Below are 72,089 nucleotides of genomic sequence, written 5' to 3'. Positions count from 1 at the left end.
TTATTGGTGTTAGTGTACTTTGTAACACTTTAGTTATGAGTTTTATGGTACAGCTTTGTAACGTAAAACTCATAACTACTGACTTTCAGGTGGCGGTACAGATCTTGTAGTTATTGGCTGTACCAATCACTTTTTGGCCTGCCAGGCAAACTCGTAATACCGCTGTGGAAGTCCCATTGAAAAATGACTTTTTTTAAAGTGCGGTACTTACGTTGCATGACGGCCAAAAGGTGTGAGGTACAGCTATACCTACAACACCTGTAATACCAGCGGTAGCGAAAAAGAGCCATAACGGTGCTTTTTAAGTTATAACGCACAACTCGTAATCTAGCTGGAAATTATCCAAAATTATAAAAAATATTAATTTTCTAATATTTCTATTCTAATACAGGTATACCTCACTTTACAGCGCTTCACTTTACAGCGACTCGCTAATACAGCGCTTTGTGGAGCTGAAGTTCAACCTCCAAGGATTTTGAAACAGTGCTGTAAACATCGCGAGATTGCGAGAAAAGTGAATGGCACCATTTTGTTATGCTTAGTTCACTCTGTTAACTGCATTGCAGTGCAATCTGTGTCTCAGTGCTATAGTCTGGCAAATTTTACTACAGTAATTGTCACTATTTTACAGGTACAGTATTTATTGAATATTAATTGAATACTTGCTGTGCTAGTGTTAAACTAAACATAGCACTATTGCTCCCCTACTATATGTTAGTTCAAACATGTTTTCAAGATTTGAAACACTGAAAAGAAAGCTAAAGCTGCCTTGTTTCACTTTAAGGCGGTTTTCACTTTAAAGCGGGGTTCTGGTCCCTGTATGAGCGGGGTCTACCTGTACCCCTAATAAAAAAAACACCCCAAAATAAAAAAATATCCTAATCTAGAAATAAACTACCAATAGCCCTTAAAAGGGTCTTTTGTAGGGCATTGCCCTAAAGTTAACAGCTCTTTTGCAAATAAAATAAACAAATTACGGGGGGGCAGAGCCGACTCCTAAAGCGGCAGGACACATCTCAATGAAGCTCCCGATTATAGCTTAGTTTTGCAAGATATTTATTATAAAATATTGACTCTATTCCAGTGTAATCTACACATCCGGAAGCTGGAAACTTCTTTCTACTTTTGTCAGGCTGTGAGAGCGGATATCTCCACTGCGACCCTGGCCTATGCTCTTTAGGAACACCACACGAAGCCGCCATTGCTCAGGTTTCCGAACTAAACACCTTACCTCTAGTGAAGCTCCGCATGGCTAAGGCTGCCCCACTGAATCCCTCCCAGAGCTCTGGGTTATGAAGTACCGTGATACTTCCGAGTTCAATATTTATTTACAGTATTTCAGCAACAACAGATATGCCTAACATGGAGAATACTTTTCTACTGAGAGAAATAGGTGCTCTTCTCACCAAATTTCAAGAGACATTCAAATTCCCTTAGAAACAGAGTTTAATCACACTTCCTCAACCTTACCTACTGAGACTCCCCATATTCCCTACCCCAATAATGGAGATGATGTTGGCGGTGCCTTGGGGCCCCGGCACTTGCCGCCTATTGTACCCGCAGATGTTCTGATGCAGAGGGAGAGGACTCCGATCTGGTCATGGCCTGGAAGCGATCGAATGGTAGGAGCTCTCTCCACCACCAATGAGGTCAGCTATACTGGAAAAATACCTGGCGATTGCGCTGAGGATTTGAAGCAAGTTGCGATGCAGCAACTTGATGCAATTTGGGAAACGAGTGTCAGAGAAGTGGCCCCCACAGGGTCTGTTTTCTACAATGAGAGCGTCTGTGAGATACATACAATTTCGTACACTCTGGGGGAATGTGATATCGGAAGCAGGGACTTTCCCTTGGTATCGAAGAACCGACAGAGAGAACAGTCGTTTGAGCGATGTCCAGACTTTCTACACACAGACATGAAATCTGGTCAAAACATGACGACCTTGCTTTTGGGAACACAGCCCAGAACTGCAGGGGCGGACATTGTGTCTGTGTTCTCTTACATTCACACTGATGTATTTGCTATCTCTGGACATGTCACAGGTCTTACGGACTGCTTTCGAAAATGTACCTCTATATCAATTTAAGGGTGCCCTCAAAGTCTTGGTCAACAGGTCTGGAATAGTGTAATATCATTATTTGGACTATTACCCGCTCAGTTATATTAGGCTATTTACTGGGACTTAAAGTTCAGTTTTCTGTTTTGGTTACTTGTTGATTATTGGGATATAACCTAAGAAACATTATATACATTGCTCTATTTCTTTTAAGTTATTTTTATTTATTCTTGTCTGTTATGGATGTGTGTCATGTGCTGTCATAAGAATAAGCCAGATTAGAGACGTTACACTGCAATCATATAGCTCCTCTTTAAATCTGCACATTTACTGTAATGTTTCCTTGAACAATGTTCTGATGCCTCTAATGACTGGGGTAATGAGACATAATGCACATAAAATGTTGTTCATAAGCTCATAGTGGCAGACTATGGCACATACACTCTATTAAAGGAGCAGCTACATGAAACACAGAGAGTCTAGATGCCCTTTACCACCATAACAGAATCAATTAGCATTAAAGGGACAGTCAACACTTCCGTTAACATTATTTGATATAGAAAAATAAAAACCGAAGATCCGCCTGCACTATACCCCTTCTGCCTTGCCGCCTTGCTTCTGTACTAATCACTGTCGCTAACTTCTCTAATACCGGGTAAATATGGCAGCCGAACTCCCCCCACCGTTACGTAGCTGCCTTCTTCTTCAAATGATCAGTAAATCTGAATCCAATCCTCAGTCTGAAATTGCACGTGCTTGTAATTTCTGACAGAGGATTGGATTCTGATTTGCTGATCATTTGAAGAAGAAGGCAGCTACGTAATGGTGGGGGGAGTTCGGCTGCCATATTTACCCGGTATTAGAGAAGTTAGCGACAGTGATTAGTACAGATTCAAGGCGGCAAGGCAGAAGGGGTATAGTGCAGGCGGATCTTCGGTTTTTATTTTTCTATATCAAATAATGTTAACGGAAGTGTTGACTGTCCCTTTAAGATGGTATAGGTTCATACAGAGTTGTTGGGGGTTTATTAATAGTGAAAGTGGCCGATCTTTAGTAAGGAAAGTACCCCAGTAATAATGTTAATATCCCCTATATTTTCTGATACATACTCAGGGTCAGATTTCAATGTTTATCTGCAGTAATTTGACTACCACTTTATTTAATCCCCTCACTTCACATCTATTCTTCATAAACAATATTAAAGCGTCAGTGTGTTCCACATTTCTGTTGAAGCAGCATTAGCTAATATATTTGTTTATTTTTTATGTCCTGTTTTAAACAATATACATTTTCATATTGAGCTATATAAAGATCCAAAAGTGGTCTTTTATCATAGAGTATTATAAAACCGAGGTCTACTATTAGTGACCCAAAAGTGGTCTTCATGTTTAAAATAGCCTCCTGATGCTTCCTTTATTCTTGAGGGTCCAAGAGCGGCCCTATATCTAATCTAGGAGGCTTTCTGATCGATTGGCATCTTGTTTTTAATTTGTTCACAGAATATATATGATGTTAGCTGTATGTATCTCATTTTTTTCATTCTGATATATGTATACACTGTAAAATTGTTATTTTACTAACTGTGATACAAGAATTTCTTTCTCGAATTTGTATGCCTTGAAATATACCTCAAATAAAAAAAAAAATGAAAAAATTAAATAAATAAACAAATTACCTCCTAGCCTTGAGAAGTCAACAGGGAGCATTTCCAGTTCTGTGAATTTGAAAATCCATAATTTTTAGAGATAATTTTCAGCTGTTTCATTATATATAACTAAACATTCTATATAAAAATCTCAAAGTGTTTACTGTCCCTTTAATCTGAAAATGTTAGTTTTTCTACAGCTGATTTTAAGGTTTTAGGGGTTAAAGTTATCTGTCTTTAATTGGGCAAACCTAATGAAATAAGATATGTGACACTCAGGGAATGTTCCATGTGGTGTGTGCAAAACAAAGCAAAGACCTTTCGGAATAAAACAATAGAGTTATGCTTTGTGTACGAGAAGTAACATTAAAAGGGGCATAAAAGTACGACAATAAATTGCTCTAATATGTTAGATCATTTTGTTACTGCAGTGCTATTTGCACAGAACCGGGGTCAATTAAAATCTATCTGCATTTTGCTAAATAGTTTTTGTTTTATTTATTTTGTTTTTTGCTTTCCAAATTGTTCATTGTGTTTTTGAGTAATCACAATACAAATTTTATCTGTGCATTAAAAGCCTGCAGGCGCTAATGTATTTTCAACAGAAGAGTTCCCAAACAGACCCTTTTCTACCTTAAAGTGATGGTTAAATGATGCACATACTACTATTTATATATCAATAGCTGTCATTATAAAAAGCTAACGCATATCTTTTGTTTAAAAAAAACATCTTTTTTCAGCTAAATATACTTTTATTCACCTGTCAGTCAAATATTCCAACTTCAGTGATGTGACGTGCAGAGTGGTTTGTACTGCCCTGCACATCACTAGAGGGGTGGAGATTAAAATTTTGATAGACATATTTCCCCAAACATTTTCGCTCCGTGCATGCTCATGGTCCCACACATTTCTGAGCATGCTCCAAACTATTCAGTGTTTACAAGATAGAATCGCGTGACAGCATACCTCGATCAAGCTTGCTACCAATCCGAATTAAAAAGCCCTTTATTTTATTAAGTTTATGTTGGTAATTGCTTGTGTATTTATTTGATGTAACAAATAATATTTAATATATATATATATATATATTATTATAATTTTTTTAGGGATACACAAATGTCTGCACATTTAAAAAAAAAAATTAAAAAATAACAATTTAGAGTTTGTATCTAATTTTCCTCCATCAAGAGGGAAAAATCGAGAACAGCTAGGAAGAAAGGCATTCGTATATTCTGGATTGATTCCAAGTAAACACTGAACCATAGTAACTACGATTCAGTGTTTACTCATACATCACTGTGTGCCACCCCCAACCGCAATCGCACATGTCTGAAAAACACCAGAAAGCGCATATTGAAAGACAATTATTATTGGACAGTTGGATTTGATCCAAAAGACTGTTGAGCGCATGCGTGTAACAACCTATTTATTTATACATTAAGTTAGTCTGTCAATTGACTTTCGGTTTGATTGGCTGACAATGATCATCTGACGAAGAAATAATAAAAAAATAAAAAAAGGTACTATCGAGTGGGGCCGGAGGGGAAACAATACAGAAAAACAACTACCGAGGTATATTATGCAACATAGAAGCGACACAATTGAAAGAAAAAAAACTTTCAGTAATATTTATTTGTGATATGTTTTCAATTGGAACTTTATACTTTCTCATCGTTTAACATCACTTTGAGTACCTGTTATTTGGAACTGGGAGGTAACCCTGAAACAGACTAGTACAATAACCCTTTCACACCTCTTAATATTATAATATAGGGATTTTGAATTAACCCTTTTGTTAATGCATTAATTAATTGCATGTGTGAGATTGACCTATTGCAAAACAAGAGAGTAATCTAGGACAGTGATTTTCAACCTTTTTTTTCTGTGGCACACTTTTTTTTACATTAAAAAATCCTGTGGCACACCACCATCCCAAAATTTTACAAAATCACATATTGTAGCCTAATACAGTATATATATATATATATATATATATATATATATATATATATATATATATATACATATACACACACATATATATATATATATATATATATATATATATATATATATATATATATATATATAGATACACACACACACACTGTACTGTGCTGTCATGCCATGCCTCCTACAAGCTAAGTGTTGCATGGTGCTGCGTATAGAGCCAGTACTAGGCACGTGTTGTGGTGGGTGGGGGTTCCTTCCAAGTGTGAACACGGGTCAGGGAGGCGAGCTGCCGCTGTGCAGTTACCCTCAGTCACCTTCTCACCCAAAATAAAAAAACGGCCCAGAATAAAAAACAAGCAAAATTTAAAAAATATGTCACACTGTTGTCAGTCTGCCGCGGCACACCTGAGGATCTCTCACAGCACACTAGTGCTGAAAAACACTGATATAGGAGACCCCAGTAAAGGAAAATAAAACATAACCTTTATTTTCAAAGTTTTAAAAAATCCAAAGTAGTCTCTACTGTCAGTAACTGCCAGTCATAATCCATGTTACCACTGCATAACCATCTGAATGCCATTTGTACATTGGCATGATGGGTATACTGGCATGTTTGCTTAATCACTATTATATCTTAAAGTATTTTTATTTACAATATTTATACTTATTGTTGATAAATACACCATGTCTGGTTTGGCTTGTTGTTAAAACATGGAGACTACAGGTTTCTATTAGAATGGTAGTGGAGAGCATATATGTGCTTGCGGCGTCTTAAGGGTTCGTGAAGCTGTGCTGTGTGTGAGTGTGCAACATTGTTGCAAATGTTGGGGTAGGGATTCCTTACCATATAAGAATGCATGGATGCTGGATCACTCCCTCTTTTCTTGTCTCTGATTGCTTGTGAGAGTTTTTTTCCGGCCTCGCTGGCATGATGGTTCGTCCTAGACCTTGGTTCCTCCAAAGAGGCTTTGGGATTATTCACCGGTGACACGGCGAGTGTCTGTTAGGTGTATTTCCACCTGGTGGCCTAGTGGCTTCCCGCCCTCCTTCCCGGCATCGTGGTGACTTGGGTGGCGGCCTACCCAGTACTGCCCCCTTCACTGGTGGTTCTGGTGGTCCAGGAGGCCTAGCGGGCCCCTACCGGGTGGAGTACTTACCGGACTTACCTATTCCTGAGGCAGTGATAACGGTGGACGCGGCCTTGGTCCAGGCCCTCAAGGTGGTACCCGATCCGGGTGTTGTGATGTGCGACGGGCAGTTCGCCGGAGGTCAGGCGGGTCCAGCAGGGTAGTTGCGTCGTGGTTATCAGGCCTTCTCCAGGAGTGGGGGGGCGGGGCGTCCTACTCCGGTGACGACTTCCGGGCTGTTTGGCACGGTCATGACATCACTTCCTGTAGTGACGTCATGTCTGGTCATGGGCGTGGTGCGAGTTGAACGGTCGGTCGGAGCGGTGATGGCGATGGCGCAGGTGAGTTGGGAGTCCAGGGATCCAGGGCAGGAGACACCGGAGGCAGGCAGGTGGTGGTAGAAGGCAGGCAGGTGGTGGTAGAGGGCTGGCAGCCGGTGGTAGAGACGGGTCCTCAAGGTCTTTGGGCGCACAGCGGACAGGGGCAGAGGGGGCATGTTGGTGCATTTCCAAGAGGGAAGGATGATTGGTGCTACAGGGAGTATGGGGTAGTTGCCAGGGGAACCTCGGGGCCTTGGTCAGTTTGGTACCAGAAGGGCATACATTTAGTTTAGTGTTGGACATGAGCCTCTGGAGAGAGGACAGCAGGCAGTGATGGGGGAAATTTTCAGGTTGACTTAAATGTTCGCCCAGGAAGCAACCGTTTTGCCCACAAGGGCAGGGCACCCTCAGCATTCCGCAATGGGTTGTGGAGTGAGGGGTGGTCACAGACCATATGGGGGGATTGGCCATATGGGGGCATCTTCCGCACTGGGGGCTGGAGAGCAGTGGGGAGGTCCACTGTGGCAGGGGGGGATTGTGAGTGGGGCAGGGCAATGGCAGGCACCAGGGCAGGGGCAAGGTAGGGGGCAGCAGGCAGTGGATTCTAGTGGGCAGGATGGGCATGGCACTCACCCAGTGATCTCTGGTACTCCTGGCTCTTCTCTCTTTGCAGGTGGTTGGCTGCTCTGCGGCGGAGGGTCATGAAGAAGTGCTGAGTTCATTGGTAAATACAGCTTCTGGGAATCAGCACGAGGGAGCAGAGAGGCAGGTGTCTCCCCCTTCGGTGAAAGGAACAGGTGAGACTGTCTTGGGGTGGGTCATCCAGTGATACTGGCTCCGAGAGTGACGACTCCTTTTGGCCAGTTTTAAAACCTCAGAAACGGGTGTTGAAATACCTGCCTAGGTTAGTGGCAGGGCAAGAGAGGCAGGAGTTGAGGTTATCACCAGGGCTTGGGGGAGCTCAGGTAGGGACCCCTGGCCAGGGTGAGATTAGTAGCACTTCAGTGGGGTTAGGGGCTGTTAGCTTTGTGGTGGCAGACAGAAAGGTGGTGTTGCAGGGAGATGCATACCCCTGCAATGTTCATTCTTTACATTTGCACCTTAAGGCAAAAATGGTTAAGAAGATTAGGGAAGGCAAGTATGTGCAAATATTTGATTTGTCACTCAAGGTTCATAAGGCGAAGGAGCGGAGTGAGGACGGCTCTAGTCCGAAAAAGGTCAAGAGGCCCGAAATGATAAATGAATAGCAGACGTGCTTTAGGGTATTGTCGTCCTGCCTTATCGAGGCAAAGCCGGAGTTGCGTATAGATGTGCTGAAATATATGGAGACAATAGAGTTTGTACACAAGACTTATAAGGAAGGGGTGTGGCGGTCTTACGACACAGATTACAGGGGAAAGATGGTAGGGAACCTGTTGTTGACTTTTGGCACGATGGACGTTCACTTATGGCAGTTCCTGGGTTCAGAGCGATCTCCCTCGCCCCCTCTAGGAGGGGGAGTGGGGTTAAGCAGGCAGCCAGGAGGTGTGAAGAGAAAGGGCTGCGAGTGCTGGAAATATAATGACAGCAAGTTTGAGCAGGGAGCGAACTGCTCCTTTCATCACCCCTGCTTATACTGTGGGGCTGCTCACCCAGGGGCTCACCCAGGGTCTGAATGCTAAAGGAGAAAGGAGCAACTGGCACGGCAGGGGAGCAACTGGCTTGAAGGGCCCAATGCCGCTGAGGCTGGACACCCTTGAGCCGTAACTCAGGGCCTATCCAGACAGGAGGGGGTGGAGTTACTCCTGTCTGGTCTTCGCGATGGCTTTTGCATTCCAGTGTCGGAGGAGGTTATAGGGGCTCAACAGAAGCGGAATTTGGAAGCGGCTTATGAGTACCCCAACGTAGTAAGGGAAAGTTGGACAAGGAACTAAAGTTGGGGCGCATGGCAGGGCCATTTCGGGAACCTCCCCTGGAAGGATTAGTGATCTCCCCGCTGGGGGTTGTGCCAAAAAAAGGAAGCGGGTAAATTCCGGCTGATTCAGCACTTATCGTACTTAAAGGCTATCGACCTAGAGGTTAGTTCCGTTAACTATTAGTCTTTTGACCAAGCGATGGTTTTGGTACAGCAGGCTGGTGTGGGAGCCCTCCTGGCAAAGCTGTACATTGATTCAGCCTTCCGTTTGCTGCCAATTCACCTGGCATCCTTTCGGTTGATGGGGTGTTGGTTTGAGGGTGTCAACTTTGTAGACCATTGTCTACTGATGGGTTGCTCGGTCTCCTGCGCTTTCTTTGAGGTGTTCAGTACATTTTTGCACTGGGCGGTCTCATCATCGGTGGGGGGGCTAATAGCACGCTATTTGGATGACTTCTTATTGGTAGGCAGAACTGGGTCAGCAGAATGCGCACGGCTCATGTCAGTGATGAGGGCATTGCTTGCTCAATTTGGGGTTCCTTTAGCAGATGATAAGACCCAGGGGTTGTGCACTTGCATTACGTTCCTTGGCATCAAAATTGATACCCAGGAAAAGCAGTGTCGGTTGGCAGTGGATAAGGTGGCACGGATGCTCACTGCGGTTTCAGTGGCTGCAGCAGATGAGTGGCTTCCATTACAGGAGTTGCAGTTGTTGTTGTTTTTTTTTAAATTTTTCTTGCAAGGTAATTCCGATGGGCACGGTGTTCAACAGGAGGTTGGAAGGCCCATTAAAGGGTGTCGGCAGGGGGCACAAGCAGTGTAGGATCTCGCTCGCAGGACATGAAAGAGGACCTGATGGTTTGGAAGTTGTTCCTAGAGGATTTTAATGGGAAATTGTGGTGGAGACAGAGCAGAATGTCTAGTCAGGCTTTGCATTTGTTCACGGATGCGGCAGGGGCCTATGGATATGGGGCATACTTCAATGGCGTTTGGAGCGTGGAGTTGTGGCCCCAGGCATGGGCGGAGAGGGGCCTGATCAGGAATCTCACTCTCCTGGAGTTGTTTCCCATTTTAGTCACCACTGAATTGTGGGGACAGCAATTGGCCAATAGGAATGTGATATTTTGGTGCGACAATATGAGCGTTGGGTTTGCTATCAATAATCTTTCAGCCTCTTCCCCTATTGTTGTGAAGTACCTACAGTGGTTAGTGCTGAGGTGTTTGCGGCACAATATTGACTTTGCGGCATGGCATGTGCCGGGGTTAATAATGTGGCGGCAGATGCGCTGTCGCAAGGCCAGTGGGATATGTTTAGGAGACTGGTTCCAGGGGCGGACACAGTTGGTGCTCCATGTCCTTCATTTCTTTGGCAGGTAGCTGAAGGGTGGACGTGCAGACTTCAAAGGTGATGGCATCGCTGTCGCCTGCTACTTGAAAGGCTAAGTTAAACACTGGGCAGAGTGGGAAGTCTTCTTGAAGGGTAAGGGTGTTCCTCTAGTGGCTGGCTCTCCAGCGTTGTAACTTGAATGGATGGTGCATCTGAAAGAATATGGGTGCAAAAAAAGGAGCGATGCAGGGGAAGCTGGCAGCTTTGTCCTTTTTCAGTAAATGGTGGGGTACCTTCTTGGTTAGGCAAGTAATGAAGGGTTGGGGTAGAATGGAGGCTCAGCCAGCTGATAGATGTGAGCCAATTACTGTACAGAGGTTAGCGGCTTTATTGGCAGTGCTCCCAGAGGTTTGCTCAGATAAGTATGAGGTTAGTTTGTTTAGGGCTGAGTTTTTGGTTGTATTTTTTGGAGCCCTTCGGATCGGGGAATTTGTTGGTCAATCCAAGGTGTCTAAAGGCAGCGGAATCCAAGTGCGTCATGTCAGGTTTGATATGCAGACATTGCTGCTGCTCATTCCTAGATCAAAAATTAATCAGGATAAGAAGGGTGTGTGTTTATCAATGCAACAGCAGGCTAGCCCAGATTGTTGCCCTGTTCAGCTCACTTTGGAGTTATCTGCAAAAAGGCTGTGGAATTCTGAGCAATTTTTTATTCACGGCATGGGACCAACCTGTCTAAATTTCAGTTTAGAAGAGTGTTGGAGGGACGGCTAAGAGAGTCAGCCTTGATCCTGAAGTGATAGCTCCCCACTCATTTCCCATCGGGTCGGCCACCAGCGCGGCAGCTGCTGGTGCACCGGAGCGGAGATACAGAGGTTGGGTAGGTGGAGCTCCAAAAAATACAAGTTGTACATTAGGCCTTTTCAAGGCAACAAATAGTTAGAGTAGGTTCAGCATATAAGAGTTCGGTTAGTCATGGTTTCCTTTCCTTTATTTCAGGTTTAAGGACCCCTCCATGTAGACCGTGGGTAGTCGGCCATTCATATGTGCATTGGACGGCAATCCACACCTTGAAGCGTCCGGGTGGCCAGCAGCTTGGGATTCGACCAGATGCGGTTTCAACTAGATGGCTGGGGAGGAGGGGAATGCTCTGGAGAGAGTTGCCGGGATTTCTTGAGGAAGCCTTTCTCTGTTGGGGATGGCCTTCTTTAATTGTGTTGCATCTTGGGGGGAAATTATGTTGGTAGTGTGCCTGTGCTTGAGTTGACGTCTATTATCCAGTCGGATGTTCAGTAGATGAGAGCACATTTTCCAGGAGTTCGAGTGGCATGGTCGAATGTCATTGCTCGCTTGCACCGTTCAGCATACCGTATCCGGAAAAAGCTGAATCAGGATGTGGGAGGCTGATTGTGGAGGAAGGTGGTTTTGTGATCAGGCGCAAAAATATTTTAGGGGACTGCAAGCGCCTATACAGACCTGACGGGGTCCATTCAACTGATGAGGGCCTAGAGCTGTTTTTATCAAATTTATCAGGGGCGATTAGGCGCCATGTTCTTTAGTCATTCCCTAGATGGTTTAGGTGGCGGCAAGAGCTCCATTTAGGAGGGTATAGTATGTATCTCTTGTGGTGGGATTCCGGCCTAATCATTTTTATGGTTTTCGCGAGGGTGTGGTCGAGCTAATTTGAGGGGTATGATGTTGCAAGTCGCAGCTTGTTATGCCTCTCCCCATGGGCGTGCTGACCTAGAAACCCCTTGCGGATAATGCCGACCCCTGAAGGGCAATGCTCAGCAGGAGCGACTTCACTACGCTTGTTGTAGATATTCACAGTGAGATTAGGAGTTTTGCATTAGAGGCTATGCGGTGCTAACGAGCAGTTTCAGCTCACTGCTCACCTACAGACAACGCTGGTATTACGGGGTTTTTTCAACCCGGCGTTAGCCTCTATAAAGTGAGCGGAGAGCATAATTTAGCTCCACATCTCACTGTAATACCAGCGCTGCTTACGGTAGCGGTGAGCTGGCAAAACATGCTTGTGCATGATTTCCCCATAGGAATCAATGGGGCAGAATCTGCTGGATTAAAACCTAACACCTGCAAAAAAGCAACGTTCAGCTCCTAACGCAATCCCATTGACTCCTATGGGGAAAGTAAATGTATGTCTACACCTAACACCCTAACATGAACCCCGAGTCTAAACACCCCTAATCATACACTTATTAACCCCTAATCTGCCACCCCCGACATCGCCGACACCTGCATTATATTATTAACCCCTAATCTGCCGCTCCGGACACCGCCGCCACCTACATTATATGTATGAACCCCTAATCTGATGCCCGCAACATCGCCGAACCCTACATTATATTTATTAACCCCTAATCTGCCACCCCCAACGTCGCCGCCACTATAATAAATATATTAACCCCTAAACCTAAATCTAACCCTAACCCTAACCCCCCCCTTACTTAAATATAAATTAAAATAATCTAAATAAAATTACTACAATTAAATTAATTATTCCTATTTAAAACTAAATACTTACCTATAAAATAAACCCTAAGATAGCTACAATATAACTAATAGTTACATTGTAGCTAGCTTAGGATTTATTTTTATTTTACAGACAACTTTGTATTTATTTTAACTAGGTAGAATAGTTATTAAATAGTTATTAACTATTTACTAACTACATAGATAAAATAAGTACAAATTTACCTGTAAAATAAACCCTAACCTAAATTACAATTACATCTAACACTACACTATAATTAAATTAATTACCTAAACTAACTACAATTAAATACAATTAAATTAAATAAACTAAAGTACAAAAAAAACCCCACTACAATACAAAAAATAATAAAATAATTACAAGAATTTTAAACTAATTATACCTAATCTAATCCCCCTAATAAAATAAAAAAGCCCCCCAAAATAAAAAAAAATCCCTACCCTATACTAAATTACAAATAGCCCTTAAAAGGGCCTTTTGCTGGGCATTGCCCCAAAGTAATCAGCTCTTTTACCTGTAAAAAAAAATACAATACCCCCCAACATTACAACCCACCACCCACACACCCAACCCTATTTAAAACCCACCCAATCCCCCCTTAATAAAACCTAACACTACCCCCTTGAAGATCCCCCTACCTTTGAGACGTCTTCACCCAACCGGGCAGAAGTCTTCATCCGATCCGGGAAGAAGAGGACCTCCAGAGGGGCAGAAGTCTTCATCCAGGCGGCATCCTCTATCTTCATCCATCCGGAGTGGAGTCGCTCCATCTTGAAGACATCCGACGCGGAGCATCCATCCAGACCGACGACTACCCGACGAATGACGGTTCCTTTAAATGACGTCATCCAAGATGGCATCCCTTGAATTCCAATTGGCTGATAGGATTCTGTCAGCCAATCAGAATTAAGGTAGGAAAAATCCTATTGGCTGATGCAATCAGCCAATAGGATTGAGCTCGCATTCTATTGGCAGATTGGAACAGCCAATAGAATGCAAGCTCAATCCTATTGGCTGATTGGATCAGCCAATAGGATTGAACTTCAATCCTATTGGCTGATTGCATCAGCCAATAGGATTTTTCCTACCTTAATTCAGATTGGCTGATAGAATCCTATCAGCCAATCGGAATTCAAGGGACACCATCTTGGATGACGTCATTTAAAGGAACTGTCATTCGTCGGGTAGTCGTCGGTCTGGATGGATGCTCCGTGTCTGATGTCTTCAAGATGGACCCGCTCCGCTCCGGATGGATTAAGATAGAAGATGCCGTCTGGATGAAGACTTCTGCCCATCTGGAGGTCCTCTTCTGCCCGGATCGGATGAAGACTTCTGCCCCTCTGGAGGACCACTTCTGCCCGGATGGGTGAAGATGTCTTAAGGTAGGGTGATCTTCAAGGGGGTAGTTTTAGCTTTTATTAAGGGGGGATTGGATGAGTTTTAGAGTAGGGTTGGGTGTGTGGGTGGTGGGTTGTAATGTTGGGGGGTATTGTATTTTTTTTACAGGTAAAAGAGCTGATTACTTTGGGGCAATGCCCCGCAAAAGGCCCTTTTAAGGGCTATTTGTAATTTAGTGTAGGGTAGGGATTTTTTTTATTTTATTAGAGGGATTAGATTAGGTGTAATTAGTTTAAAAATCTTGTAATTATTTTATTTTTTTTCTGTAATTTAGTGGGTTTTTTTGTACTTTCGTTTATTTAATTTAATTGTAGTTAATTTAGGAAATTATTTTAATTATAGTGTAGTGTTAGGTGTAATTGTAATTTAGGTTAGGATTTATTTTGCAGGTAAATTTGTCTTTATTTTAACTAGGAAGTTATTAAATAGTTAATAACTATTTAATAACTATTGTACCTAGTTAAAATAAATACAAAGTTGCCTGTAAAATAAAAATAAAGCCTAAGCTAGCTACAATGTAACTATTAGTTATAGTGTAGCTATCTTAGGGTTTATTTTATCGCTAAGTATTTAGTTTTAAATAGGAATAATTTAATTAATTGTAGTAATTGTACTTAGTTTTATTTAAATTATATTTGTTCGGGGGGGTTAGGGTTAGACTTAGGTTTAGGGGTTAATACATGTAATATAGTTGCGGTGACGTTGGGGGTTGCAGATTAGGGGTTAATAAATGTAGGTAGGTGTCAGCAATGTTAGGGACGGTATATTAGGGGTTAATAAAATTTAACTAGTGTTTGCGAGGCGGGAGTGCGGCGGTTTAGGGGTTAATATATTTCTTACAGTGGCGGCGATGTCCGGTCGGCTGATTAGGGGTTAAAAATTTTATTTAAGTGTTAGCACTTTAGTTAAGATCCTATAAGATAGGGGGCGCCCTAAAGTAAATAAATGAATAATAATTCGTGTGTAAATATAATGAATATATTAAATATATATACGGGATATCAGATCAATGGGTGAGGAAGTCAGAAAATATATCTCAATCAGTGCAATGAAAAATTAATAATAATAAAACAATTCCAAATATATAAAATAAAAGTCTCTGAGGAGTAGATTGAAGATAATCTAGGCAGCAATCTGTAGAGAACCCGGCCAGGATCCTATGAAGATGATCTATAAAACAGAAAAAAGACAGATGCGCCACATGGCCCAATATTGTTTGTTCAACAGAGTGAATGTGATTTGATTGTGCCGATGCAAACTCACAATTTAGGGAGCACTCCAGTTAGTGCAATAGAAGCAGTCTGGGATCAATCACAGTCACCCAGCAGACCGACCTCTTGGATAGAGTAGTATATTCTGTGATAAAAATACAAGGAGACACAGAGGTGCCTATATGGCCTAGTACAGTTTGGACCCAGAAGATAATGCTGTGTATAGTTGAAAATGTACTCACATTTAGTGAAGCATCTCCATTGATGCTAATCAGGCAGGATTCCCACAGGAGGCAGTCAGCAAATGTCCAAGGGACCAGGATTGGTCCAAATAATACACAATAGCAAGTGTTTGTAAAAATATGATATATTTTACTTTGTAAAAGATTAAAAACAAGCGACGCGTTTCTCAGCAACAAGCTGTTTCATCAGGCTTATCCTGATGAAACAGCTTGTTGCTGAGAAATGCGTCGCTTGTTTTTAATCTTTTACAAAGTAAAATATATCATATTTTTACAAACACTTGGGCCATGTGGCGCATCTGTCTTTTTTCTACTTTAGTTAAGAGTTTTATGTTACGGCGTTAGCCCATAAAACTCTTAACTACTGACTTTTAAATGTGGTAGGAGTCTTGACAGGAGAGGGTCTACCGCTCACTTCTTCCAAGACTCGTATTACCGGCGTTAGGAAAATCCCATTGAAAAGATAGGATACGCAATTGACGTAGGGGATTTGCGGTATGCTCGAGTAGCTGAAGAAATGTGAGCGGTGAGCCTGTACCTGCCAGACTCGTAATACCAGCGTTATAAAAAAAAGCAGCGTTGGGACCTCTCAACGCTGACCCCTAATCTGCCGCCCCTAACATCGCCACCACCTACATAAATTTATTAACCCCTAATCTGCCGCCCCCAACGTCGCTGCCGCCACTATACTAAAGTTATTAACCCCTAAACCTCTGGCCTCCCACATCACTAACACTAAATAAATATATTAACCCCTAAACCTAAGTCTAACCCTAACACCACTAACTTTAATATAATTAAAATAAATCTAAATAAAAATTACTATCATTAAAGGGCCATAATACCCATACGTTTAAACACTTGAAAGTGATGCAGTATAGCTGTTAAAAGCTGACTAGAAAATATCACCTGAACATCTCTATGTAAAAAAGAAAGATATTTTACCTCAAAAGTTTCTCGGTAGCCGCATCCCATTGTAAAGGACTTCTAAGCAACAAATCAGTATGTCTGTCCCGGGACAGCGGAAAGAGCGAGCTTACGTGCACTCTCATCTTATTTCCCTATTCAGCTTAAGGAAGTTTACAATGAAATCTCATGAGAGTTAAGTGAAATCTCATGAGATCACAGTAAAAGAGTTCATGACCTCAGCACTGTTGATGCTGATTGGCTGCTGTTCATTTCTTCATTTATTTTTTTTAGCTGCTGCTGAGCAGCAGCTGAGTATAACTTTTTACACAGAACTTACTCTGCTGAGTTGAGGAAATTGTGAGGTAAAATATCTTCCTTTTTTACATAGAAATGCTTAGGTGATATTTTCCTTTCAGCTTCAAGTGATTAGTATTATGTCCCTTTAACTAAATAATTCCTATTTAAAACAAAATACTTATCTATAAAATAAGCCCTAAGCTTGCTACAATATAACTAATAGTCATATTGTATCTAGTTTAGGTTTTATTTTTATTTAACAGCTAAATTTGTATTTATTTTAACTAGGTAGACTAGTTAGTAAATCGTTATTAACTATTTACTAGCTACCTAGTTAAAATAAATACAAACTTACCTGTGAAATAAAACCTAAGCTACCTTACACTAAAACCTAACATTACACTAAAATTAAATACATTTCATTCATTAAATACAATTAACTAAATTACAACACAAAATAAACACTAAATTACACAAAATAAAAAATAAATTATCAAATATTTAAATTAATTACACCTAATCTAATAGCCCTATCAAAATAAAAAAGCTCCCCAAAATAAAAAAACATCCTAGCCTACACTAAACTGCCAGTAGCCCTTAAAAGGGCCTTTTACGGGGCATTGCCCCAAATAAATCAGCTCTTTTACCTGTAAAAAAAATACAAACAACCCCCAACAGTAAAATCCACCACCCACACAACAAAACCCCCCAAATAAAATCCTATCTAAAAAACCTAAGCTCCCCATTGCCCTGAAAATGGTATTTGAATGGGCATTGACCTTAAAAGGGCATTTAGCTCTTTTTGTGTGCCCAAACCCTAATCTAAAAAAAAAGCCTACCCAATAAACCCTTATAAAAACCTAACACTAACCCCCGAAGATCCACTTACATCCATCCTCAACGAAGCTGGAAGAAGTCTTCATCCAAGCTGCAAGAAGTCCTCAACAAAGCCGGGAGAAGTCTTCATCCAAGCGTCAAGAAGTCGTCCTCCAGGCGGGCAGAAGTCTTTGTCCAGACGGCATCTTCTATCTTCATCCTTCTGACGCGAAGCGGCTCCATCTTCAAAACATCTGGCGTGGAGCATCCTCTTCTTTCGATTCCTCTTGAAGAATGAAGGTTCCTTTAAATGACGTCATCCAAGATGGCCCCTTGAATTCAGATTGACTGATAGAATCCTATCAGCCAATCGGAATTCAAGGGTATAAAATCCTATTGGCTAATGCAATCAGGCAATAGGATTGAGCTTCAATCCTATTGGATGATAAAATCAGCCAATAGGATTGAGCTTGCATTCTATTGGCTGATTGGAACAGCCAATAGAATGCAAGCTCAAACCTACTGGCTGATTGCATCTTTTGGCCGATTGCATTTTTTACCCTTTAATTCCGATTGGCTGATAGAATTCTATCAGCCAATCGGAATTCAAGGGACGCCATCTTGGAGGACGTAATTTAAAGGAACCTTCATTCTTCAAGAGGAATCCAAAGAAGAGAATGCTCTACGCTGAATGTCTTGAAGATGGAGCCGCTCCGTGTCGGAAGGATGAAAATAGAAGATGCCGTCTGGATGAAGACTTCTGCCCGCCTGGAGGACGACTTCTTGCCACTTGGATGAAGACTTCTCCCAGATTCGTTGAGGACTTCTTGCCGCTTGGATGAAGACTTCTCCCGGCTTCGTTGAGGATGGATGTCCGATCTTCAAAATCTGTAAGTGGATCTTCGGGGGTTAGTGTTAGGTTTTTTTTAAGGGTTTATTGCATGGGTTTTATTTTTAGATCTGGGCACAGAAAAGAGCTAAATGCCCTTTTAAGGGCAATGCCCATCCAAATGTCCTTTCAGGGCAATAGGGAGCTTAGGTTTATTTAGATAGGATTTTATTTGGGGGGTATGGTTGTGTAGGTGGTGGGCTTTACTGTTGGGGGGTTGTTTTTATTTTTTTATTACAGGTAAAAGAGCTGATTTCTTTGGGGCAATGCCCCGCAAAAGGCCCTTTAAGGGCCATTGGCAGTTTAGTGTAGGCTAGGATTTTTTTTATTTTGGGGAGCTTTTTTCTAGATTAGGTGTAATTAGTTTAAATATTTGATAATTTCTTTTTTATTTTGTGTAATTTAGTGTTTATTATTTTCTGTAATTTAGATAAATGTATTTTGTTAGGTTTTAGTGTAAGACAGGTTAGGTTTTATTTTACAGGTAAATTTGTATTTATTTTAACTAGGTAGCTAGTAAATAGTTAATAACTATTTACTAAATATTTTACCTAGTTAAAATAAATTCAAACTTACCTGTAAAAATAAAATAAAACCTAAGATAGCTACAATGTAACTAGTAGTTATATTGTAACTAGCTTAGGGTTTATTTTACAGGTAAGTATTTAGTCTTAAATATGAATTATTTAGTTATTAATAGTAGGTTTTATTTAAATTTATTTTAATTATATTAAAGTTAGGGGTTTTAGGGTTAGGGTTAGACATAGGGTAAGGTTTAGGGATTAATATATTTATTTAGTGTTAGTGATGTGGGAGGCCAGAGGTTTAGGGGTTAATAACTTTAGTATAGTGGTGACGACATTGGGGGCAGCAGATTAGGGGTTAATAATAATTAACTATTGGTTTAGAGGTTAATATGTTTATTATAGTGGCGGCGATGTCCGGAGCGGCAGATTAGGGGTTAATAATTTTATTTTTGTGTTTGCGATGCGGGAGGGCCTCGGTTTAGGGGTTAATAGGTAGTTTATGGGTGTTAGTGTACTTTGTAACACTTTAGTTATGAGTTTTATAGTACAGCTTTGTAACGTAAAACCCATAACTACTGACTTTCAGTTTACGGTACAGATCTTGTAGTTATAGGCTGTACCGCTTACTTTTTGGTCAGACAGGCAAACTCGTAATACCGGCGCTATTGAAGTCCCATTGAAAAAGGACTTTTTAAAAAGTGCTGTGGTTACGTTGCGTGACAGCCAAAAAAGTGTGCGGTACAGCTGTACCTACAAGACTCGTAGTGAAAAAGCAGCATTATGAGGCTTTTTCACTCATAAAGCAAAACTCGCAATCTAGCCGAATGTGTTTAGCCTCTTTGCAGGGGTTAAACTGTGCAATAATAAGATGCTCTAACACGTTGGAGCGTTTTTGTTTATCCGGGTTACACCCTTTAAATTACAGGAAAATAAATAATGAAACTACAATGCAAAGCTTTTTTTCACTATCCATAATCAAACCTTTTTGGGGAATTTTTGAATTCTTTATGGGAACATTTTGAGTTTAATGTCCCTATAATGTCATTAAGTTTGAATCAACCCCATTAAAATAACAGTCTTCCATTAAATTTAATGGTGAAGAAAATTGGTTCAGGTAAAAAAAAAAAAATTAATTGAACTATAAGATGAATCTGTTTCAGATCATTGAGATCAGTTACGATACATTTGTCAATTTATTTTACGTGAAATGCCCTCCTGTGCACATCTACATGTAAATCTTAACAGCAGATCACTTAAACCTCAACCCTTAAGACAGCTGCAGCTTCATCTCAAATAAACTTTAACCTCAGCTTGTTGGCAAAAGCAACAAAAACTTAATGGCATTGTGCCTAAAATGTAGACATCTAGCCTAGCTGACTGTTATGAGTATTTACTTCTAGGGGTGATGATCTGATGATACAACTACTTCCAAGAGAACTGTGGCTGCGTAAAATGCCTTGGAGTTCAAGGACAAGTTTGGGATCCCAGAGACTGGTTTACAGCTGGCAAAGTTGGAATTATTTTAAGAAATGGTGGCGGGAGGTAAGATAACATGAAGTAAAAAATGTAAGCTTTATAAAATTACAGGTAGGTATATGAGAGAATATACACTTGATTAGGTTTTAAATCACACATTTAAAGGGACATTAAACACTTTAAGATTTATAATATAAAATGATTCATCGTATATATGCAATATACTTTCATTATTTTATTTGGAAATGGAAGTGCAGATCACTGTTATATTCCACACAATTCACCTTGATTACGAGTTTTGCGTTAGAGGCTATGCAGTGCTAACGAGCAGTTTTCCCTCACCGCTCATTTACCTGCAGCGCTAGTATTACGGGTTTTTACAAACCCGTCGTTAAAAGACAAGAAGTGAGCGTTGAGCAAAATGTTGCTCTTTACCGCACTCCAATACCAGCGCTGATTAAGTCAGCGGTGAGCTGGTAGTACGTGCTCGTGCACGATTTCCCCATAGGAATCAACGGGGAGAGCCGGCTGAAAAAAAGTCTAGTACCTGCAAAAAAGCAGCGTAAAACTCCTTAACGCAGCCCCATTGATTCCTATAGGGAAATAAAAGTTATGTTTACACCTAACACCCTAACATGAACCCTGAATCTAAACACCCCTAATCTTACACTAATTAACCCCTAATCTGCCCCTCCGGACACCGCCGCCACCTACATTATATGTATGAACACCTAATGTGCTGCCCCCAACATCGCCGACCCCTACATTATATTGTGGAGTACTTGGACGCGTGTGATGGAGCATTGTCCTGCATGAAAATCATGTTTTTCTTGAAGGATGCAGACTTCTTCCTGTACCACTGCTTGAAGAAGGTGTCTTCCAGAAAATGGCAGTAGGACTGGGAGTTGATCTTGACTCAATCCTCAACCCGAAAAGGCCCCACAAGCTCATCTTTGATGATACCAGCCCAAACCAGTACTCCACCTCCACCTTGCTGGTGTCTGAGTCGGACTGGAGCTCTCTGCCCTTTACCAATCCAGCCACGGGCCCATCCATCTGGCCTATCAAGACTCACTCTCATTTCATCAGTCCATAAAACCTTAGAAAAACAGTCTTGAGATATTTCTTGGCCCTGTCTTGATGTTTCAGCTTGTGTGTCTTGTTCAGTGGTGGTCGTCTTTCAGCCTTTCTTACCATGGCCATGTCTCTGAGTATTGCACACCTTGTGCTTTTGGGCACTCCAGTGATGTTGCAGCTCTGAAATAGGGCCAAACTGGTGGCAAGTGGCATCTTGGCAGCTGCACACTTGACTTTTCTCAGTTCATGGGCAGTTATTTTGCACCTTGGTTTTTCCACACGCTTCTTGCGACCCTGTTGACTATTTTGAATGAAACGCTTGATTGTTTGATGATCACGCTTCAGAAGCTTTGCAATTTTAAGAGTGCTGCATCCCTCTGCAAGATATCTCACTATTTTTGACTTTTCTGAGCCAGTCAAGTCCTTCTTTTGACCCATTTTGCCAAAGGAAAGGAAGTTGCCTAATAATTATGCACACCTGATATAGGGTGTTGATGTCATTAGACCACACCCCTTCTCATTACAGAGATGCACATCACCTAATATGCTTGATTGGAGTAAGACAACATGCATAAAGAGGATGATGTGGTAAAAATACTCATTTGCCTAATAATTCTGCACTCCCTGTATAACTAATAATTACATTGTAGTTAGCTTAGGGTTTATTTTTATTTTACAGGCAAGTTTGTAGTTATTTTAACTAGGTAGAATAGTTATTAAATAGTTATTAACTATTTAATAACTACCTAGCTGAAATAAATACAAATTTACCTGTAAAATAAAACCTAACCTAAGTTACAATAACACCTAACACTACAATATAATTAAATACATTAGCTAAATTAAATACAATTACCTAAATTAAATTAAATTAGCTAAAGTACAAAAAAAAACACTAAATTACAGAAAATAATAAACAAATTACAGAAATTTAAACTAATTACACCTAATCTAATAGCCCTATTAAAATAAAAAAGCCCCCCAAAATAAAAAAAAACCCTTAGCCTAAACTAAACTACCAATAGCCCTTAAAAGGGCCTTTTGCGGGGCATTGCCCCAAATTAATCAGCTCTTTTACCTGTAAAAAAAATACAAACAACCCCCCCAACAGTAAAACCCACCACCCACACAACCAACCCCCCAAATAAAATACTATCTAAAAAAACCTAAGCTCCCCATTGCTCTGAAAAGGGCATTTGGATGGGCATTGCCCTTAAAAGGGCAGATAGCTCTTTTGCCACCCAAACCCTAATCTAAAAAATAAAACCCACCCAACACACCCTTAAAAAAACCTAACACTAGCCCCCTGAAGATCGACTTACTGTTCTGAAGACCGGACATCCATCCTCAAGGAAGCAGCAGAAGTCTTCATCCAACCGGGCCGAAGTCCTCAACGAAGCCGGGAGAAAATCTTCATCCAAGACGGGCATATTGGTCCTCCAGACGGGCAGAAGTCTTCATCCAGACGGTATCTTCTATCTTCATCCATCCGGTGCGGATAAAATAAAATAATTACAAGAATTTTAAACTAATTACACCTACTCTAATCCCCCTAACAAAATAAAAAAGCCCCCCAAAATAAAAAAGCCCTACCCTACACTAAATTACAAATAGCCCTTAAAAGGGCCTTTTGCGGGGCATTGCCCCAAAGTATTCAGCTCTTTTACCTGTAAAAAAAATTACAAATACCACCCACAACATTAAAACCCACCACCCACACAACCAACCCTACTCTAAAACCCACCCAATCCCCCCTTGTGTAGTTAGGTTGTGGCGACATTGGGGGTGGCAGATTAGGGGATAATAAATATAATGTAGGGTTCGGCGATGTTGGGGCAGCAGATTAGTGGTTCATAACTATAATGTAGGTGGCGGCGGTGTCCGGAGCGGCAGATTAGGGGTTAATAATATAATGTAGGTTGCGGCGATGTGAGGGGCGGCAGATTAGGGGTTAATAAGTGTAAGATTAGGGGTGTTTAGACTTGGAGTTCATGTTAGGGTGTTAGGTGTAGACATAACTTTTATTTTCCCATAGGAATCAATGGGGCTGCGTTAGGAGATTTACGCTGCTTTTTTGCAGGTGTTAGGTTTTTTTCAGCCAGCTCTCCCCCATTGATTCCTATGGGGAAATCATGCACGAGCACGTTTTAGCAGCTCACCGCTAACGTAAGCAGCACTGGTATTGAGGTGAGATGTGGAGCTAAATTTTGCTCTTTGCTCACTTTTTTGCGGTTAACGCCGGGTTTCTAAAAAACAGTAATACCAGCGCTGTCTGTAAGTGAGCAATGAGCAAAAACTGTTCGTTAGCACCACACAGCTTCCAACGCAAAACTCGTAATCTAGGTGTAAATTTTTCCTATTTAAAACTAAATACCTATAAAATAAACCCTAAGCTAGCAACAATATAACTCATAGTTACATTGTAGCTATCTTACGCCTAGATTTAGAGTTCTGCGTTAGCCGTCAAAAGCAGCGTTAAGGGCTCCTAACGCTGCTTTTTACCGCCCGCTGACATTTAGAGTCAGCCAGGAAAGGGTCTAACGCTCACTTCCAAGCCACGACTTTTCCATACCGCAGATCCCCTTACGTCAATTGCGTATTCTATCTTTTCAATGGGATCTTCCTAACGCTGGTATTTAGAGTCTTGGCTGAAGTGAGCATTAGACCCTCTACCGACAAAGCTCCAGCCGCAGAAAAAAGTCAGTAGTTAAGAGCTTTCTGAGCTAACACCGGTTCATAAAGCTCTTAACTACTGTGCTCTAAAGTACACTAACACCCATAAACTACCTATGTACCCCTAAACCAAGGTCCCCCCACATCGCCGCCACTCTAATACATTTTTTTAACCCCTAATCTGCCAACCGCACACCGCCGCTGCCTACATTATCCCTATGAACCCCTAATCTGCTGCCTCTAACATCGCCGACACCTACATAATATTTATTAACCCCTAATCTGCCCCTCCCAATGTCACCACTACCTAACTACACTTATTAACCCCTAATCTGCCGACCGGACCTCGCTGATACTATAATAAATGTATTAACCCCTAAACCGCTGCACTCCCGCCTCGCAAACCCTATAATAAATAGTATTAACCCCTAATCTGCCCCCCCTAACATCACCGACACCTAACTTCAAGTATTAACCCCTAATCTGCCGACCGGACCTCGCCGCTACTCTAATAAATGTATTAACCCCTAAAGCTAAGTCTAACCCTAACCCTAACACCCCCCTAAGTTAAATATAATTTTAATCTAACAAAATAAATTAAATATTATTAACTAAAGTCTTCCTATTTAAAACTAAATACTTACCTGTAAAATAAATCCTAATATAGCTACAATATAACGAATAATTATATTGTAGCTATTTTAGGATTTATATTTATTTTACAGGCAACTTTGTATTTATTTTAACTAGGTACAATAGCTATTAAATAGTTATTTACTATTTAATAGCTACCTAGTTAAAATAATTACCAAATTACCTGTAAAATAAATCCTAACCTAAGTTACAATTAAACCTAACACTACACTATCAATAAATAAATTAAATCAATTAACTACAAGTACCTACAATTAAATAAACTAAACTAAATTACAAAAACAAACAAACACTAAATTACAAAAAATAAAAAAAGATTACAAGAATTTTAAGCTAATTACACCTACTCTAAGCCCCCTAATAAAATAACAAAGCCCCCCAAAATAAAATAAATCCCTACCCTAATCTAAATTAAAATAGTTACCAGCTCTATTACCTTACCAGCCCATAAAAGGGCTTTTTGCGGGGCATGCCCCAAAGAAATCAGCTCTTTTGCCTGTAAAAAAAACACAATACCACCCCCAACATTACAACCCACCACCCACATACCCCTACTCTAACCCAAACCCCCCTTAAATGAACCTAACACTACCCCCCTGAAGATCTCCCTACCTTGAGTCGTCTTCACTCAGCCGAGCACCGATGGACCAAAAGAAGACATCTGGAGCGGCAGAAGTCTTCATCCTATCCGGGCAGAAGAGGACATCCGGACCAGCAGAGATCTTCATCCAAGCGGCATCTTCTATCTTCAGCCATCCGACGAGGAGCGGCTCCATCTTCAAGACCTCCGGAACATCCTCTTCCTACCGACGACTACCGACGAATGAAGGTTCCTTTAAGTGACGTCATCCAAGATGGCGTCCATCGAATTCCGATTGGCTGATAGGATTCTATCAGCCAATCGGAATTAAGGTAGGAAAAATCTGATTGGCTGATTGAATCAGCCAATCAGATTCAAGTTCAATCCGATTGGCTGATCCAATCAGCCAATCAGATTGAGCTCGCATTCTATTGGCTGTTCAGATCAGCCAATAGAATGCAAGCTCAATCTGATTGGCTGTTCAGATCAGCCAATAGAATGCAAGCTCAATCTGATTGGCAGATTGGATCAGCCAATTGAACTTGAATCTGATTGGCTGATTCAATTAGCCAATCAGATTTTTCCTACCTTAATTCCGATTGGCTGATAGAATCCTATCAGCCAATCGGAATTCGATGGACGCCATCTTGGATGACGTCACTTAAAGGAACCTTCATTCGTCGGTAGTCGTCGGTAGGAAGAGGATGTTCCGGAGGTCTTGAAGATGGAGCCACTCCCCGTGGGATGGATGAAGATAGAAGATGCAGCTTGGATGAAGATGTCTGCCGGTCCGGATGTCCTCTTCTGCCCGGATAGGATGAAGATTTATGCTGCTCCGGATGTCTTCTTTTGGTCCATCGGTGCTCGGCTGAGTGAAGACGACTCAAGGTAGGGAGATCTTCAGGGGGGTAGTGTTAGGTTTATTTAAGGGGGTTTGGGTTAGAGTAGGGGTATGTGGGTGGTGGGTTTTAATGTTGGGGGGTGGTATTGTGGGTTTTTTTTACAGGCAAAAGAGCTGATTTCTTTGGGGCATGCCCCGCAAAAAGCCCTTTTAAGGGCTGGTAAGGTAATAGAGCTGTTAACTATTTTAATTTAGATTAGGGTATGGATTTTTTTTATTTTGGGGGGCTTTGTTATTTTATTAGGGGCTTAGAGTAAGTGTAATTAGCTTAAAATTCTTGCAATCTTTTTTTATTTTTTTGTAATTTAGTGTTTGTTTGTTTTTGTAATTTAGTTTAGTTTATTTAATTGTAGGTACTTGTAGTTAATTGATTTAATTTATTTATTGATAGTGTAGTGTTAGGTTTAATTGTAACTTTGGCTAGGATTTATTTTACAGGTAATTTGGTAATTATTTTAACTAGGTAGCTATTAAATAGTAAATAACTATTTAATAGCTATTGTACGTAGTTAAAATAAATACAAAGTTGCCTGTAAAATAAATATAAATCCTAAAATAGCTACAATATAATTATTCGTTATATTGTAGCTATATTAGGGTTTATTTTACAGGTAAGTATTTAGTTTTAAATAGGAAGACTTTAGTTAATAATATTTCATTTATTTTGTTAGATTAAAATTATATTTAATTTAGGGGGGTGTTAGGGTTAGGGTTAGACTTAGCTTTAGGGGTTAATACATTTATTAGAGTAGCGGCGAGGTCCGGTCGGCAGATTAGGGGTTAATACTTGAAGTTAGGTGTCGACGATGTTAGGGGGGGCAGATTAGTGGTTAATACTATTTATTATAGGGTTTGTGAGGCGGGAGTGTGGCGGTTTAGGGGTTAATACATTTATTATAGTGGCAGCGAGGTCCGGTCGGCAGATTAGGGGTTAATAAGTGTAGGTAAGGTAGCGGCGACGTGGGAGGGGCAGATTAGGGGTTAATAAATATTATGTAGGTGTCTGCGATGTTAGGGGCAGCAGATTAGGGGTACATAAGGATAATGTAGGTGGCAGCGGTGTCCGGAGCGGCAGATTAGGGGTTAATAGTATAATGCAGGGGTCAGCGATAGTGGGGGCGGCAGATTAGGGGTTAATAAGTGTAAGGTTAGGGGTGTTTAGACTCGGGGTACATGTTAGGGTGTTAGGTGCATACTTAGAAAGTGTTTCCCCATAGGAAACAATGGGGCTGCGTTAGGAGCTTAACGCTGCTTTTTTGCAGGTGTTAGGTTTTTTTTCAGCCCAAACTGCCCCATTGTTTCCTATGGGGATATCGTGCACAAGCACGTTTTTCCAGCTAGCCGCTACCGTAAGCAACTATGGTATTGAGAGTTGAAGTGGCGGTAAATATGCTTGTACGCTCCCTTTTTGGAGCCTAACGCAGCCCTTCAGAGAACTCTAAATACCAGCGTTATTTAAAAGGTGCGGGGGAAAAAAACATGCGTAGCTAACGCACCCCTTTGGTCGCAAAACTCTAAAGCTAGCCATTAGGTTTTATTTTTATTTTACAGGCAAGTTTGTATTTATTTTAACTAGGTACAATAGTTATTAAATAGTTATTAACTATTTAATAACTACCTAGTTAAAATAAAGACAAATTTACCTGTAAAATAAAAGTTACAATTACACCTAACACTACACTACAATTAAATTAATTACCTAAATTAAATACAATTAATTACAATTAAATAAAATGATCTAAAGTATGAAAAAAAAATACTAAATTACAGAAAATAATAAAGAAATTACAAGATTTTTAAACTAATTACACCAACTCTAATCCCACTAACAAAATAAAAAAGCCCCCTCAAAATAAAATAAAAAGCCCTACCCTACATTAAATTACAAATAGCGCTTAAAAGGGCCTTTTGCGGGCATTGCCCCAAAGTAATCAGCTCTTTTACCTGTAAAAAAAAATTACAAATACCCCCCCAACATTAAAACCCACCACCCACACAACCAACCCTACTCTAAAACCCACCCAATCCCCCCTTAAAAAACCTAACACTAACCCCTTGAAGATCACCCTACCGGGAGACGTCTTCACCCAACCGGGCAGAAGTGGACCTCCAGATGGGCAGAAGTCTTCATCCAACCGGGCAGAAGTGGTCCTCCAGACAGGCAGAAGTCTTCATCCAGACGGCATCTTCTATCTTCATCCATCTGGCGCGGAGCGGGTCCATCTTCAAGACATCTGACGTGGAGCATCCTCTTCATCCGACGGCCGACGACTGAATGAAGGTTCCTTTAAATGAAGTCATCCAAGATGGCATCCCTTCAATAGAAAGCCAGCTCAATCCTATTGGCATGAGCCAATAAGATTTTTTCTACCTTAATTCCGATTGGCTGATAGAATTCTATCAGCCAATCAGAATTGAAGGTATACCATCTTGGATGATGTCATTTAAAGGAACCTTCATTCAGTCGTCGGCCGTCGGATGTTAAAATAGGGGTTAATATGTTTATTATAGTGGCTGCGATGTCCGGTTCGGCAGATTAGGGGTTAAAATATTTATTTTAGTATTTGCAATGTGGGAGGGCCTCTGTTTAGAGGTTAATAGGTAGTTTATGGGTGTTAGTGTACTTTTTAGCACTTTAGTTAAGAGTTTTATGCTACAGCGTTGTAGTGTAAAACTCTTAACTACTGACTTTAAAATGCGGTACCAGGCTTGACAGGAGAGGGTGTACCGCTCACTTTTGGTCAGACTCGTAATACCAGCACTATGCAAGTCCCATTGAAAATATAGGATACGCAATTGACGTAAGTGGATTTGCGGTATTTCCAAGTCTGGCCAAAAAAGTGAGCGGTACACCTGTAACTTCAAGACTCGTAATACGCGCAAGCGCATGGGGGGGGTGCACCTAGTGCAATAAACGACAAACTGGGTGACTTCAAAATAAAAAGATGTACAGCACACTTACGTGATTCCACATCAAACGTATGAGGTATGCTAAAGACACTTGTAATACAATAGCAGATGCTCCTCCTCCGGGAACTCTCCTGCATGGATCAGACTGCTCCTTGGGACACACTCAGACTGCAGGCGAGTACACCTCCTTGTGTACAGCTAGTAAGAAGTCCTATATCTTTATTAAAAGAGGGGCAGGGCCAGGAACTACTATATACAAAGGAGTTTATTCAAACATGTATTTATATACAAGTGTCAGTAAAAGGTTCACAAAGTAGGAGGTCACAAACGACCATAAAATATATAACCACATACAAATGTTCAGAAATATAAAAACAAAACATGTTCACATAAACTTGCTAACAGCACAAGTCTGATCAACAGCTGCTGCAGAAGATGAACCACATGCAGCTGATCAGCTATTTAGCCGTTTTGCAAGCAGATAATGAATGTTGATTCAATTGAATGTTTCAACATTCATTATCTGCTTGCAAAATGGCTAAATAGTTGATCAGCTGCATGTGGTTCATCTTCTGCAGCAGCTTATGATCAGACTCGTGCTGTTAGCAAGTTTATGTGAACATGTTGTGGATTGGCCGCAAATCTGCAGGGGGCGGCGTTGCACAAGCAGCTCCCGAGAGCTGCTGGTGCAATGCTGAATACGGAGAGCGTCTAAGCAGGTGGCGCAGTCCAGTGAAAACAGGCCGAGGTCAGGAGTCCGAATAACAACACAAGTACAGGAAAACCAGCAAGCAGCAGGAGTTTGGAAACTGAAGAAACTCACAGAAATATCCAAGCAATTTGTTTGTGAGCTGCAGAGTTTTATAGGGGAAGACCCCTCCCCTGAGAGTGCCAAGCAGGATGAGAGCCAATGCAATGCATAGTTGATAACTGTCCCGTTTTTGCCGGGACAGTCCCGGAATTTGGGACCCAGTCCCAGTCCCAGCTATTTAAATGTCCCAGTCTGTCCAGGCAAAATGAGTGGCAGCTAGGGCGATGTGTGCTGGATATCAACTCCCGAATGCCAATGGATTCTCCTCCTTTAGAATCTAGTAATCGCACAGTCAGGCACTGACGTCAGCAGGCAAGGTCACCGTCACATGACCCCGCATTGCCGCTCATACTACCACGGAGCACCAAGCCTTCTCACACACGGTGGATCCTGACAGGTCAGTCTAATCAACAACTTAATGCAATACTTACTGGGATTAAGACCTCCTTCTCTTGCTTGGCATGTAGGACACTTGAGGAGAAAGTATAAGGCTGGAGGTGTTAAGGTAAATTCCTTGTCTATGGCACTGTGCTGTTCTCTGTAAATATGTGTATCTATTGCTCATTTGTGAGATATAACAGGTTTATGCATGTATTGCTCATTTGTGAGATATAACAGGTTTATGCATGTATTGCTCATTTGTGAGATATAACAGGTTTATGCATGTATTGCTCATTTGTGAGATATAACAGGTTTATGCATGTATTGCTCATTTGTGAGATATAACAGGTTTATGCATGTATTGCTCATTTGTGAGATATAACAGGTTTATGCATGTATTGCTCATTTGTGAGATATAACAGGTTTATGCATGTATTGCTCATTTGTGAGATATAACAGGTTTATGCATGTATTGCTCATTTGTAAGATATAACAGGTTTATGCATGTATTGCTCATTTGTGAGATATAACAGGTTTATGCATGTATTGCTCATTTGTGAGATATAACAGGTTTATGCATGTATTGCTCATTTGTGAGATATAACAGGTTTATGCACGTATTGCTCATTTGTGAGATATAACAGGTTTATGCATGTATTGCTCATTTGTGAGATATAACAGGTTTATGCATGTATTGCTCATTTGTGAGATATAACAGGTTTATGCATGTATTGCTCATTTGTGAGATATAACAGGTTTATGCACGTATTGCTCATTTGTGAGATATATCAGGTTTATGCATGTATTGCTCATTTGTAAGATATAACAGGTTTATGCATGTATTGCTCATTTGTAAGATATAACAGGTTTATGCATGTATTGCTCATTTGTAAGATATAACAGGTTTATGCATGTATTGCTCATTTGTGAGATATAACAGGTTTATGCATGTATTGCTCATTTGTGAGATATAACAGGTTTATGCATGTATTGCTCTTTTGTGAGATATAACAGGTTTATGCATGTATTGCTCATTTGTAAGATATAACAGGTTTATGCATGTATTGCTCATTTGTAAGATATAACAGGTTTATGCATGTATTGCTCATTTGTAAGATATAACAGGTTTATGCATGTATTGCTCATTTGTGAGATATAACAGGTTTATGCATGTATTGCTCATTTGTGAGATATAACAGGTTTATGCATGTATTGCTCATTTGTGAGATATAACAGGTTTATGCATGTATTGCTCATTTGTGAGATATAACAGGTTTATGCATGTATTGCTCATTTGTGAGATATAACAGGTTTATGCATGTATTGCTCATTTGTGAGATATAACAGGTTTATGCATGTATTGCTCATTTGTGAGATATAACAGGTTTATGCATGTATTGCTCATTTGTAAGATATAACAGGTTTATGCATGTATTGCTCATTTGTGAGATATAACAGGTTTATGCATGTATTGCTCATTTGTGAGATATAACAGGTTTATGCATGTATTGCTCTTTTGTGAGATATAACAGGTTTATGCATGTATTGCTCATTTGTAAGATATAACAGGTTTATGCATGTATTGCTCATTTGTAAGATATAACAGGTTTATGCATGTATTGCTCATTTGTAAGATATAACAGGTTTATGCATGTATTGCTCATTTGTGAGATATAACAGGTTTATGCATGTATTGCTCATTTGTGAGATATAACAGGTTTATGCATGTATTGCTCTTTTGTGAGATATAACAGGTTTATGCATGTATTGCTCATTTGTAAGATATAACAGGTTTATGCATGTATTGCTCATTTGTAATATATAACAGGTTTATGCATGTATTGCTCATTTGTGAGATATAACAGGTTTATGCATGTATTGCTCATTTGTAAGATATAACAGGTTTATGCATGTATTGCTCATTTGTGAGATATAACAGGTTTATGCATGTATTGCTCATTTGTAAGATATAACAGGTTTATGCATGTATTGCTCATTTGTGAGATATAACAGGTTTATGCATGTATTGCTCATTTGTGAGATATAACAGGTTTATGCATGTATTGCTCATTTGTGAGATATAACAGGTTTATGCATGTATTGCTCATTTGTAAGATATAACAGGTTTATGCATGTATTGCTCATTTGTGAGATATAACAGGTTTATGCATGTATTGCTCATTTGTAAGATATAACAGGTTTATGCATGTATTGCTCATTTGTAAGATATAACAGGTTTATGCATGCATTGCTCATTTGTGAGATATAACAGGTTTATGCATGTATTGCTCATTTGTGAGATATAACAGGTTTATGCATGTATTGCTCATTTGTGAGATATAACAGGTTTATGCATGTATTGCTCATTTGTGAGATATAACAGGTTTATGCATGTATTGCTCATTTGTGAGATATAACAGGTTTATGCATGTATTGCTCATTTGTGAGATATAACAGGTTTATGCATGTATTGCTCATTTGTAAGATATAACAGGTTTATGCATGTATTGCTCATTTGTAAGATATAACAGGTTTATGCATGTATTGCTTATTTGCATGATATATAAGATTTAAGAATCATGGGGTCGATCCGATAAAAATCGTCGCCCGCAAAAGCTGGCGACGCCAATATTTGCGCAGGTTTGGTATCCTATATACGGCGTAACCTAGGAGTTACGCGCGTATATTTCTGCCGTCGCCCGTAGTTTTTTGGGCCATAGGCAGGTATACCAAACCCGCGCTGTTTGGTATCCAATATACAGTGTAAGGACTTACGTGGCGAAAATGGAGAAATCTTACTCCATTTTCACCTCGCCACAAAAAGCAGCCATAAGAAGCCTTACTCTGACTATTGGAGCCCCGTAACTCCCTAAACTAGCTGCTAAATAAACCTAACACCTAACGCATGTGCAATGTCTATCTAGCTGTCAACCGCGATCTGCTAAATAAAACCTAACACCTAACGCATGTGCAATGTCTATCTAGCTGTCAACCGCGATCCCCCGCCGCAATCCCTAATAAAGTATTTAACCCCTAAACCGCCGCCATCTACATAAACTAACCCCCTACTGTGAGCCCCTAAAACCGCCACCATCTAACTGATCTATCCCCTAATGTGAACCCCTAAAACCGCCGCCATCTACCTGATCTATCCCCTAATCTGACCCCTTACACCGCCGCCAGCTATATTAATATTATTAACCCCTAATCTAATATCCATAAAGTAATAAGCTCTATTACCAGCCCTTAAAAGGGCCTTTTGCGGGGCTTTGCCCCAAAGTTAACAGCTCTTTTGCCCTATAACCTGCCCTCCCTACACCGTCGCCACCTATATTAATGGTATTAACCCCTAATGTAAGCCCCTTACACCGCCGCCATCTATATTAAAATTATTAACCCCTAATTTAATCTACCTACCCCGCCGCCAGCTATATTATCTATATTAACCCTAAGTATATTATAGTTAATATAGTTATTACATTATATATCTTAACTATATTAACCCTAATTATATTAGGGTTAATATAGTTACTATAGTATTTATATTAACTATATTAACTCTATCTAACCCTAACACCCCTAACTAAATTCTTATTAAATAAATCTAATTCATATTATAAACTAAAATATTCCTATTTAAATCTAAATACTTACCTATAAAATAAACCCTAAGATAGCTACAATATAATTAATAATTACATTGTAGCTATGTTAGGGTTTATATTTATTTTACAGGTAAATTGTTAATTATTTTAACTAGGTACAATAGCTATTAAATAGTTATGAACTATTTAATAGCTACCTAGTTAAAATAATTACCCAATTACCTGTAAAATAAATCCTAACCTAAGTTACAAATACACCTACACTATCAATAAATTAAATAAACTACAAATATCTATCTAAAAATACAATTAAATAAACTAAACTAAATTACAAAAAACAAACAAACACTAAATTACAAAAAATAAAAAAAAGATTACAAGATTTTTAAGCTAATTACACCTATTCTAAGCCCCCTAATAAAATAATAAACCCCCAAAATAAAAAAAATTCCCTACCCTATTCTAAATTAAGAATAGTTCAAAGCTCTTTTACCTTACCAGCCCTTAAAAGGGCCTTTTGTGGGGGCATGCCCCAAAGAAAACTGCTCTTTTGCCTGAAAAAAACCACAATACCACCCCCCAACATTACAACCCACCACCCACATACCCCTAATATAACCCAAACCCCCCTTAAATAAACCTAACACTACCCCCCTGAAGATCTCCCTACCTTGTATTCACCCCGCCGGGCAGAACTCTTCATCCGATCCGGGCGATGTCCAATCAAGCGGCAAAGAAGAATTCTTCATCCCAGCGATGTCTTTCTCCAAGCGGCAGCAAAGTCTTCTTCCATCGGGCAGCATCTTCCATCAAGCGGCATCTTCAATCTTCATTCTTCGCTCCTCCAACGCGGAGCATCCATCCCGGCCGACGACTGAACGACGAATGAGGTACCTTTAAATGACGTCATCCAAGATGGCGTCCGTCGAATTCCGATTGGCTGATAGGATTCTATCAGCCAATCGGAATTAAGGTAGAAAAATCTGATTGGCTGATTGAATCAGCCAATCAGATTCAAGTTCAATCCGATTGGCTGAACCAATCAGCCAATCAGATTGAACTTGAATCTGATTATATAATTAGGGTTAATATAGTTAATATATATAATATAATAACTATATTAACTATATTAACCCTAATATAATTAGGGTTAATATAGTTAATATAGCTGGCGGCGGTGTTGGGGGATTAGATTAGGGGTTAATACATTTATTATAGGTGGCCGCGGTGTAGGGGGATGTAGATTGTAGGCAAAAGAGCAGTTTACTTTGTGACAAAGCCCCGCCAAAAGCCCTTTTAAGGGCTGTCAAAAGAGCTGAATTCTTTGGGGCATGCCCCGCAAAAAGCCCTTTTAAGGGCTGGCAAAAGAGCTGTTACTTTGGGGCAATGCCACGCAAAAAGCCCTTTTCAGGGCTATTTGTAGGGTTAGACTTAGGTTTAGTGGTAGGGATAGTTTAGTATTTTAGGGGTTAAATAATTTAATATAGATGGCGGCGGGGTAGGGGGATTAGATTAGGGGTTAATAATTTTAAAATAGATAGAGGCGGGGTAGGGGCTCACTTTAGGGGGTTATAGATTTAATATAGCTGGCGGCGGTTTAGGGGTTAATAACTTTATTAGGTAGCGGCAGGCTCCGGGAGTGGCGGTTTAGGGGTTAATACATATTTTATTGTTAGGATAGTGAGGGGGGATAGCGGATAGAGGGTTAGACGTGTCGGGCTATGTTAGGGAGGCGTGTTAGACAGTGCGGGTGATTTAGACTTTAGTCAGGTTTTGTAGGCACCGGCAGTTTCTAACGTGGCACAAGTCACTGGCGACGCCAGAAATTTGTACTTGCGCAGATTTCTGGACATCGCTGGTTTATCCGACTTACGGCACGTTAGCATCTGACGGCGCTGTATATGGGATAGCTCGAGTTGCGAGCTGAAACTGCGGGCGATGCGGGTTCCCTCACTTGCGCCGCAAACTACGATCTATATCGGATCGCGACCCATATATTGCTCAGTTGCATGTTATACAAGCTTTATGCATTTACTGCTGTTTTCCGTGATATAAAAGTGAATCTATTGCTCATTTGTAAGATATACCAGGTTGATGCATTTACTGCTCATTTGCATGAACCACTGAAGCTTAATGGAGGGCATCAAATGCACCTTCGCCTGTGTACACAAAAATCCTTGCACCGGCCTTGAAAGTATCCTCATGCTAGGGACACTCTACTTACAAAGATCATGTCTGAGGCAAAGCTAGAAAGGTGGAGCACTCACAGTGCTGATTAGATCATTTTTAAAGTTTTGAGACAGAATTGACCTTTGTAATTACTAACTTCTAACAATAGGCAGAGCTAAATTATGCTAATTATGTGGGTTTGGCAAAGTGGGTGGAACTTTAGAGTAGGGCGTGTTGTAAAAATTTTCATGCAGGTAATTGATAGCTGCAAATTGTCCCTGGAATTTTTTTTTTTTTCCAAATGATGGCAACTATGGCAGTGTATAGATCCTTTGTAAGTGAATGCACCTGTAGTTTTACTAGAAGCATTGCTATTTTGCAGTACCTCACTTATATCACATTGATTGGTGGGGCTCACTTTCCTTTCTGTATACTGTTGTGCTTTAGGCCTCAAGTCTGGGGACTGGATTAATGTTAGAATGGGTAGAGATTCAGCAGATGAAACAGAGGTAGGAGAGGGACCTCAAAGTGAGTTGCTGGCATACTGGGCAAACAGACCAAGAATGGACAAGATGCAGATCTGGCACAGGGCACGGCAGATTGACCAAATCCCTGGGTGCACTTGTTTAATTTTAGCACCCAGACAGCACAATGTCATAAGGTGATACTACTTTATGCATATGGTAGAAATGAATATTTCACTATGGCCAATTAGGTAAGGAATTTCTGATGGATGCCAAACTTTAGTCTGTAGAAAAAAATAGGTAGCTTAAACATTTTGTGACCAGACACCCATAATAGTGAAAGGCAGAGGAAATTGTTGCACTTTTGTTATATCGGCTCTCATTAGAAGTAATAGATGCCACTAATAATTGGCAACTATCACACTGTGGTTGTCAGATTAGTTGCTGGAAGGACTTTGATCATACACAAGCTACAGCAACAGGTTTGTCTCTTTACTAAGTATCTATTGTTATAAATATCAAAAAGCATGGTTGTTTATTTAGTTCTTGTTATTGAATATATATGCAGCGTAAACCACCTCATGTATGCATAAGAATTTTATATATCAAATAAACGCTATTCAAAAAAGTGTTTACATGTTAATAGCCCTAGTCCATACAAATTGTGTTTTATTAACAAATTTATAAGACAACTTTTGTGGAGACAATCAGAAATAAATATGCAATTTTTACTTTTAAATAAATATTAATATAACAAATTGCCTTGTAGTGTTATATAACAGTTTAATATGCCTTGCATAGATACTGTATGTTGCATACATTGCTCTTCTTGAACAAAAACTAAGCATAATACATGGTGGTTTTATACTTGACTATAAATACCTTTAGAGTCAAAGTTTAGGCATAAATGTATGAAAAAGCACAAGCATAAAATTGTGGTTAGAGAGATATTGTGGAATTAGAACATCAATTGCTTTCCAAGCACTAAAGCAGATGAAATTTAATTACTATAGATCAGCACTGATGTATTAATTCCATTAAAATAAAGTTAAATCATTTGCTTGACAGGTAGATACATTCCTAAAATGAATATCTATTGTGTTGTCTTTTAAAATACATTTGAAGGGACATTAAATTCATTTTTTTCTTTGTTGTGTCCAGAAGAGAGTATTTTAAAACCTTTAATGTAAAAAAAATATTGCCCTTTTTTCTAACTAAACTATTTTTTATTTGCTTTGCTTAAGTGCTGATCCCTCATACTGTATCGTCATTCTAAACCATTAGCCAACTACTTAAACATATATAAACATATCCCCCCTTCAGTCCCCTGAATGAAAACACCACACAAAGAGCTGGGTATAAAAGTATATGATGGTTGCAGTTATTTGTAATAACAAATATTAACGTTTAAACTTGGCTTCATAAGCCATAATCCTATGGTGGCGGCAAACAGGGCTCTAAACTAAACCCCATATAGCCAGAGGCCCTTTGAAAGGGGGCTATCAAATAGAATATGAGGGAGGGCCTTGCAAGGACCCTGCCCACACACATGAGTACAGACCCCCTGGGGATCTTCAGCCAGCAGACATGCGGGGTGGGGTACCCCCCAGGGCACGGCCTGGGGGACGTTATCCCCGCCCATTAGCTCGACTGTCACCCTTCCGGACTCTGCACTCTTACATTTAATGGATGTGACCTCCCGCTACTAGGAGATTATTACAATTTGTATATATATAAGTAAAGGGAATACTGCCACTAAGGCACCGGTGTAATGATCCCTACAGCAAACTACCTCCGGGAGTTCCATACCTTAACGGCTAAGGGCTTACTAAGTCTAGGCCAATTAACCCTATCTCTGCCTTTGCTTCTAACCAGCTACCGAAGGAAGTCATCTAACGGCCTGATGCCGCCACCTCACAAAACTCAAACATATTGGGAACGGGCGCGGGGGGGGGGGGGACTTCCAGTCTGTAGTCACCAGGAAAAAGAGGCAGAACCCTGGCTCCCTGGGCTTAAACCTGGTAAGCTAGAACCCAACCCTAACTGCAACATAGTTGCTAACTTAACTTTAAAGGGACCCTGAACCCAATTTTTTTCTTTTGTGATTCAGATAGAGAATGCAATTTAAAGCAACTTTCTAATTTACTCCTATTATCAATTGTATTTTCATTCTTTTGCTATCTTTATTTGAAAAAGAAGACATCTAAGCTATTTTTTGGTTCAGACCCTGGACAGCACTTGTTTATTGGTGGATGAATTTATCCACCAATCAGCAAGAACAACCCAGGTTGTTCACCAAAAATGGGCCGGCATCTAAACTTACATTCTTGCTTTTCAAATAAAGATACCAAGATAATGAAGAAAATTTGATAATAGGAGTAAATTAGAAAGCTGCTAAAATTGCATACTCTATCTGAATCACAAAAGAAAAAAATTGGGTTCAGTGTCCCTTATCTAACTTCAACTAATGTTCTCCCTTGCATTAGAGGGCCAGGCAGTTACTTTCACTCCAATACACTAGCTACCTTACACTACCATAAGTGCTGATACCTTATATCGTCACTCTGAACCATTATCCAACTACATATCGCCCCTTCAGTCCTCTGAATGAAAACACCACACAAAGAGATGGGTATAAAAACCATATGATGATTGCATGTATTTGTAATAACAAATATTAACGTTTACACTTGTCTTTATAAGCGATAAAACTATGGTGGCAGCAAGCAGGGCCCTAAACTAAACCCCTATAAAGCCATCAAATGGAATAGGAGGGAGGGCCTTGTGGGGACCCTGTCCAGACACATGAGTACAGATGCCCTGGGCCTCTTCAGCCAGCAGGCCTGCAGGGTGGCGCCCCCCCCCCCCAGGGCACGGCCTGGGAGATGTCATCCCTACCCATTAGCTCAACTGTCCCCCTTCCGGACTCTGCACTCTTACATTTAGTGAACGTGACCTCCCACCACAAGAGACAGCCCTTCTTGAGGCAGAAACTGACTCTTGCTGCCATTGTAACTTATGACAACATATAACATTAACATTTTTAACACTATAAAACTCTTTTTTTTTTTTACTTTTTTTTTTTTTACATTTTGGTTACCAACGCTGCTTTGAGGTATGCCAAAAATATTTGCAACCCTTCGTCCGAAGGGTGCACTCCGTCCTGTCTGTACAGGAACTTTTTGTCTGCCGAAAGACAGACATGTCGGACAACAAATCCCCCAGCAACCAATACAGCTCTACCCAGCGCTCTCTTAACCTTCTTCCTAACCCTGTAAGCTGACTTTGGGGTAGGGAAGTTCCTCCACTGTAATCTGGCCACTATATTGGACAATCCTATTTTAACCCAAGTGAAGGTGGTACATATCCACCTGACATCAGACCTCATTATATTAATGAGATCAAGCGCTGGAGCATCTAAGAGGAGTGATGGAAGTTCAGGCCACTGCATGCCTCTATGACCTAACCACCTCACCGAGGCTGAGGAAACAGGGAGCCCCAACTGTTGGCCAACTGTGGATGCCACGTGAATGGCTGCGCAGTGGACAAAAGAATGGCCCACGATCCATATTTTGGTATGGCCTTTGATTGCACCTGAAAATAGATAACATCATTACAATTTCTTCCCTACCACCCTGTCTGCCAGTCCTTCCCAGCACACACAGACAGGACAGGATCCCTTAGTCTAACACTGGAGGCCGAACATAGAGTTTGTACATCTGAGACCTCCATTTCCCTAGACTCTGTATAGCCTTCTCAGTTCACCCCATAGCTGCTGTTCTAGTAGCTGCACCTATTCAAAACAAATGAGGGATGATCTTACAGCCCTCTAAATCCGCATTCTTAACCACCTGGTACCGTGCCATGGTGAACTGGAATTGGGATAGGTTAGACCCGTCCACATGCACGTAAAACTGATGCGACGTAGGCGGCCTCACTGCTATATACTCCCCCACAAGTCTAACGTGACACATTTAGTCTTAAACACTCAAGCCATTCAAGCAGTGTTACCTGTGATACCTCACAGTGTAGAGATGTGCAAAACTGTGTCCATTCGGCCCAGTGCTGGGTATATTTTCTCCACGTCATGGGAGACACAGTTCCCCAAATTAAATGGATGTATGGTGCAAGCCGAGAGCTGCTGCTTGCGGTACAAGCTTCCTAAACTGTTCCCACTGGAAGCTCAATAACACATATGCAACTATGTTATTTACCCCTGGGACGTGCTTAGCTACAAAGTGGATGTTAAACTGTAAGCATCTATGCACTAAATGTCTGAGAAACCGTACCACCAGTGGGGAAGATGTTGACAGGCGATTAATGGCAAACACCACGCTAATGTTGTCCTTCCAAAAGATTATGAAACTGTTTCTCAGCTCCTGCCCCCAAAATTCAATTGCTACAACTATGGGAAAGAGCTCCAGGAACGTCAAGTTCCTGGTCAGGACTGTCGTAGCCCACTCTTCAGGCCACGTTTCAGTGCTCCAGGCACCACACAGGTATGCCCCGTACCCCAAGCTCCCCACAGCGTCTGTAAACAAGTGGAGGACCTGACTGGACCTTGGAGGCTTCCTCCAGAGGAGGACACCATTGAAATCCTGCAGGAATACTTCCCTCCCCATTGGGATCACCTTACAGGCGAAGTTGAGGAGGCCCAAAACTGATTGAAGGTCTCTTAGTGGTAAACGTTGTGTTGCAGCAGCCCTTGCAACCGCTCCCAGCATACGTTGTACCTTGTCCTCTGGGAGACAACATAGCTTTTCCACAGTGTCAATCTCAATTCCCAGGAATGTTAGCCTGGTACAAGGACCTTGGGTCTTGTCCTCAGCCAGGGGAACCTCAAACTTTTGCATTAGAGCTCGCATTACCCCCATCAGCCAAGCGCACTCCTCGGTTCTTTCCTTGCCTACCAGCAGGAAGTCGTTGAGATAGTGTGCTACTGCCCCCCTCCTGCTTTTGTCACCTCTGCCCAGTGCAGGAAGGCACTAAAGGCCTCAAACAAGGCACATGATAATGAGCAGCTTGGAAGGCAATAATCAATGTAAAAGTTGCCCTCGAACTTACAACCCATTAGCCGGAAAGACGATGGGTGAATGGGTAGCAGCCAAAATGCAGACTCAATGTCCAGTTTAGCTAACAGTGCCGTAGACCTACCTGCCTAACCAAATCAAGTGCTTGGTCGAACGACTGGTATTTCACAGAGCTGATATCTGGGTTGATTGCATCATTTACATATATGCCTTTTGGGTATGACAGATGCTGTATGAGGTGGAACTTCCCTTCTTTCTTTTTGGGCATCCCCCCAAAGGGGAGATAACCAGTGGGTACTCCTAGGCTGACTTCAGATTGCAGTGTGTCTGAGACCCCCTGCCCCTGTTTTAGGATTCCTAAAACCCTCTTGAATCTCTCCCAGCAATCGGGATCCCTGTCCGGATAAGCCACCAATCATGTTCTAATTATGGCCAGCTTCAGCAGGGTTGTTGCCTTTGTTGCTAGCAGGCCCTTGCTGGGGGGCCCTATGCGCTGTCTGTCTTTGACACTCCACCCCCATGTGCTGGCCCCTGCAGTACATGCAGACATAACGATAGGAGCATGATGCTCCCCTGTCACACTGCTCCTCATTGAATTTCCAGCACTCCCTCCCCCAACGTTTCACGGGGGTCTGGGGCTTGGTCGCTCCCACCTTAGATACCGGGACCAAACTAGGGGCTTTCTCAGGCCCCAGACCCGACCACAAGTCTATGTCCTAGGTGACAAACGTCAGCAGGGAGTTGGCCATCATTTTCCGGCGGAACTCAGTGCCATAATTGCCCCTCAACCCCTCGCCATATTTTTCCTGGATCATTTCTATCACTTCCATGTACTTGAACAGTGCTTGCTCTGGCCATTGTTCAATAATGCAGGAAGTGAAACCCCAAAAACAGTACCACCAAAAGTGTCCGGCCGCTTCACATTCTTAGGCCTGTGCCGTCCTCGCTACGCTCCTTTGCTCTATAAACTTCCTTGGATAATTCAAAAATTTTGACGTATCTACCATCTCTAATCTTTTTGACCATTTACGGCTTTAAATGAGCGGGCAAGCAATGCACCTTGCAGGGATATGTATCCCTTTGCACCTCCACCTTATGGGCTGCATGTACACTCTCAGGCTGGCTCTACGTGACTGGTGGTGCTGGAAGTGCATCTCCAGATGTCTGAGCCAGCACTACCCTTGTGTCTGACTCTTCAAACTGAGAAGTGAGGGGTGCCTGAGGGGATTCCCCGGCCTGTCCTATGGATCCCATAATTGTCTAAAGCATGCAAAACATGTGCCTATGGCCATTAGTGTTTAGCCCTAGTGCCCTCCTCCCATCTGAGTCTGTGTCTGAGCTAGAGTCCTCAGAAAATGTATGCAAGTGAGTGGGATGCAGACTCTTACAGCCAGCTAGCACTCCCTCTGAGTTGCTGTTCTGCACCCTTCAAGGACGAAGGGACTCCAGATGTGTTGAGGAATGATGCTGTATTGCTGTCCATCAGCTCAGCTCCTCCATGCTTTGACATCTGTCCCGGCAATACCTGAGAGGGAGACAAGAACAAGAGGGGAGTATCCAGGTCAGGCACTGATCTTCCTAAAACCCCCTCGCCCCTGCCCAATGGCATGGATGTCACAGGACCACCTCTGTCTCTATATCCCTCACTATCTCTGCGTCACCCTCCTGCTCTCCTATACTAGAAAATATAGGGTCTGAGAATCCTGCACCTGCTCTACCTTGTCCCTGCAAGCTCTTACCCCTGGCTGGCAGTCTGTCGCTCTGGGCAGAAACCCTCATGCCCCTTGTATTACCCCCAGTGATGGGGTTGACCTGTGTAGCAGACCCATAAGAATGCCCTCTTACTGCCTGGTGGTCTAGTGTACCCCTTATTGCCACTGCTGAGAAACTCCTCTTTACCACTGCTGATACAAACCGAGCCCTTCTAAGCAAGACTGCAGAGCATTGCACAGCGGAGCCCCTTGGCCTGGACACTCTCCGCTCACCTGTGCCATCATCCATAGCTGGCCTCTTCTGGGGTTCTTCCGTGTCCATGTCCAGCCGCTCCAACTCCCTGCGCGTCACTTCCAGAAGTGACGTCATCAGCGCAGGATGCCGGGAGTGCTAAACCGGAAGTGGAGGTAGAGCTCGGCGCCATGTTGCAGCCTACCGAACCGAGGCCCAGAGGAGCAAATAGTTGGAAGGTGGATGGGTGGGAAGCCGCCATGTGGGAGGCGGGTGGGTGGGTAGCGGAAGGCTGGGACACCACCACATGGGGGGTGGGGGAATGGGAAGAGGCCGCAAAAGGCATTGCCATAGTGAAGCCCCTGAACAGGCCCACAACTGCTGCAGCCACCTCCACTGTTATCCCGGAGGATGTCAAAGCCCCTATGCTGGCTGTAAGCACCTGCTTGAAGGGGGGAGGAGGCCTTTCCTGACCTGAACACTCAGATCCCTGATCCCCTGGATTCTGAGAGGGAGGCCCCTCATCCAGGAACAAGGATTCTGCAACATAGTTGCTAACTTAATTCTAATCTAACTTCAACTAATGTTCTCCTTTCCACTAGAGGGCCAGGCACTTAATTTCGCTCCAGTACACAAGCTACCTTACACTACCATTCTCCACCAATAAAGCCTAGGGAGTTACCCTTAACAGCCAGAGAATAATTGTTACTGAGTATCAGTTGTGCAAAAATCTACACTTCCTGTTTACAAAAAAAAAAAAAATTGTCATGTTTACTTGCTGTTCTTTTATTTTAATGAGATGTAGTGTAATGGATCTGTACTACAAAAAAAGATACATTTTTGAAGAACGTAATTAATAATATTCGGTCAGATTACGAGTTTTGCATTAGAGGCTATGCGGTGCTAACGAGCAGTTTTCTCTCACCGCTCACTTACCTGTAGCGCTGGTATTACGGGTTTTTACAAACCCGGCGTTAACAGGCAGGAAGTGAGCGTTGAGCAAAATTTTGCTTAAAGTCTAACACCTGCAAAAAAGCAGCGTAAAACTCAGTAACGCAGCCCAATTGATTCCTATGGGGAAACAAAATTTTTACACCTAACACCCTAACATGAACCCCAAGTCTAAACACCCCTAATCTTACACTTATTAACCCCTAATCTGCCGCCCCGACATCGCCGCCACCTGCATTATATTTATTAACCCCTAATCTGCCACTCCGGACACTGCCACCCCCTACATTATATTTATTAACCCCTAATCTGCTGCCCCCAATGTCGCCGCAACCTACCTACACTTATTAACCCCTAATCTGCCGCCCCCAACGTCGCCGCCATTATAATAAACATATTAACCCCTAAACTGCCGCACTCCCGCCTCGCAAACATTAGTTAAATATTATTAACCCCTAATCTGCCGTTCCCAAAGTCACCGCCACTATACTAAATGTATTAACCCCTAAACCTAAGTCTAACCCTAACACCCCCTAACAAATATAATTACAATAAATCTAAAAAAAAATTAATATTATTACCTAAATAATTCCTATTTAAAACTAAATACTTACATATAAAATAAACCCTAAGCTAGCTACAATATAACTAATAGTTACATTGCATCTAGCTTAGGGTTTATTTTTATTTTACAGGCAAGTTTGTATTTATTTTAACTAGGTATAATAATTATTAAATAGTTATTAACTATTTAATAACTACCTAGCTAAAATAAAGACAAAAGTACATGTAAAATAAAACCTAACCTAAGTTACAATAACACCTAACACTACACTATAATTAAATAAATTAACTAAATTAACAACAATAAAATAAATTAAATTAAATTAGCTAAAGTACAAAAAACAAGCAAACACTAAATTACTGAAAATAATAAACAAATCACAAGATATTTAAACTAATTACACCTAATCTAATAGCCCTATCAAAATAAAAAAAAACTCGAAAATTAAAAAAACCCTTAGCCTAAACTAAACTATCAATAGCCCTTGAAAAGGCCTTTTGCGGGGCATTGCCCCAAAGTAATCAGCTCTTTTACCTGTAAAAAAAATACAAACAACCCCCCAACAGTAAAACCCACCACCCACACAACCAACCCCCCAAATAAAATACTAACTAAAAAAACCTAAGCTCCTCATTGCCCTGAAAAGGGCATTTGGATGGGCATTGCCCATAAAAGGGCAGTTAGCTCTTTTGCGTCTCAAACCCTAATCGACTTACTGTTCTGAAGACCGGACATCCATCCTCAAGGAAGCGGCAGAAGTCTTCATCCAACCGGGCCGAAGTCCTCAACTAAGCCGGGAGAAGTCTTCATCCAAGCCGGGCGAAGTGGTCCTCCAGACGGGCAGAAGTCTTCATCCAGACGGCATCTTCTATCTTCATCCATCCAACGCGGAGCGGGTCCATCTTGAAGACATCCGACGCAGAGCATCCTCTTTAAACAAAGTCTTCTTACTGAATGACGGTTCCTTTAAGTGACGTCATCCAAGATGGCGTCCCTTAGATTCCGATTGGCTGCTAGAATTCTATCAGCCAATCGGAATTAAGGTAGAAAAAATCCTATTGGCTGATGTTGAAATGCGTAGATGGTACTCAAAGGTTTGAAATTCTAACAAACAGAGCGCTCTGTTGTTTTCTTGACGAATCTAAGCACCCCCATTTGCTGTAAGGAGATCACGTGCTGTATGCTGTAAGTGATGTCACGAACCCAGAAGGAGTCAACGAGAGACACGAGGAGAACACTAACTTGAGTCACTGCACCGCTCCGGAGAAGACATCTCAAATGTCATGTCAAATACAGGTTTATACCACTACACAAAGAATACCCAAAGTGGAACAAGAGGTAAGTGATCTGTGAAGAACGGAGGGAAGGTGTATGCTTGAAGATGCTCCTATATCGGATTGTGCTATGGTTTTTTCTGTCATATTTTGATCAGACTGGAGTCTGTTAACTTGGAACATTACCAAATTTGGAGTTTTAAGACATTCATCTGAAAAGATATATAACGGAGCCTTTAAAGAGACACTTTAAGAGACTTTTACTATTCTCTCCAAAAGGGAGTGTTTATTATCTGCTCTTATATACACATAGGTTGTTTGTTTAGAATCAGGCAGTGGAGATATGTTTTGTTTTACTTGCGCATTCATAAGATGCCCTTTATTTAGTTGCACCTTGCTTAAAGATGCACTTCGTTTGAAAGTGCACTTTATATATTATATTGCTAATCATTGTATTGTACAAAGATATTCTACAAGTTTTAGAATTGGTATAATCCTACACCACCGGTGGTTTTTAATGTTTAATTTGTATTTGTAATTGATTCTATTGTTTAAGTAAAATCTCTTGTTTTTTATAAAGTGAAGAAAGTTTTTCATTATTGCTTCAAAGAGAAGAGAGTTTTTATATTTCTATATATTTTTATATATTTATTATATAAATTTCTATTGGCTAGATTACGAGTTTTGTGGTATGAGGGGTGCGGTGCTAACTTGCACGTTATTTTCAATGCTCACTTACCTACAGCGCTGGTATTACAGGTTTTCATAAACCCAGCGTTAAAAGGCAAGAAGTGAGCATAGAGCAAAATTGAGCTCCATACCGCACTCCAATACTAGCGCTGCTTAAGTCAACGGTGAGCTGGTTGTACGTGCTCTTCCACGATTTCCCCATAGACATCAATGGGGAGAGCCGGCTGAAAAAAAGCCTAACACCTGCAAAAAAGCAGTGTAAAGCTCACTAATGCAGCCCCATTGATACCTATGGGAAAACTAAATTTATGTTTACACCTAACACCCTAACATGAACCCCGAGTCTAAACACCCCTAATCTTACACTTATTAACCCCTAATCTGCCGCCCCCGACATCGCTGACACCTACATTATACTTATTAACCCCTAATCTGCCGCTCCGGACATCGCCGCCACCTACATTATACTTATTAACTCCTAATCTGCCGCTCCGGGCATCGCCGACACCTACATTATACTTATTAACCCTTAATCTCCCGTCCCCAATGTCTCCGCAACCTACCTAAATTTATTAACCCCTAATCTGCGGCCCCCAACGTCTCTGCCACTATAATAAAGATATTAACCCCTAAACCGCCATAATCCTGCATTGCAAACACTAGTTAAATATTACTAAACCCTAATCTGCTGTCCCTAACATCGCCGCCACCTACCTTAATTTATTAACCCCTAATCTGCCGCCCCCAACAATGCCGCCACTATACTAAATGTATTAACCCCTAAACCTAAGTCTAACCCTAACACCCCCTAACGTAAATATAATTAAAATAAATCTAAAAAAAAACTACTATTAATAACTAAATAAATCCTATTTAAAACTAAATACTTACCTGTAAAATAAACCCTAAACCCAATATAACTAGTAGTTACACTGAGGATAGCTTAGGGTTTATTTTTATTTTACAGGCAACTTTGTATTTATTTTAACTAGGTAGAATAGTTACTAAATAGGAATTAACTATTTACTAACTACCTAGTTAAAAAAAATACAAATTTACCTGTAAAATAAAACCTAACCTGTCTTACACTAACACCTAACCTTACACTACAATTAAATCAATTGCCTAAATTAAATACAATTACCTAAATTAAATACAAATATCTAAATTACAAAATAAAAACACTAAATTTCACAAAATAAAAAACAAATTACAAGATATTTAAACTAATTACACCTAATCTAATAGCCCTATCAAAATAAAAAATGCGCCCCAAAATAAAAAAAAAAACCTATTCTAAACTGAACTGCCAATAGCCCTTAAAAGGGCCTTTTGCGGGGCATTGCCCCAAAGAAATCAGCTCTTTTACCTGTAAAAAAAATACAAACAACCCCCTAACAGTAAAACCCACCACCCACACACGCAACCCCCCAAATAAAACCGTAACTAAAAAAATCAAAGCTCCCCATTGCCCTTGGCATTTGGATGGGCATTGCCCTTAAAAGGGCATTTAGCTCTATTGCTGCCCAAACCCCTAATCTAAAAATAAAACCCACCCAATAAACCCTTAAAAAACCTAACACTAACCCCCGAAGATCCACTTACAGTTTTGAAGACTGGACATCCATCCTAAACAAAGCCGGGACAAGTCCTCAACGAAGCGGCAAGAAGTCCTCTACGAATCCGGGAGAAGTCTTCATCCAAGTCGGGAGAAGTGGTCCTCCAGACGGGCAGAAGTCTTCATCCAGACGGTATCTTCTATCTTCATCCATCCGGCGAGTAGCGGGTCCATCTTCAATCTTTTTCCGATGACTACGCGACGAATGAAGGTTCCTTTAAGTGATGTCATCCAAGATGGCATCCCTTAGATTCCGATTGGCTGATAGAATTCTATCAGCCAATCGGAATTAAGGTTGAAAAGATTATATTGGCTGATGCAATCAGCCAATAGGATTGAACTTCAATCCTATTGGCTGATCAAATCAGCCAATAGGGTTGATTTCACATTCTTTTGGCTAATGTAACTATTAGTTATATTGTAACATACATAGTAACATAGTAGATGAGGTCGAAAAAAGACCGAAGTCCATCGAGTTCAACCTATACAAATCTAAAATATATACAAAAAGCTCCAGTTAAGCTTAAATAATCCCACTAAAAGGTGACCCATTTAATACTAGCAATCATATCCATGAATTTTGTTTATAGACAGAAATATATCCAAATATTTTTTAAATATATCTAGGGTATTGACATTCACTACCTCCTTTGGTAATGAGTTCCACAATTTTATTGCTCTTAAAGTGAAAAAAAAAATTCCGTTGCAGGAGATTAAATCTCCTTTCATCCAACCTTAAATTGTGACCTCTGGTCACAAACAATTTTCTTGGAATAAACAGAGCTTCTGCCATCTCTGTATATGTGCCTTGAATATATTTATATAAAGTAATCATGGCACCTCTTAAGCGCCTTTTTTCTAAAGAAAACAGACCCAGTTTGGCTAGCCTCTCCTCATAGGTTAAATTCTCCAATCCCCTTATTAGCTTTGTGGCCCTTCTCTGAACTTTTTCTAGTTCTGCAATATCTTTTTTTGCAATTGGTCCCCAGAACTGCACTCCATACTCAAGGTGAGGTCTTACCAGGGCTTTATATAGTGACAGAATTATGCTTTCCTCCCTTGAGTCAATGCCTCTTTTAATAAATGCTAGTATCTTATTAGCCTTTGAAGCTGATGCCCTGCATTGTGCACCCATCTATAGCTTGTTATCTATTACTACCCCCAAATCCCTTTCCTCCTGTGTTTGGCTAAGTCTTGTCCCATTTAAATAATACGTTGCCTGCTAACTTAGGGTTTATTTTATAGGTAAGTATTTAGTTTTAAATAGGAATAATTTAGGTAATGATAGGAATTTCAATTTAGATTTATTTTAATTATATTTAATTTAGGGGGTGTTAGGGTTAGACTTAGGTTTAGGGGTTACGTTACGTATCTTGCGGGATAGGCTATACCGCTCACTTTTTGGCCAAAAGAAAAAGCTTGTAATACCGGCGCAATGGAAGTCCCATTGAAAAAAGACTTTACGAAAATTGCGTAAGTTAATTTGTATTGCGGCCAAAAAAGTGTGCGGGACAGCTGTATCTGCAAGACTTGTAATAGAAAAAGCAGCGTTATGAGCCTTAACGCTGCTCTTTTACTCATACCGCAAAACTTGTAATCTAGCCGTATATTCTTTATATTTTTAACGCATCACTTTTCATAGTTCGTCAGTATACCTCCAGTGTGATAGTGTCTAGCTGTTTAAGCACAAAATATTTGTTTTCTATGATTATAGCGTTATTTTGAGTAGAACTGCAGAGAGCTACTCCACTTGTCTCTTTTTGCCCGACACTATCATCCTTTAACACCTACCCATAATTTACTTATACTGGTGTAATACAAGTTTACGTATGACATCGTGAAAATTTGGAGTGGAAAAAGTGGGACCACTAAGAAATTTCATGGGACCACTAGCTCTTCAACTTTTTTCAACCCCTGTGTATACATACGTATATGTGTATATAGTGATTATTTCAATTAAACATTCAAAAGCAACGTCCATGTACTTATTTTGTTCCATACAGTTCTGTAAATAAGCATGTATTTAACCTGTCCAAGGAATTGAAAAGAAAAATACAATATCAAACCGGTTCTCATCACCATTTGAAGCAAAAATGAAAAGCAGCAAACCTCTCAACCCTTAATATGTTTCTCTAAAAGAATTATAATGCTAAGTTTCTATTCTGACTGCCTAACTAGATTCTCCGTCTCTTCCTAGCCTGAATGTGTTTTGCTCTCATTCCATTGTGACAGCATAAGTTTGTGTATATCTGTTGTTCCTTGTTGTATGTGGTGATACCTTTCCAGACCTATTAAAATGTCTACTTGATGCTGCCATTCCCCAACTGTTGAAATAACTTTGGTTTTCCAGTGCTTCGGGATTAGCATTTTAGCACTATTCAACATGACTAGTCGTAGGGCTCTACTTACTTTGCTCTCAAGTTTGGGTAATGAGAGAAATAGTAATGTCTTATGGCTGTTCTGTAATGTCTTTCCTGTTGCTGATGCAATGCGGTCCAAAATCTCCACCCAAAAAGCATCTAAACCAGGGCAATCCCACCAAATATGTGTGAGCGTCCATTCCCCTCCACAGTCTCTCCATCATTTCCCTGAAGCTATTTTGTATATATGTTTCAGTCTGCTAGAGGTAAGGTACCACCGGGACAGAAATTTATAACTGGATTCCTGCACTCTAGTTTAAACTGAAGACTGTTTTGTGATCTGGAATGCTATTTGCCATTCTTGTGTATCAATGTCTGTTTGTAGTTTCTTTTCCCAGGCTTTAGTATATGAAGAGAGCAGGTGTGTGTCCTCTGCTAGTAAAAGCTTATATAAGAGTGATATTGCGTGTGCAGTTGGTGTTTCACGTAGGCAACACTCTCAAAAGGAGTCAGTCGTCTTGTAAGGCTGCTATTGTGTTTATGTGTCATTAAAAAGTGATTGAGATGGGAGTGGGAAAACCATTTTATATTGATTTCAGGTATATTGTCTTTGATTTCTGTGAAAGGTTTGAGTTTGTTCCCTTCAATCAGAGTCAAGATTGTCCAAGCCCTTAAGGGTGTTTTTGGACCAGACCTTTCCTCTTTTTAGTTCCAGGGGACAGCTGGATTTTGGCAAGTGGGTGTCAGTGGGGAAAACCGTGTATATATATTTGTTGAGGTATTTAAAATTCTGTTCCAGTAGGTGTAAAAGTCTGAGAATAGCGGGTACTCTGATTAGACCTTTGGTCTATCTTTCCCTAGCAGCCATGCCGTTATTGCGGCATTTCTTGTGTCTAGTATGTCACAATCCAATTGCACCCATTCTTTGCTAGGATCGTTGCAACACCAATCTACTAGTCTGTGTAAAGTGGTTGCCTGTTTATAAATGAGAATATTAGGCACCCCCAGACCTCCCTTGTCTTTGGGTAAGTAAAGTGTCTTTTTAGTAATTCTAGGTCTGATGTTCCCCCAAATATATTGCTCTATGATGTTCTGTATTTTAGGTAGGTAGTTTGTCGGCAATGGTATGGGTGTAAATATAACAGTCTGGGTAGCACATTCATTTTGATCACGTTAATATGGCCCACCCAGGATATCGATTTATTCTTCCAACTAGACAAATCAGCAAATAGGTTATTCTCCAACAATTTGTAGTTAGCGGGATAAACTTCTTGCTGATCTGAAGATAAATATATACCTAACTATTTCATTTTGGATTTCTGAATTTTTAAAGGACAGTCTTTTAGTTTCCCTTCAAATGTCTCGGGGGCATATGTGATATTGAATATCTCAGATTTTGACAAATTTAGGTGGAAATTCAAGACTTTTCCAAACGCCCTGAAAATATCTAGGGTTTAAGCTATTGAGACGTCAATGTTGGTAAGTGTAAGCAGGATATCGTCTGCGTATGAAGCTAATTTATGTTTGCGGGTATTGGTGGTGATTCCCGTTATCTGTTTTTCGAGTCAATTTTTTTGGGATAAAGTTTTGATGGTAATGGCGAAGAGAATAGGAGAGAGGGGGCAGGCTTGTCTCGTCCCATTTCTAATAGAAAAACTGTCTGAGAGGAGGCCATTCACCTTAACCCAGGCTTTTGGGGTTTGATATAAAAAGAAGATTAGACTAATTAAGTTTTTGCTAAATTTCATCTTGTGTAATACAGATTGTAGAAATAGCAAATTTACCCTGTCGAACGACTTTTCGGCGTCCGTGGATACCAGGGCTAGGGGAATATGTTGTTGTTGGGCGTGTGATATTAATTGTAATGCCTTTAATGTAATGTTGTGTGCTTCCCGCCCTGGGACAAAACCCACCTGGTCCAGGTGTATTAATTTAGGGAGAAATTTATTGATTCTTTCGGCCATTATTTTTGCAAATATTTTAATATCTGAGTTTAAGAGTGAAATAGGGCGAAAAATTTCTAGCCTATCTGGGTTCCTGCCCTTTTTGGGGAGTACTGTTATATGTGCCTCTAGCATTTGGTCAGGGAATCCCTTCTCTTTTAATAGAGCATTGAATAGGGATGTTAGGGGGGGGGGCAACATATGGTGTAAGTATGTCTTATAGTATTTTATGCCTAAGCCGTCGGGTGCTTTCGATAGTGTCTTATCTTTTATATCAAAGTATTTTTGTTGTAGTATATCTGTAGAGATAGGGTTCTTTTTATGTTCCACCTCCCAGTATCTAATTTCGGAAAGGGTTGAATTTACAAAAATTCCTGTTGTTTTTGGTTTCTCTTGCCTTATGTTTGAGGAATTCTCCTCTCATCACGCACTTATGCACTTCCCAGATCGTGGAAGATGGTATGTTGTCTGAATTGTTTTCTCTAAAATAGTGTCCTAAGGCAGTATCCACATCCAGTTTTATCAGGGAGTTGCCTAAAATATAATCATCCAACCTCCACATAAATGGTCTCGTTGGTATGCTTGGCCACATTATTGTGCACTGAACGGGAGCGTGATCTGGCCAAGTAATCGGGAGTATTGTAGAATTCCCAATCATTGTGAGTCCTATCTGATCTGTGATAAGGTAGTCCATTCTGGAGTATGTGTGGTGTGGGTGAGAGTAGAATGTATAGTCATGGGTGGAGTGGTTCATCGATCTCCAGATGTCATGTAATTTGAGTTGTTGTAGGCAGAAGTTTATGGATTTTATAGTTTTTTGTGGGGTACTAGTTCTACCCGATGAGGTGTCATGTAGTGGGTCTAATGGTAAATTAAAGTCACCTCCTAAGAATAAAATACTCTTGGCATGTTCTAATAGTAATTGGGTTACTTGTTTAAAAGTTGTGTGTTGTCCTTGGTTAGGTAGATATACATTTGCTAAGGTTACATAAGTGTTGAACAATCGACCAACGACTATTAGGTAGGACCCATTAGGGTCCTTGATTACATATGTTGGATGAAATTGCATCGTGTTCTTTAAAAATATACCCACTCCACCCTTTTTTGAATTGCCGTATGCTAGGAACGAGGTCCTGAACCGACTGCTGAGGAATTTGGGTTCTCTCCCTTTTTTTAAGTGTGTCTCCTGTATGTAAGGAATATCCCCTGCGTTCTTATGTAGTTCATTAAAAGCTAAGGACGGTGGGGTGGCAGCAAATCAACCAACTGTCTGTCAGCCCAGTCGAACTGTGGAATGTGTATACGAAGCCAAGGATGACCAAGGATGACAGGTTGTGCTGGAGAATGAATGACATTAAACTGCAACTGTTCGGTATGAAGGACTCCCACAGTCAGGGTTAGGGGTGCTGAGTCACAATGGATTAAACCTGATCCAAAGGGAGTGCCACCCAGAGTAATTATCTTGAGACATTGTTTTTTCTGCAGAAGAGGTAAGCCTGCCTGAATCATAAAACGATGATTAAGAAAATTTCCAGCTGCCCCTAAATCAGTAAAGGCTTGAGCATGGACAGAATTCTGAAGGAAGGTCAGGGTAACAGGTATCAGGATCCGAGAGGAGTGAGGGGTTTTAGTAGTGACCACGCTTAGAGTTACCCCAATGTTATCCTCTAAGCATTGGCTTTTCCCGGCAGAATATCACAGTTTTTAAGCTGGTGTGAGTTAGAACCACAATAAAAACACAGTCTAAATTTCCTTATTCTCTGTCTTTTGGATTCAGAGGGCTTGAGGGAGGAGAGATCCATGGATTCCTCTACAGAGGTAACTGGAGGTGCTGAAGGGGTAGAGGATAATTTAGAAACCGGACGAGTAAGAGGGCGAGAGGGAAAGATTCTACGAGTTCTGTCTCTCTCAGCTTGTCTCTCCTGGAAGCAAGAATTTAGACTGATACAAAGTGATATAAATTCATCCAGGGAAGAAGGAACATCACGATAAGTAAGTTCATCCTTGATGCGTTCATGCAAACCTCTCCTAAAGGCCACCTTGAGCGCACTGCCGTCCCAACTGGTCTCAAGTGCCAAGGTGCTAATCTCGATGGCATATTATGCCACAGTCCTATTGCTCTGGTGGAGATCCAGGAGAGAGTATTCTGCAGCAGAAGCACGGCCAGAAGTCCCAAACACAGAAGATAATACAGTAATGAAAGCATCAGCAACATTCAGGAGTTGAGCGCTCTGTTCCAAAAGGGGAGAGACCCAGGCCAGGGCCTTGTCTTTCAATAAAGAAATGATAAAGGTGACCTTTGACTGATGAGACTGGAAGGTGTGAGGATCATTGCGAAAGTGCAGCCTGCACTGGTTAAGAAAACCCCTACAGTCATTAGTACCATCGTACTTGTCAGGCAAAGGTATCCGGGGTATGTTTCCAGAAGCAGGGGAAGAGGATGCAGCACTGGCAGCTGGGACCGGTTGTGCAACAGCAGGAGTAGCGTTCTCCAATGAGGAGAGCATAGCGGATATAGGGTCCGAATTATCATTGTGCAAGTGGACATGATCCAATAATGGGATCATGTCCGCTGCACATCGATAAATGCCGACAGCACACGCTCTCAGCATTTATCATTGCACCAGCAGTTCTGGTGAACTGCTGGTGCAATGTTGCCTCCTGCAGATTCACGGCCAACCAGCCGCTAGCAGGGGGTGTCAATCAACCCGATCGTATTCGATTGGGTTGATTTCTGGCGATGTCTGTCCGCCGCCTTAGAGCAGGTGGACAGGTTATGGAGCAGCGGTCTTTAGACAGCTGCTTCATAAATTGTGTTTCCGGCGAGCCTGAAGGCTCGCCAGAAACACGGGGCATCAAGCTCCATTCGGAGCTTGATAAATATGCCCCATTGCCTCTAGTTTAGGGTCCACATTCTGCAAGTGTACGGTATGGGTTCCCAACATCTGTCCCTGAAGATGGACTGCTCTTGCAATCTCATTTGGATCCATGGCCCAAGTATAATGTAATACTCGTGGGATATTCCTCTATCAAACCAAACTTGACTAGAAGTCTTCTTATCCCTGCGTCAAGTGGAGTGATAGGAAATATCCCAGAGCAGAGAAAGTTTGTAAAATGAGATAAGCAGTACTCAAAGTAGGCAGGGCAGTCCTTAGCAACAATAGGAAGGAAATTCAGCAGTATAGCAGTTCAGGGTAAAGCAATAGAAGGACCAGCAACAGGCAGGAGTCAGCAAAAAAAGGGAAATCCAACAGTATAAAAGTTCAGGGGTAAACCAATAGAATGGTCAGACAAGCAGAGTTCAGCAACAGTATATCAATCCAGCAGTTTAGGAGTTAGGCAGGCAGAGTGGTCAGACAAGCAGAGTTTCAGCAGCAGTATATCAATCCAGCAGTTTAGGAGTTAGGCAGGCAGAGTGGTCAGACAAGCAGAGTTTCAGCAGCAGTATATCAATCCAGCAGTTTAGGGGTTGACAGGCACTTATGAAAATACACAAAAAGACAAAGGTTAATAGAAATTTTCCAGTTCACTGAAACCAATTGTCCCCAATCACAATAGAAAATCCCTCTAAAGACTTTAAAAAGTTTCTAAAAACAACTCTAATGTCATTAAAACATTTATAAAAGCACTGGTTGGCTGTGTCAACATGTTGTGGCTTCACAACCCATTCTCAAGATAACAAATTGAGAGACATGCTTAATTTCAACTCATAGCAATCAAACAACCTAACACAAAATATACAGCATATAAAAAAATAAAAGCTTTCAGTGGAGGGCAAGCCTCCTCAACATCATCAGCAGAGTGCTTGGGAATTTAAAATATTTATTTAACATAATAAATAAATCATACATCTCAAATAAAAAAAACAACTTATAAAGCACTATCAATGTTGAAATGTACGCACAAGCCTATATAGCTTGAACCTTTTTTTTATCAAATTGATTATTACTAAAGGTTGAACAAATAGATATAATTTAATTATAATAGATTTATAATAGTAGATATACTGATAGAATACAGCACTCTTTTATATTTTAAATATTATAAATGTAATATACCATAGTTACTTCACTAAATGTTACCCTTGGGAAATGCTAAAAGAACATTACAAATACAAGGATCTGTACACAACTTTCTGTATTCAATATTTTTTTTTTTTTTTTTTAAAGTTGTTTTATTGTGCTCACTAATAAAACAACTTTTATATGTATAAAAAAATGTATCCTGATTTTAATAAAGAAGCCAGACATCTGATCTCTATCTTGTGAGTATACTATATGTATTGAATACTCTATATGTTATGATATACTACGCTATTGTGAATATTCCTCTACAGAGATTGAAAATACATTAACCCTCTGTGACATTGTGTCATACCTTTATCACTTGACCCTCTGCAATTTTTGCGTAATCTGCGCCTCCATCTGCACACGTACATTTCAGAATCAGTGGAGAAACTGTGGAATGGCTGCGGTACTACATATTCCAGAGGGGAGTATTATTCCTTGAATTTATATCTACCATATTGTTAAACATTTCACTCAAAGGAGTTTGTGTCCTATTTTGTTTTCTGTGGTATTAGGTAGTTAGCTGAGCATTCCAGGGGGAGTATAGCTAGAGTATGATATAGGTGTAGGCATTCTGCGGGAGTTAGCCGGGCGTTCCAGGGTGAGTAACCTGTTCTTTGATTTGGACACATCGCCAACAGTGGGATATATGCCAATCCTGATGGCGAGGCCAGAGCTCTCGAGTACCTGTTCCTTTCTTTTCTTTTGATTTTGCTTTAGGCCATACCCTCATCCTTGCCCTACAGCACAGAGAAGGAGGGGAGTATCTCTCTTTTTAAATGTTGTGAAGTACTCAATACCAATCCATCAGAATTCCTACATGGAAACATTGTACGGCAGCAAAACCATTGGCAGATTGGGTGAGTTTAAGCTTTCCGATCCATAAGAATAGTGATAGCTAACTTTTTAACACATGAGGGCACATATCAATAATATAGAAGCCTTAAGGCCACATACAGCATTATGGTTATAAGACAAATAATAACATATTTCTTAGCAATATCCAGAGGAAACCTCTGTCTACTGTTCTTTGCACCTCATTGCCACTTCAGAGGGCTTCTGTGTCTACCTTGTGAATCCACCAAATGTAAACCTCAAAGAGCTGCAAAGGTCCTAATGCTATTGCACAGATTCTCAGTTCTACTTTATCAAGAGTCCACAAAACGTAGTGCTTTGGGGCAAATATAGCCTATGGGTCACTGGCTGGGTATGCCTGCATTAGAATTAACATTTAAACTAGTAAAACAACTCAAATACTCAATCTTAATATTATATTATGATATATTAATAACAATAATTTGTAAATAACCACCAAATTCTGAAGCTCTGAAAAGAAATCTGGATATTGCCAGCATTTCCATGTTATGTATACCTTTTTGGGGAATCAGGAGGATCATTTTATATTTTCAGATTTGAAAGAAAACTCAATTCCAATCCATCAGAATTTTAGTGAAGTTACATTGCATACATTTTTGCAAGGTTTTTACCATTTAAGCTATTCCAAACTATCTGAGAACTTGTGAAAACCCAATTATTATGTGTTACTTCTGTGCCTTATATAACATATTTTCTAGAAGATTTTTACTAAAAAGGACAACCTTACCCCTTGAAAAAAACACTCTGGGGCCTATTTATTAATGTGCGAGTGGACATGATCCGATATTGCGGATCATGTTCGGCACACATCGATAAATGCCGACAGCATACGCTGTCGACATTTATCATTGCACCAGCAGTTCTTGTGAACTGTTGGTGCAACGCCGCCCCCTGCAGATTTAGATTTTTTTTAATTAAATTTAAAGTTAGAAATATTGTTCTAACTACACTTTTGAATTGGGAAATTTGTACAAACATTAAATATTATCATCAGAATTTTAATTTATGGTTTCTATGATATTTTTGGAAGTTTAAATATGTTAATTACTAAATGTGAAATGTTATTAAATTGCTAGTTGAACACATAAAGAATTGAAAATATTGTATACATCAAAAAACTGTGTTCAAGCATATAAGTCATCATCTTCATCACTATTGAATTAATTATCTGTCATGAGTTACATTTGCTTTAGCTGTGTATCTTTAGCAAAGTTCTGTGAAAATCTATTAATTACAGTTTTTTTTGGTTTGTTTTCTGTTTTACTATATTTTAATTTTATATAATTTACTGTTTTGAGAACATTTTTAAGAAACACCAATGGTTTAGAAAAGGAAACAAAGAAACTATATAAGAAGCTGCCATACAATCTTTTCTCATGGGATTTCTGAAAGATTTTGAATTGGGGACACATAAAATGTAATGTCATCTCTTACACCAGTCATGCATCATAATTCTAACATTTTTGTGGGTGTTTGGTAAGAAGGAGCTTGATAGGGACACATAAGTTTAATTTTAGAAGATACCCTCATCCTAATAAAGGGTGAAGGCTGCATTTAACCTAAAGTACTTTAAACAGGTGTCCAGGTGCCATTGTAAGTCAGAAGATTCCTCCAGTTTATATGGACAACAGATGTATATAATGCTTTTGCATAACTATTATTTCAGTTTAGATTTATAGTTAGATTATTCAATATAGCTATATAAACAAATAAACAAAAACAACCATAAGTAGCCTTAATGTGGGCTTTGTGTTCCTTGAAAAAATCACTTGAAAGACAGCTGCTTCTTAAGTTAGCTAACTTCTTCTTGATTAAGCATTTTACTGGACAACAGGTGCAGTTCCTAATTAGAGAAAGATTAATTAGTCACAGTAAACAGCTGCAGTAAATTTGCTTACACACAGATACAGACACGCCCCACACACAATGACATGCATGGCCACATGCCACACTTGCATACACATACACACACAAAAATAACAAACCCCCACCTACTCCACATATACTCTTGTGATGTTATTTCATGATGAACTAATATATGGCTAATAAAAACTAACAATAACTAATTAAAAACTGTTCCTTATTAAAGAAAAAATATAACTAATTATAACTACAGTCCAAAAATATATATGAGACATCCTGTAATAACTAAGAGACAGTTGAGAATACATTATGAGATACCTGTCCACTTGTTAAACTTACTGACAGAGGGCCAGATTACAAACGGGCACCCTATTAAGCACGTTCGCTCATGCACAAACACCGCCCGAAGTAAACTTTTAATACACGTGGATTAGCATGCATATTACAAGTGTTCTAACTTGTGGACTTAAGATATTGCGATGTGGTAAACTTCTTCTCCCCTTATATTTCTTTTTTTTTTTTTTTTTTTTTTTTAAATCATTTTTTATTGAAGTTAAAGTAAAGATTAACAAACAAGATTCGCCCTTAAGCCAATATTACATCAAAGGGAGCAATACATTGTCTATAAGCTAATATTGTAGACAAAACAAAATGCACATGTAAAAAGAAAATCAAATATCAAATCTTTACATGGTGACAGACAAGAGTTTAGGCGAAATGGAATAGAACTTCATTTTATGTTATATTATTGACAGATGATCTCCACAATGCAATAGAAAACATTCTTTAAAATATCTAAGTTAAAGGTATCAGCCTGTGGAGAATTAGCATATGTATCGGCCACTCTTGGGCCGAGGTATATAGGGGTGGAGGGAAGATCAGCGGGCAAGAGCCGCTCAAATATATATGGGGGAGTGTGGGGGGGCAGAGCCATATGTAAGGGTGACAAAAGAAATGTAATGGGATCTCTAAGATAGTAACTGAAAAATTAGGGGTAAATCAGAGAGTTAATATAGAACATGTGATATGTGGCATCTAGGAATATAAGGGCGTATAAGAGGAATTATGTGGTCGGGGGGTTATTACCCTATATGCAAGCTGTTGGCTGGAGGGATCATGAATTATACTACTGAGGGGGAACTATAACTTATAGAAAATATGTGATGAGGTGAGCATTGTACTAGCCTCCAGACCCCAAAGTAATAGATACCACTGCCAGAGTGGATAGTAGTTGGAAGATAGCTATGACATTAGCAGAACCAGATGAGTAATATTTTCTAAAACCTAGGCCACATGCCGCCCCTAACTGAACACTGTGTATAAACCTATTTAGTTTCCTCTTTATAGTATGGGAACAAAGAGACCTTTGCAAACTGTAATATTAGGGGGTAATCCAGGGCAGAAATAGGAATAAAATATTTGGGGTATACATTATAGTAGGTAGTAATAAGCCTTCAGCTATGAAAATTGCAACACTACTACACTAATATGAACGTAAACAGATATGCATTTAGCAAGTACCATTCACTCTAAGCAAGCATAGTGCACAGGATTTTTTGTAAATAATGTGTACATGTTTCCTCTCCCAAAGTCAAATATAATATAAATATCTTACATCGATTAGCTAGTACCAGTGAGTCTAAGCTAGGGAGTATGTCATGTCCTCCAGTAATTAGCATTATATAAAGAGCCCTATCCATTAAGGACACACCAATTACCCCTATATGTTAGTAGTAGGTACAAATACATACATTTCTCAAACGGTATAGCAGAGCAATATACAACAATAAATGTGAAGACTAGGCTTAGAAGCAGGTGTAATATCAGAAACAAATCATATAGCAAATTAACAACAGTGATACCATCATAATTATGGTACTTAGAGCAGTGCACATGTATTTCTCAGAGACTTACACTGTAGGCAATTACCCTGTGCGTAAACAGTAAAAACACAAGGACATGTAACAGTTAAGGGGCAACATGACATATGACTCATAGACATCACGCTCATGTAACAGAGACACCAAATATACAACATTTTTTGGTTAGGGGATAACTAACTCTGCGTGGTGGTATTGTAGTTCCGTTGTCATACTACTGGTCTGTTCCTGGTAGTGGGAAATAAAGCAATGTTAAAGACAGAGTAAAGGAACACAAATGGTACATATCCTGTACTCTAGAGTGTCCGTAGCCACTTAACGTACTAAAAACTAGTATTAAAGTTACAATAGTAGCATGAGGGATTAGTTGCTGTTAATCAAATGCAAATTGAAATGTTAATATAGCTTATAGATATGGCTCAGTACCCATTAGTTTTTATAGCTAACCCATATAATGAGGGGGGGAGAGGTGCAAATTATAGAAAGACTTTCAATAATGTCAGAACATCTATACTATCCCCTGTAAATATTAAGGCCTTGTCCCATAACAACATTTGGCAGGAAGAATGAGAAAAAGGGTTTTTAGATAGTGATCAGGTTTCTTGCATCTACTGGGAGCACAATATTAAAGTAGGAGTTAAAGGGCTGTAAGGGGGAATTCAGCTCTTGCATAGAAAGGGATCACAAACTGGAATCCAGACCTATAGAATTATAGCTTAGTGTCTCTGAGCTCTGCCACAATACCACTATATATATATTGATAAATAAACATGGAATATAGGTCCAAGCAGCCTAACTAGCTTAACAAATATATTAACCGCTGTGTAGATTGTAGCCCTATCTTGAAATATTAAGGATCCTCTGACAAACTGAAGAGGTGGGAGATTAGAGTAATATGGCGATGGGAATAGGGATACTAAGAAAGGTGTGTGTGACCATAACATGATCATGATAGTAGTATGACACATTGCCAATATTATGGAGCACTAGGACAATTAGGCTTATGAAGTGAACAAAAACAGCACTCAGTGAGCATTCAACCATACCTAACTATTTAAATACAGAGCAATAACATGTGAACACTAAACCAGCTCTACAATCTGGGCATACGTAACTGATAATGCAGTAAAATTTTAAACTTTTAAAGGATTGCATATATACGGGTAAAGAAAGAAGACAACACCCACTTCACATGTCGCTAGAATAGATAAACCTGTGAGAGGAGCTAGACATTAACCAAATAGCATAACTAGAGAAATCAACCTGACAGTGTGGAGTTAAATTATGTTACATGTAAATAGCATAGTGATTTCCATAAAGATATTTATGTAAAAGTTGTCACCTCCACTTAGATCTAGAAAAAGAGAGTCATATGTCCCAAAAAAGAAGTCTCTGTATGAGCATAGCAAAGACCTGTAGTGGCAATCCTTAGAGGGTGCGAGCCGTGGCTGGGCTAAAAATACAACAAAGTCATCTCTGCAGTTCTGAATAGGTGATAGCTATCGTCAGTACATGCCTACTCACGGATATATATGTGTCATCCTGGCTACCGTGTGTGTGGGCATAACCTAAGCCATGTTTTACCTTACCCGATCCCAGCTCTCCTAACTCTGGCCACGGTGTTGTGAAAATAATTGCTGAGAGTAGGGTGAAAGCATAGTTTGTGGAGCCTCATCAGCTCAAGGGATCTTTGCCTTTTGCGTGCCCGGTAATATTGCAGAGAGTCCCCCGGCGTTTTCCATGCTGGAACAATCTGGCCGACAGCCTTCCGTGCTGTAGTGATGGTGCTGTGAAATGCCTGGAGATCGAGGGTTCCTTTCTGAGTGTCTATTAAAAAAAAGTCAGCGTGAGGGTTGATTTTGGATGATGTGGCATCTTCTTGGAGCCAGGCTGTGAAATTGTGCAGAGCCGGTGGTGCATTTGCTAGCTTATCATCCTGTATGCACGCTCCGTTAAAATGCAACGCCACTCCGTCTCCCAGTTCCAGCTGTTTAGTCACCCCAGTGAGTATGTCCGAGACTTGGGAAGTTGATGAGGGTTTACTAGCGGGTGTCTCTACCATTTCCTGAGGCCTGATCACAGGAGAAGCGCGGGTCCTGCCATGTTGCACCGAGTCAGTGTCGGCAGATAGACAATCTGGCGGTATTGTGCAGGCAGTGAGTATAGAGAATAGGTCCTCTTTCAGGCTTTGATAATGCCTCTTCAACAGTTGTTGGGTATTTTGTTCCCATCGATCTAGGGCCTCCATACTAGCCATGTCCCTGAAAGAGAATAGCTCCTAAAAAAGTCCACGTGGCGCTGTTTCAGGAAAAATATCAAATACACTTAGCTGCTAGCTTATCTCCGGTATCTATGATGATACAGTAGTCAGCAGTTGATCCTTGGCATAGGAAAACAGAAGTTTAAGCCCTTAATGAATAGAGTAAATCACATAATTATATCTAGAAGCCAGGAGCTCATAGCAAACATGTCTGGTGCTCCCAGTCCTCCCCTTATATTTCAATGGAGAGCACAGGCTGAAAAATATTTTACATTTCAATATTATTTACATAGACAATGAGTTTTTTTTAAGAATTGTGATCAACCCCTGAAGACAGTTCAGATGATGAGGTCTATTTGGAGTTTGTAAGTTTATTACAATATAAAACAATTGTGAGGGAATTACTAAAAAATATTAGCACATGAATAATGAACTGGTTGAAGGACAGGCAAAATAGAGTTGTAGTAAATGGATCATACTAGTTGGAATAAAGTAATAATTTAGGTATTTCAGTGACTTATATTGCTCCATATATTGACCATCTTAATATATTTATCAATTACCTATATGAGGAATAATAGAGCAGAATATGCATCCTTATGGTGACACTAAACTATGTATGGTAATTAATTCTGATCAGGATGTGCTGTTATTTTTAAAGGGAATCATAAAAAACAGAAGAATTATCCAAAAAAGGTAAATGTGATTTGGCATAGACTAACTATTGCTGTGTCATTTCTCAAAACCATGTTTTGCACTGCATGTTGATTTTTTGTGTGGTGGTCACATCAATAACTCGAATTTCCTGCCACAACACCATATTTATTGATATTATTCCTGATTACTGGTATCCAGACCTTTGCTTTTGCATGTGACCATCCTTTGTTACAGTTACAGTTTACGTGGCCCTGCAGATAGCTTCCTCGGCTTGGAGCTCCATTATGTATTTGTTATTGTTTGTTTGTATGATTTCTGATCATCCTTTATCAATAACGTTTTCAAGGAATGAACTATTGCATATCAGACAGTACATTCCGGCTAATCAGGTGCTGACTTTTGCTCACTCAGACCGTTTTGTGGATGTTTTAGTTGGAAGACCAGCAGCTCTGAGTAAGTGCTACAAGAGACACAGGTGAGGCAAGTGGGCAGGCGCACTCATTAAACTTTGACAATGTGGCTTCAGGACTTCACTGCCAAACATCCATCTGATGAACCTCCACTCTCTTGCTAACAAAATAGATTAAAAAAATGTACTCACAAAAGGATTTTACCAACTCTGCTGCTGTGTGTTTCATGGAAACCTGACTGAATTAATCCATACTAGATAGTGCTCTTTTCCTTCTAGGGTTTCAACTGTTCAGTGCGGATCATATCGCTGAGTTAGCGGGTAAATCAAGACGATGGGGATTATGTTGTTACATAAATGCAGGTTGGTGCACAGATATTACAGTGCGCTGCCCTGACTTAGAAGTGTTTTTTTTATCAACTGTAGACTTTTCTATTCACCTTAAGCGTTTTCCTTGTTCATTTTGTTGAATGTGTACATCTCTCTTCGAACCTTTATAAGTATAGCTCAACAACAACTTGCGGATCTAATTACAGATATAGAGCAACATTATCCAGATTGTTAAGTCATAGGCACAGGGGAAAATATTCAATTTCTTATAATCATAGGCATTGGGAAAAATATTGCATTTCTTAAAACAGAAACACTATATTTTAAAATTGCAAATTTCAAGATGTGAAACCTGTTTTCAAAAGACTTCCTTTTCAGCCCCCACCATTGTTAAAACTCTTGATGATTCATGTCTCCAAATTGAATCAAGCTACACCATTTGTTTTTAAGACTTGATCTCATGGACACAATTTAATGAAAATTAAACATTTGTCCATGAGAAGGTAACAAGACTTTGGCCAGGAAGAACCCTTGATGTTTGTAAACATAAAAGAGAAATACAGGTGGAGTCCCATTGTCTAGAAACTATTGTGAATAGTAGGATAACAAAACCCTTAGTTGTTACCTAAAAAAACAAATTATACAATCAAACAGGCTAAGACATACATTTCCTACATGCATGAAACCCAAATTAATAATTGTTTTCAAAATAAGACCTGTCTGGGGCTAACTGCCTGTGGCTCTGGGGACAGCACAGCTTCCTGTGAGTGCCAGTGGCACCCAGGGCTGAGCATGTTGCAGGGTCATGGGATGTGTACCTGGTCCAGTATGAGAGTGCAGTTCCCTTCCGTGTTTTGTATATGTCTAGGGTGATTACATATGCCTGTGCACCCTTCCCTTGTTCCCAGTTTGTTTGGATTTGAAAGCTTGCATTGTGTGGCTGTTTTAGGGTCCCAGGTATTGGAAAGGACCTTGACGAGGTACCTGGGCTTGTCCCATTTGGCCAGATGCGGTAACTAACCATTCCATTTTTGCTTTTAAATCTTAGCTGAGAGCTTGTGAGTGCTGGGTTTTCTCTGTGTGTTGTATTAGTTTGTTTTGTAATTTTCCCTATGGTTCTTCAACCCAGACCTGTCTGGGGCTAACTGCCTGTGGCTCTGGGGACAGTACAGCTTCCTGTGAGTGCCAGTGGCACCCAGGGCTGAGCATGTTGCAGGGTCATAGGATGTGTACCCGGTCCAGTATGAGAGTGCAGTTCCCTTCCGTGTTTTGTATATGTCTAGGGTGATTACATATGCCTGTGCACCCTTCCCTTGTTCCCACTTTGTTTGGATTTGAAAGCTTGCATTGTGTGGCTGTTTTAGGGTCCCAGGTATTGGAAAGGACCTTGACGAGGTACCTGGTCTTGTCCCATTTGGTCAGATGCGGTAACTAACCTTTCCATTTTTGCTTTTAAATCTTAGCTGAGAGCTTGTAAGTGAGTGCTGGGTTTTCTCTCTGTGTTGTATTAATTTGTTTTGTAATTTTCCCTATGGTTCTTGCACCCAGACCTGTCTGGGGCTAACTGCCTGTGGCTCTGGGGACAGCACAGCTTCCTGTGAGTGCCAGTGGCACCCAGGGCTGGGCATGTTGCAGGGTCATGGGATGTGTACCCGGTCCGGTATGAGAGTGCAGTTCCCTTCCATGTTTTGTATATGTCTAGGGTGATTACATATGCCTGTGCACCCTTCCCTTGTTCCCAGTTTGTTTGGATTTGAAAGCTTGCATTGTGTGTCTGTTTTAGGGTCCCAGGTATTGGAAAGGACCTTGACGAGGTACCTGGGTTTGTCCCATTTGGTCAGATGCTGTAACTAACCTTTCCATTTTTGCTTGTAAATCTTAGCTGAGAGCTTGTAAGTGAGTGCTGGGGTTTCTCTGTGTGTTGTATTAATTTGTTTTGTAATTTTCCCTATGGTTCTTGCACCCAGACCTGTCTGGGGCTAACTGCCTGTGGCTCTGGGGACAGCACAGCTTCCTGTGAGTGCCAGTGGCACCCAGGGCTGAGCATGTTGCAGGGTCATGGGATGTGTACCCGGTCCAGTATGAGAGTGCAGTTCCCTTCCATGTTTTGTATATGTCTAGGGTGATTACATATGCCTGTGCACCCTTCCCTTGTTCACAGTTTGTTTGGATTTGAAAGCTTGCATTGTGTGGCTGTTTTAGGGTCCCAGGTATTGGAAAGGACCTTGACGAGGTACCTGGGCTTGTCCCATTTGGTCAGATGCTGTAACTAACCTTTCCATTTTTGCTTTTAAATCTTAGCTGAGAGCTTCTAAGTGAGTGCTGGGGTTTCTCTGTGTGTTGTATTAATTTGTTTTGTAATTTTCCCTATGGTTCTTGCACCCAGACCTGTCTGGGGCTAACTGCCTGTGGCTCTGGGGACAGCACAGCTTCCTGTGAGTGCCAGTGGCACCCAGGGCTGAGCATGTTGCAGGGTCATGGGATGTTTACCCGGTCCGGTATGAGAGTGCAGTTCCCTTCCGTGTTTTGTATATGTCTAGGGTGATTACATATGCCTGTGCACCCTTCCCTTGTTTCCAGTTTGTTTGAATTTGAAAGCTTGCATTGTGTGGCTTTTTTAGGGTCCCAGGTATTGGAAAGAACCTTGACGAGGTACCTGGGCTTGTCCCATTTGGCCAGATGCGGTAACTAACCTTTCCATTTTTGCTTTTAAATCTTAGCTGAGAGCTTGTAAGTGAGTGCTGGGTTTTCTCTGTGTGTTGTATTAATTTGTTTTGTAATTTTCCCTGTGGTTCTTGTACCCAGACCTGTCTGGGGCTAACTGCCTGTGGCTCTGGGAACAGCACAGCTTCCTGTGAGTGCCAGTGGCACCCAGGGCTGAGCATGTTGCAGGGTCATGGGATGTGTACCCAGTCCGGTATGAGAGTGCAGTTCCCTTCCGTGTTTTGTATATGTCTAGGGTGATTACATATGCCTGTGCACCCTTCCCTTGTTCCCAGTTTGTTTGGATTTGAAAGCTTGCATTGTGTGGCTGTTTTAGGGTCCCAGTTATTGGAAAGGACCTTGACGAGGTACCTGGACTTGTTCCATTTGGCCAGATGCGGTAACTAACCTTTCCATTTTTGCTTTTAAATCTTAGCTGAGAGCTTGTAAGTGAGTGCTGGGTTTTCTCTGTGTGTTGTATTAATTTGTTTTGTAATTTTCCCTATGGTTCTTGCACCCAGACCTGTCTGGGGCTAACTGCCTGTGGCTCTGGGGACAGCACAGCTTCCTGTGAGTGCCAATGGCACCCAGGGCTGAGCATGTTGCAGGGTCATGGGATGTGTACCCGGTCCGGTATGAGAGTGCAGTTCCCTTCCGTGTTTTATATATATATATATATATATATATATATATATATATATATATATATATATATATATATATATATATATATGTGTGTGTGTGTGTGTTATATATATATATATATATATATATATATATGTATGCATATATGTAGATGTATGAATATGCATGTATTTATTCATATTCAATTATCTCCCTATGTTAAAGCCCATATACATATATTTTTAATAAGGCAGTGACCAAATAATAAGCCATGAACACATGAATACTTATTTAAATATATCTGGTCAATTTATGAAGTCTAGCTCCCTGCTTAGATAAATGAATATGTATGTGTATGTATATATATATATATATATATATATATATATATATTTTTTTTTTATTTATGTGTATATGGATATGAAAAATAAATTCTAAGGCCTAGATTTAGAGTTTGGCGGTAGCCGTCAAAACCAGCTCCTAACGCTGGTTTTAGGCTACCGCCGGTATTTGGAGTCAGTCAGGAAAGGGTCTAACGCTCACTTTGCAGCCGTGAATTTTCCATACCGCAGATCCCCTTACGTCAATTGCGTATCCTATCTTTTCAATGGGATCTTTCTAACTCCGGTATTTAGAGTCGTGGCTGAAGTGAGCGTTAGAAATCTAACGCCGGTTTATAAAGCTCTTAACTACTGTGCTCTAAAGTACACTAACACCCATAAACTACCTATGTACCCTAAACTACCTATGTACCCCCACATCGCCGCCACTCGATTAAATTTTTTCAACCCCTAATCTGCCGACCGCCACCTACGTTATACTTATGTACCCCTAATCTGCTGCCCCTAACACCGCTATATTATATTTATTAACCCAGAACCTGCCCCCCACAACGTCGCCTCCACCTGCCTACACTTATTAACCCCTAATCTGCCGAGCGGATCTCACCGCTACTATAATAAAGTTATTAACCCCTAATCTGCCTCACTATGTATTGTATTGTATTTAATTAATTTATTGATAGTGTAGTGTTAGGTTTAATTGTAACTTAGGTTAGGATTTATTTTACAGGTAATTTTGTAATTATTTTAACTATTTTAGCTATTAAATAGTTCTTAACTATTTAATAGCTATTGTACCTGGTTAAAATAAATACAAAGTTGCCTGTAAAATAAATATAAATCCTAAAATAGCTATAATATAATTATAATTTATATTGTAGCTATATTAGGATTTATTTTACAGGTAAGTATTTAGCTTTAAATAGGAATAATTTATTTAATAAGAGTTAATTAATTTCGTTAGATTTAAATTATATTTAACTTAGGGGGGTGTTAGTGTTAGGGTTATACTTAGCTTTAGGGGTTAATACATTTATTAGAATAGCGGTGAGCTCCAGTCGGCAGATTAGGGGTTAATGTTTGAAGTTAGGTGTCGGCGATGTTAGGGAGGGCAGATTAGGGGTTAATACTATTTATTATAGGGTTAGTGAGGCGGATTAGGGGTTAATAACTTTATTATAATAGCGGTGCGGTCCGCTCGGCAGATTAGGGGTTAATAAGTGTAGGCAGGTGGAGGCGACATTGTGGGGGGCAGATTAGGGGTTAATAAATATAATATAGGGGTCGGCGGTGTTAGGGGCAGCAGATTAGGGGTACATAGGGATAATGTAAGTAGCGGCGGTTTACGGAGCGGCAGATTAGGGGTTAAAAAAAATATGCAGGTGTCAGCGATAGCGGGGGCGGCAGAATAGGGGTTAATAAGTGTAAGGTTAGGGGTGTTTAGACTATCACGATATCTGGAAATTAGAAGAGAACAAGAGATGTGCCTGTGTGTACCAATAATTGAATTGTATAATCACAATCAATGGTCCCTATACAGGGTACTCACATTTATGAAGAGCACTCAGATAGTGCTATTAGGCATGGGCTGGATATTTGACAGCAACCCAGCTCACTGGTCAACCTGGATACAGGAACAAGGTGGCATCAAATCTGAAGAGCAAGACAGACTGTGTACCAGTAATATAACCAGATAGTATCAGTATATAAATCCCTAGTCAGGGTACTCCCATTTGTGAATAGCACTCAGACAGTGCTATCAGAAGCAGGCTGGATATTTTAATACGATCGGGTTGATTGACACCTCCCTGCTGGCGGCCCATTGGCCGCGAGTCTGCAGGGGGCGGCATTGCAGCAGCAGCTCTTGTGAGCTGCTGGTGCAATGCTGAATATGGAGAGCGTATTGCTCTCCGCATTCAGCGAGTTCTTGCAGACCTGATCCGTACTGTCGGATCAGGTCCACAAGACCTTTGATACATAGGCGTCATAATATACATACATTGGAGACCTTTACAGTCAAACACCTTGCCGTATACCATATACCTTTCAAACCGTTTTATTAATATTAAAATTATATATTTTTTTATTAAAATTTTTATATATGAGGGTAATAGTTTATTTTAATGTATTTGTATGTGTTTAGTGATTTTTTTTAACCCTTACACTGTACTTCAGGTACCAAGTCAGTGCTAAATATTCTAGTGCAGTTTCGACTTTTGATCAAGCGCAAACTATAACTTTCAACTTGTAATATCAGAGCTATTTATATCTATTTATATCCAAAGTATATGTTTTGCTAAAGCGATGTTGGCCGCACTAACCCTTCTCTGGTAAATGGGGGTTTACTATGGACATCTAATATCAAGTTGCAAGCTAATGTTAGCACGGTCCAGCAATATTGCTTATTGCAACTAGAGCTAATATTAATTCCCAACGTTATCTTTAAAAATAATTACTTGCGCGCAGTACTTACTTAACAACCTTTGCGCAGGCTTCTGATAGTGGAGGATGAAGCCGAACAGTCATGCAGCTTATTGTAGCCGTACCCCATCTCACTTCTGCGGCCACATAGAGATGTGCAAAGAATACAGAGCTCAAGTGCTGGTAGTGAATCAGCTGTCGCAGTGAATAATATAACAAACAGCAGCACTGCAATGTAATCACTTCTTTACCACCTGCCCTAATTACATCATGTATAACATGTATGCAAAACTAGAAGGCAATACAAGTTATACAACTCTAAAAACACCTCCGTTTGATTTGTATTTGCTTAAAAAAACATGTTATTTGCGCCAGGTGCTCCCTTTTACAATCACTCTCCACTAGGACAATGGTTTTACTTTATATAGGACACAGCTTTCCATATGCTGTAACAC

This window comes from Bombina bombina, chromosome 4 (assembly GCF_027579735.1).
Source record: "Bombina bombina isolate aBomBom1 chromosome 4, aBomBom1.pri, whole genome shotgun sequence".
NCBI classification, from domain to species: Eukaryota; Metazoa; Chordata; class Amphibia; order Anura; family Bombinatoridae; genus Bombina; species Bombina bombina.
The sequence above is the reverse complement of the archived record's forward strand: the minus strand, read 5'-3'. Positions refer to the sequence as shown.